Consider the following 72089-nt stretch of genomic DNA (forward strand, 5'->3'; position numbering starts at 1 on the left):
CATATTTTATGCAAGACTAGGGGTGTGTTGGCATCTGAGATTCATTCCAACTGTTGATGAGAAGTAAGAAAAGAGCAACCATGTACACTAGGAAAAATAATGATGTGGCGGCTTCATGCATTGATACAATTCAGATTCTGAAGTTTTCTTAAGCTTAACACCAAAAAAAAATACAAAAATGACCCTGCGTAACTTAAAGTCCCATTCCAAACATGAGTTAAAGTATTCAAAAACTGCTCTTCTATGTCTAATATTTTGTTTAACATGGATTTCACACACAGAAAGTAGAAAAAAATTCAACAGCTCAGAGATGGAGCTTGTGGTATCTGACTTTGCCCCACCCTCTGCTTCCTGTGTTTGCACTCCTGCACAATCCATCTATCTTTGGTTACTGCTTCTAGCCTGAGGGTTTAAAGAGAAGCGTGCAAACAGCTCATCAAGATGACGAAACACATCAGAGAAAATCAGCAATAGGCCCACATGTTTGAGTGGGCCCATGGAGCTAAGGTAAGCAATCTGCAAGTCATAGTTTCAGCGTCCTGAACCTGACAGCGATGATGGCAGTGTTTTCTCTCTGTGCTGACAGTCCGCTCTCAGTAGGAGGTTTCAGGTTTCTTTGCTGGTGTTGTCTTGAAGTTGTTCCTCGATCGAATAGTGTTACACATATTAGACAGTGACTGGTTTATGGATTAGTGATGTTGTGAAAACACCTCTCTAGTGACAAAATTTACTCAGATACAAGTTCCTGTAGTCAATGTCAGACATTGGGCAGAAACGAAAAAAAACAAACATTTAGAGTTCCCCTCTACATTTAGTAGAGGGGGACTTTAAACAAAAAAATGAAGAAAACTTAATATCAAAGATAACCTGAAGTCTATGCGAGTTGATTTACATATGGTGAATGGATCAGTAATGGCTGTCTCAAAGGCAGAAAATCAATCTAAACACTGATGACGTGCTTTAGAAAGTGGTGTATCTTAGCAGGCAAGAGCAGTGCCCGTTCTTCTAATTATCAAGACAATGAATGTATTTCTAAATGTCTGACAGCTGAAATGTTCCTCTGCGTTCTTCAAGCCTTCCCATACTTTCAGCAAGTAATAAACGAACATCTGAATACCATGTGCTTACTTCCTCATCAAGTGTCCATATGTACCAACACTTTATGTTGTTTGGCCTTTTATGAAGAAAAAGGTTGTCATTGACATATTGTACTCTACTACTTAATGTGCAAAACAATGTACATGCTTTGCCAGATAAATATTGTCTGGGAACATTTTCTTTGAGTAAATCCACTTTCACACACGCACTGCAAACCTGAATGTATCCAGACATTACCCGGAGGAGCTCTTTGTGCAAATATCTTAATAAAAAAAAAAAAAGGATAGGCAAATGGTCATCAGAACAGTGCTTTCACTATAGTTTCAATGTCAATATATGTAAAATAGAAAGACGTAGGCATTTCAAACATTTATACCTAACACTTTGTTTGTTTAGTTACTGTGAAGAATTTTTTTTCCGTAAAACAACAACAGATATGACTGACAATTGTAATGAAATGAAACAATTTATTATTTATGGCCTTTATCATAGGCAAAACTCAATACAGAAAGACAGGCTGCAACATGCTACTGTTGCTTGTGTGAGACATGCGCGTGTGAGCCGCAGCAGTTTCAGAGAGGTAGCAGCTATGCACTGCTCATGCAAGATGTGTGTCAGGGTCATGAGGGTGAAGAAGAAAGGTGATTTAAATGGAGACACCCAAGAAAATGGCAAACTGGAGAGATGCGACTACATGCCCGTTGTATAATCCACATCATGTCCTGCCTTCTGCACCCTCTTCAGACAATGTCCACACCTGTTTCTCCAGACATTGCCCAGAGTCCATATGAGAAAATGTCTCAAGAAATAATATCCATCCTTAATCCAATGAAAGCAATCATGCAATGCACCTAAAACATTTTCAGTATGAGCATTGTAAAATCCAATGCACAACCAGCAATGTATTCAAACATCTGTTCTGTGCTATTTAATGCTGAATCAAAGAACTATGATGAGAATTAAGCTTTTTGTTTGGTTAGGTGAAACAACTGTCCCCTTATCAGTTGTACTTTGGTCTTCCGTTTAGTGTATTTAGTTATTTGAATTTAAATTTGAACAAGAAATAGCTTGTTTTGGGGTTTTTTGTAGACATTCGCGACAATAAAAATCCAGTTATAATATTTATTATGCATAGAAGCAGAATCAGTTATATAGAGAAAATGAGAGAAAAGCCTCTACGTGGGTTAACCATCTACTAAATCCACACCAAATCCAAGACAGAAATCGTAAGAGGAAATGATGATCCACCATCTGAAGTAATCAAAGCAAAGGAAAAGTGATACAGAGACAGATGCAGTAGGAGCAGGGGGAGAAAGAGGTTGATATATAATTGGTTTGGCAGGGCAGATGGGAAGAAAAATAATAAATAAACCGAGAAAGACGGGCAGAAGGAAGAAGCAGCAGGAGGAAGGTGAGAAAAAAGCGAGCAAGAGATATGATGAGAGAGAGTGTGGTGTAGTGAAGGACCCAGGTCTGAGAGGTGGTAAACCAGTTGAGAGATAGTGAGATTGAGAGAAGTAACAAGGGAGGGGGTGAGAGAGAGAGGGAGGATTAAGTAGAGGGAGGGTGGATGCGGCCTGCCTGCTCTCCTTTAGGCCAGAACTTTATCTCCAGCTGCAGACTGGCAGTAACGTGCCAGAGAGGCCTTACGACCCAGCGTGATTCAGGAGCAAAGCAGAGCGCATAAATGCACACGGCTGATCGCTAGGCGCTGATAGCACGAGCATACACAAACCCATTTACACACGAGGGAACATACGCATACTTTCATAATGTATTGTACTCACCAGATTCAAATGAAAGCCAGCAAATACACTCTTGAATCTTTTACACATATGAATGGGAATAAATGTATGGTATACAAGCAGAAAAGCATCACTTAAGACAACATACAGCAAAAATATTGACAATTCTAAAAGTAACATCTTTTCACCTGCTAATCAGACCAAACCAGATTAACTGGATTTGGTAGTTGGAAAAACAATGATAAATTCAACAATAATTAAAAGGGGAAGAACGTAGAACGTGCAACGCAACACTCAATCTACAAGCCCCTAATAATCTGTTTCTAGGGAGTCCTGGGTACATACTTTAAAATCAAGCAATATGAAAATCAAACATATGAAGCCTCCAGATAGCAGTTTATATTTGAATGCCTGTGGACTAGCTTGTTTCAGTGTACACTGGACACAGCAACATTAGACAATGACGTATTGCTTTTCTTATTCCATTCATGTGTTTTCTGCACTGCTACCTTTTTGTGCTGTTTCACAAAATAAATACCACCTGTCAGTGGAGTTACTTTATTTCTATACCTCTTCCCTGCAAAGTCATATTCTCCTCAGTTTATCTCTTCCACTTTTATTTCATCAATTTCAGATTTTTATTAAATGTTGTATTTCTTCTAATTACAAGGAAGGAAACCATGGATTGCATTTTATAATCATTATCTAGTTAGTTTAATGAGACTAACCAGCTGCTGCAGATTCATTAAGGCCGAAAACATAATGAAGTTTTTGCTCCAAAGCAGATGGGACAATTTTAGACTAGACCTATCTCCACAGTGCTGTGTCAACACTGGAGTATGGTCTGGATGTGCGAGACCATTATCATTCTGCTATAGGGGAGAAAATACGTGCTTGTAATCCTTTTAACAAATCACAATTGACTTAGCCAGTGCTAATCGCAAGATGGAGTGGAACAGGATTTTTAAAAATGGTAACACGCAGATAGAGGAAGGGGAGGACTGTATTTTGTTTAATCCGTTACAAACAAACCAGCATGGTCTTTGTTTTTTCTACCCTAACCCTGAATGACTCACACAGCCAGACTTTTCTCGCTGACACAGCGTTGTGGACATAGGTCTGGCAATTGGAGACTAGACTAAGAGCTAAATAACCTCGTTCACATGGACTACCTATCCATCAACTGCCAACTGTGATCCAGCCAATAATCCATGCTGACACAGTGAGACCATTTCGTTCACTTCGACTATGGTATGGTTTGCCAGAAAGCAGCAACACATAAATCAGCAGGAAGCTTAGTCAACTGGACATCAAAGCAGTTTGGATTCCCTGATCACTTACACACAGGTGAGGCAATTGAATTATCCTCATTTCTGAAGGTCACACAGGATGCAATTGCCAATTTTGAGGGTGTAACACTGAGGTAATATAAAGAGCAGTGTGATGAATGCACTATACCTGGGAGGTAATAACTTAAACGGTATTCATTTTGTAATGAGTAATGAGCAATGAGTCGCAACCCAACACTGCAACCCAGATGCGCTCAGAGTGCCTGATAATGATGCCCTGCGGCAACAGCCAAAAGACCTGTCTTAGGTTCATGGTTTGCCAGGTCGGCATTGATACCCCCCTGCCCCTTGTCCATTGAGTTCTAGTCTTTGGCTTGGAGGGCTCTCTTGACTATGACAGGCAGCCTGTCAATACCACTCACTGCTCAAAGCGGGTGGCTAATCCAGCAGCCAATCAATGATGAGATAAGGAGGCGCTGACTGGTGGGGCCCAGCATATTTTTCCTTTACATTTTATGTCACCTCTCTCCATTTCAACAAAACGGCTAAGTTGGATAAAATGCTGCATGTGAATGACGTTGTGACAGCCGAAGTGCAGGAATCTGTATGTTCTTGTTGTTTTTATGAATACAAAAGAGAATAAATGTTAAAATGAAAAACATTTCACTCCACAAAGTGTTCATAAGCGCTACAGCTGCAGAGCTGTAAATTCTGTCAACCTATGCAACCCTTTTGCCGCGAGCCAAGTGACCCGGTGTTGTCAGCTCTTTGTCTGTTCTTTTGGTCGCCATATATCCTGAGTCAGCATTGGGCAAAGGAACAGAATAGGGAGAATGGAGCGTGTGTGTTCAGAAGTGTGTGTGTGTGCGTGTGCGTGTGCGTGTGCATTTAGGATCGGAAGAGAATAAGTGGATATTACAGTAGTGCTGAGCAGAGCAGTATGACATGCCGGCTACAAGCGTGTTGGAGGCCGAGTCTAGACACACACACACACACATTTTCAAAAAAACTATCTTATTGTTATCTCTTAACACTTTCACATTCCTCCAGGTGTTGAAAATCTAAGTTTCTCATCAGGTAACACGTTCTGTATCGTTTTCCACGTATGTGTTGGTGTGTCACGGTGGCTTGCTCTGTCTCACGGGAGAGAAAGCTCATTTCTTTCACAAATAACATCCTGGATACATACGCATCTCCATTTTGTGATCTGCAAAATGGATAGCTCAGAGTAAAAAAGGACTTTCATTACTCTCTCATGTCAACCCTGTTGATCTGAAAGCTGATGCTCAATCTGCAGAACAACCTGGGTGAATAGAAATTCAATGGTAAAAGCCAAAGAAGTATTCTAGTAACCCTAATATTAAGAATTTACATGTTGAATTACTTTATCACAAAGTACATCTTTGTCAGTATGACCTTGGAAAACCATTTTTTTTTCAACATTTGCTGCATCAAATACTGCATCTGGTATTTCATAAGACTTTTTATTTTTTTTCTGAAAATCCTCTTTACTCTAACAACCTGTGAATGCACTGTGTTTTTCCTCTGTTACTTAAATGGTAGAATCACCACTCAATTTCTTTTAACAGCGGTTTACTTGACTCTGGCAATCTGGTCTGTGTGGTTTCGAGACAGGTTCTCATTTTTATTCATTATTTCATTCCTTTTCAGACAACATAACCTTTCACAATTGCACTGTAAATGACCAGGTTTATGCCTAAAACTCAAATTGCGCTCCGGGGACAAAAATCAATCTCTACTTCTGTCACTGACAGTTGTTTGGAGAGTTAAGGGCTTGGGATGGATTCATCTCTTTGGCCTTGTGCCTACAGCCGACACAGTAGCAATGAGAGATCCGAGGACATGACGGTTGTTGAAGTGACCGTAACCCCAATGAGAAACTTTATTCCTTCCCTTTCTGTTGCTATTTTCTCCAACGGGCTCATTCATTTTTGCGAACACGGCACTTATACAGGTATAAATAGTAAGAATTTTAGCGGCCTGGTGCTTGAATGGCTGCAAACACATAACCAAGTGAAATTAAAAAAATGTCCATTCCACAAGCTACTGTAGCATAATTAATGTTACTGAAATATAAAGCAAGCCCAATGCAACTGTCACAATTCACCAACAAGTAAACAATTGAACACTCTGCTGTGTGTCAGCACTGATTGATTACTAGTTTACATAAGCACCTTGTTCTGATGGTCATTCAGTGAGAGACCTAGATTACAGAATAATAATGCAGGCGAACCACTGCCACTCAAGTTGTGTGTCTAGCAGCGAGGAGGGCAGTGGGAAAACAGGGGGAAATATAAAGACAGTTTTGAAGGCTGCATTGCATTTTGTGGAGTGGCATTGCTAACTCAAGCACAGCCCAGGGCTATATGCATCTTTTGGGGAAATTTAAATACGTTGGAATCACTGCCCAAATCTGATCCACGACAGTGAACGCAGTGAGCGAAGGTCACCTTAGCTTGAGGCTAAAGCTGCACAGTCAGGGAGGAAGCCACTGAGCAGTTGTTGTGAGCCAAGTAGCTTAAGGTTGTTCGAAATGCTGCAAACTTGTGCATGTTTGTTGTTTTCACCAAAATTCACCTGTCGTAAGTCGTTCTTTTTTTTGTATAAACCTGCTCAAATTGACCTGCTGCAAAGATCGTAAGGCCTTAATTAAAACACAGTAAGTTTTTTTTTTTATTATATTATCTATACATCTATTCATATTGATACTGTACAGATTGTTATTATGCTGTTTGTACATATGAAACCTTTCAATAAAGAAAAGTCAGTTGTATGGCAACTCCTGGTAGATGCCATTGTGCCCACTGGACAAACACTTTTTACTTTTAAGGCATAATCTGATGAGTAACAAGTGTATCCACAAACCTTAACGTAAGTTAACCCCATTCATATACACAAAACTTGTATGTTTGTTCGCTGACACCTATTTAACTCAATACATTGAGGAATGATACATGCTTGAAGATCAAAAAGTGGCGTCTTATCATACACTACAGCAGAGAACACTCTCTTTTGCACTACATTGCTTTTAATTGATCTTATTTTACGTTTCTGGCAACATTAAAGAAGGTTGTTTATCATGAACAAAAGACAACCTTACTTTAGCATTGAGCATAGCCATCATAATGTAACAACACAAAAAAAGAGTGGCACTTTTCAATACAAAACAAACTAACCAGCAACACACGTACAAAATCATCTGCGTTCCCACTCCCAATCTCTCAGATATAAACCACAGAGCCATCACACGAAATCTAAAAAGGATGGACACCCCAAAACCAAGTTCACCACTGATTAAATTTAGCTACACAGTGCCATGGATAAGCATTGCTAAACCTCTATCCTGATTGAAAGGCCGCGGTGTAGCCCAACCCAAAAGCATGCCCTGCTTTATCGCCAGTTTTACTCTAAATTGGACCATAATTTACAAAATGAACAACATTTGACTTGAAACTAGGGATTGAGACCATAAAGTCATTAATAAAATGTTTACTGAGGTAATATATCAAGTGACAAGTAGGGTTATTTTCTCATTGACTTCTATGCAAACCTACTTCTTGTCTTGGAGCCAGTGGAGTCATAAAGGACATCATAAAGAATGCAGGTTTATGACATTTCAGCACTCACTTCAGTTTTCAGGCCTCAAAGCTACGTCCTTTTTTTCCCCAATGGTACAGTACAGTACAGTACAGTATATCTATATGTTGCTAGGTGTATATCTGTATGTTGCCTTATGTACTAGCTGTGAAAATTCAACACTGTACTGTACAGCATGTTAAATGTGTAGTCTTCTGGAGTGCCTTGGTAGTCAGTGGTTTGGCATGCCAAATAACATTGCGAGATCAATTTAGACCGTGGGACCTTTGTTGCATGTCATACCTCTTGCCCATTTCTACACTTATCTTTTGAGTAAAAAAATGAATATTTCATAGTTAAAATCTCTCTTTCTCTCTCTCTCTCTCTCTCTCTCTCTCTCTCTTTCTCTCTCTCTCTCTCTCTTTATATATATATATATATATATATATATATATATATATATATATATATATATATATATAAAATATTGTAAATAAAGTGTTTTTGTAAAATCAATCTTTCTCTCTCTCTCTCTCTCTGACAAATGTGAGGCCATACAAAGATCTTGACCTTCAAAGCACCCATGGGATTTTGGATCATCGTCATTCCCATCTCCCACTATCTTTCTCCTCCTTTTCTTTCTGCCTCAACCACCAGCAGGGGGGAGAGAAGGGGTCGGTCTTAGTGGCCTTGGCCCCTGCCGGTACAGCTGCCTGTCATCAGTCCACAAGGGCACCACACTAATAGACTTCCCCCACTATTTTCCTGTCAAACAAATGGCCTGACCATGGTCCCCCCTGAGAGGAAGGCCATGTCATAATCAATGCAGCTCCTCGGTTATATCACCCCCTCCCCTCCTGTGCCTTAGTCTTGCTGTTGAACTGATACGCTGACATGCACAGGAGATGAAAACACTGGTCTTGAATACAATCACTTAAAGCCTGTATACACCCACTTCCATCCCCTCGAGTAGGACTCAAACAAATTGTAAACTGACAAATATTCATATATACTAATACATTTTGCCCACTTTTCCCAAATATCTAATCACCATGCAACCTCACTTTGGGTTCCTTGTCAGACTTTTCCTCTTTTGGTCTGTCTTGCTGCTCTATAGCAAAGTCCCCTAATTGAACATTGGGAAAAAGTGGAGAACGCAAAATCAAATCCAATTACAGGCGTGATGAACCACATGTGGCCTCCTAGTGAAGAGCCTGGCCAGGTTCCCCAAAAGACAACAACAAATGAACAACAAGCCAGATTGAAATGGCAGGTCTTCAAACAACATCCACTCCCATTGGAGCAGAGCTAAACAAACCTTGCTCCCATTGGGGTCCCAGTAATGGGCAGAGCAGAGTGTAATTTAAAAGTTGAGAGGAGAGGTGTTTCACATACTAGTGCAGGCTCCCTGATTCGCTGTTGGGCCTAAGGTTCAACTGCGTCAAGCGGATGCACATAATTTCTGTACTGTGCGTGAACATATACTCTCTTTAATTAATAACATTCAGTGGTGAAATTTAGAAGAGACACATTGGTGTTTTAATTGTATGCAACTTTATTCTTCTGCCCTTGTAAGAGGGAATTATTTACTTTTCACATTAAAGGTCCAATATTATGCTCATTTTCAGGTTCATACTTGTACTGGGTTTCTTCTAGAATGATGTTGTATATTATATTGAATTACATGGTGCATCTGTACTGTACTACTGCTGAAAATCATCCAGAAAACATTGCTTCATGCATCACCCCAAAGTTAGTGACCAAAATGAACAAATTAAATGTTATTTGCTAATAGATACATTTCACACCATACCCAATGGACTGACCGTAATATAAAAAAAATCAGCTGCAATTAGCTTTACTTATAACAATTTTGGAATCTTTTGGAGTCTGATCGTCGCAGTTTTGAGTGCATGTGTGCAGAGCACTTTAGAAAACACTGTGCAAGCTCACCAGGGGGTGTGTGGAAAGCTTACTTGTTTAATTTAATTGCCAATTATATTAGCTCTTCTGAGTACAACATAGCTACCTAGTCAAAAATAATCACAGCCTCAAACTTAATGTGTAAATACTCCCAGAGGGACATGACACACTCGCATAGACACAGAGAGGAAAATGTGATTACGGTGACAGTGGATCATACATACTCCATGAAAGAAAGTGTCGCCAGTTCAAAACTTTTCACCTCTTTGTCACTCTTTGGTGTAATGCCAAAGAAAGGGGCAAAAACGAGAGAGAGCATGATAAGAGAAAACCATAGAAGGCAATAGAAGCTGGAAAGAACAAAGGGAATGCAAATAAGCTATGGATGAAATGCTGCTATGTACTATATATGAAAAACCCAAGAGGGATCCAGGGTTTGTGTGTATGTGTGTGTGTACCCCTGCATATAACATTTAGCTACCTCCATGCCCAGGGAAGGATAAAGAGAATACAACGCTGTATTTATAATTCATAGCCAAAGTTGTGAAACGAGAATACAAGCAGATGACAGTTGGGCTCAGCTCTTGCCTGCTCTTTGGGAATTCAAAAGTGGCCCTGTCCAAGTTCAGGGACTAAAGAAGTTTCTTTCTTTTAACAAAACAGGCTGTTGGCATAAAAAGGGAAGAAAAAAAGGGCCCTGCAAGGTCAGGGGAGACACAGAGATGAAAACGAAGTGTGATTGTTAAATCTAAACTCTGTGAAAGTCTCTTCAACCTCAGGTTCGCTGCATGTGCAGCAACTCCTTCAAAAGGGGCAGTCAGAGAGACAGGTAGGTATGGCTGGCAGGCACACTTATATACATACCAAGTGAAGCAGACATTTAAAAAAAAAAGTTCAAACCCACTTTTCCCTTGAGGAAGACAGAAGAAAAGTTAGGAAGAAAAAACTGAGGTCTTTCATGAGAGGGCAGGCATGCAAGAATGGCACCTGAAGCAAACAGATTAGACATAATGCTGCATAAAAGGACGATAAAAAGGTAAAAAGAATAAAAGGAAATTGATGTGCAGGTGATATATTTTCGGATGGAAAACGACATCAGCCTTTGTGTCATTGTCATTTTCTCCTTCCGACATGGTTCTTTAAGCAGAGAAAAGAGACAAGGCAAGGGAAGAGGTCACTATAGCTTTCATGCCAATTTGACTTTATTAGCAGGGGAAAAGAGAGAGAGAGAGAGAGAGAGAAGAGGAAGGGGGGAGTTCTCAGAATTAAAAGGAAGCTATTGATGTCTCTTGCTCCAAGGCCCTCTTTTTGCTCGATTTCTAATTTAGCATTTTACACACAGCACACAGAGAAAATACATTAGGAGGGCAGGGAGAGGAAAGAAAGCTGGAAAGGTGTTTATATTGCATGCATGGAGAAGAAGGGGAAAAGTGCAGGTGAGGGAATGGTGGTAAAAAAAGAGATGTTACAGATAAAGCAGAGGGAAGAATGTGCGAAGATGAAGCATGGATAGGGATTTATATTTTATCAAGGCATCCTTATCAGTGAAAAGATTGGGGAAAAACCCAATTAAATCAGCTTTTTCTCTAAAGAGAATTCATCTACCAGAGGGTTCTTTTAACTAGTGTTGCAGCGCAGGCTAATCCGCACTCAGAAACACACAAGAACGCTCCTTCAAAAAGATGCAGGAATGCAAAGAAACACACACTTAATTGTTACTGATGTTGATTTACTATTAGTGAGCTGAGGAAAAGCCAGGCATCTGAGGTCTTGCTTTGGCTTAAACTGGACTACCATATCAGTCGCACACAAACACGGATATAGGATTTATGGGTGCTCATTCCTCATGCCACAGATTAATTTCCTGGGATTTTTATTCTGTCTACAAAGTCCTTTCATCTTAACAACAGGGCACCGTAAACACAGACACACAACTGCGCCCACACACCCTGTGCACACACACACATACACACACACACACAGATCCATGACCATTGTAAATCCCCAGCCCAGGCAGATAGCAGTGACTGCAGACATAGTGAGCCAGAAGGGTAATTTCATCCACTGTAGGATGAGTGAATACTGATAAGGCCTGGCTCTCTTCTCATGTTGCCATCTCTCCTCTCTGCCTACTTTCTTCTACATCTCCTCCCCTTGCTGCAAACCTTTTAACCGCCTCCTCTACCTCCCCCTTGTCTCCCTTGTATAAACGCTATAGAATGCCCTTTCCATCCATCCTTCCATCCATGTGTACCATTCACTAGGGCTAAGTTTTTAATGTACACACTTTAATGTATATAAGGCTATACAGTGTAACAGGTGAGATAACAAGTGACCCACTCCTCAATCAGAAAGGCTGTGAGTGTGTGTGTGTGTGTGTGTGTGTGTGTGTGTGTGTGTGTGTGTGTGTGTGTGTGTGTGTGTGTGTGTAAGCTGAAGATATGGGTCCAGGAAGGACGGTGATGGGGAGAAAGAGACACGGGGAAGAAAGAAGGGGGCTTATGAGAGCAAAAGATGTCAACTGATCCACTAGCTGTGGATTGAATAAATGTATTACTGTGAGAGAGGATTACACTTCAGTGATGCTGCAGTTACCCCCCCCCCCCGCCAACAAATGGAAACGCAATGTGACCGAGCCACATGATATCAGTTTGTACAATCAAAACTGAGTTATTATTATTTCTATTTATTTATTTTTCGTGGGTGCTTGTTCTTAAGTAAAATGTAGACTTTATTTCACAATGAAAGATAAAGTTAGAACACAAAACTACCCACCAAAGATTTTATGCCCTCTCTCACCTTTTTTTGCTTCTCTTCATCACGTTCCAATCCCCGTCATCCGCCCATTTTCTCTCCTCCTTTTCATCTTAGTTCCTGCCTTTGACCCAGGCTAGGTGGGATTTGTCAGCAGAAAATGCTCTCTGAACGCCCACTGTCAAGTTTCCTCTTCCCTCGCCTTTCTTCTTCTTCCCTCACTTCTGGTCTTTCCTGTGCTTTCTTCACCTCTGAGAGGCAGCATAAGGTTTCTGTTCTTCACCTTCATGTCAGCTTGGCTTTTAATAAGCTGGATGGTGGTCTGACTGGCCACTGGGAGTGTAGTGAAATGCTCCCACTTGTCCACATCCAGTGTGCTTTTTCATGAAAACAATTTTGTTGAATTACCAAATCATAGACAAAAAAAAAAGAAATGGTGTGTTTGTGAACGCATAAACATGTTCTAGTTCTCCTTGAGTCTCCTTCTTGTACTGATCTTATTAATTTGATCAACACCAAACTTTAAATGTTCAACTCAGTGCAGACTCTATTGGGAAAGATGTGAATCCAGCTGCCAACTTCACCTCAATGCATGTACAGTAACTTTTCACTCTTACCAACATGTAAAATCTGTCTTTTTCACCCCACTGCTACATGCCGTAACTAATTACCTCAAAGTGGATGAATGATGTGATGAGCGATTCATCATTGTCACCCGAGCTGAATCAGATCATAACACATTTTTATCTTGCGACTAAAGTAGTTACTAGATCAATTCATCTGTGGTTTTTAATTTGTGATGTAGCATCTCAGCAAGTTAAAGCTTCCCAATCTCATCCTGTCCTCACTACAAAAGTCTCCTTTTCTGGAGGTGAATCATCCTGTGTCACATTAAGATAAACCAACAATTTGATATGGCCGAGTCCTAATCAACAGTTTTATGGGACTATTTTGTTGGTATCATTTATTTCAATAAGGTAGAGTCTATGGATTATTCAGAATGATAGACCATGTGGATAAGCACTGTTTTTACAAACAGGCTCCTATGAGGTCCACCAGGGCCAAGCATTATATAATGTTACATGAACACTATCAATTGAGTGAAGCACTTTGGCTTAAAAACAACACCTGTCAGTTCCGATTAGTTTCAGAGACACAGACCACACAACACTTTATCACCCTCATCCTACAATGACACTTGATTCTAATACATCTTGAACTGTCTTGAACCTGAGCTGAACTGTTAATAATAGATGCAGAGGCCTGTGCTAAAAAATTCCTACAAATGTGGGCAGAAGCCAACACATGAACACACAAGCCTAAAGGAATAGAAATTGAGAACTTGTTCTAGTTGTGAATCGGTGACAAATTGGAACTGGAATTATAAGCCTCCAAGCGTATCATATATTATTCCTTTTATCAAAGTTGACCTGTTTTTTGACAGTTGTGCATTGAAAAACAATTATGTCAAACTCATACACTGCTCGAAACTTAGTAATAAGGAGTCATGGCGGAGAGGAAAAAAAACAGCCTAAAGAGTAGCTTCATTCACAAAGAAAGATAATAGCAGTGCTGCAGTAAAATCATAATTTTATTAAGGCTTACATTTGTTTACACACAAAATTCATCAGTAAAGTTGTATCAATTCCCATCCTTACAAGCTTACATTGCCCTCTCACAGGTAGGTAGGTAGAGTTTCTGCTGAGGAAAAAATAACAGCTGGACTGTGTGTTTATGTGTGAATGTCCTGGTGCGATCCCCACTTCTCTCATGCATGTTCCCTCACAGACTGACCCATTTTCTATTTATTTCACTCTCCTCTGACTTGTAGACTACAACAATCATCACACATGACATGAGACGAAAGCGGGGGTATTGATTCTGACATATCACATATTTCAGATGTGTTTTGTTTACCGTGCAGGCTGGTCAGTGATCATGTATCAGTAATGAGACCTTGATGTTCCCAGGTGGAAAAGACCAGCTTGCTAAGACTGCTGCCATGAAGGCCAGCCATATTTCTCATCAGCCTTCATCCCCACACTTCCAACCCCCTCAGAGCTGATTGGATGGGATTATTTAGGGCTTAAATTGGAAAAAAGGGTGCACAAGCCACATCAAACCCTCCTGCCTCTCATGAGGTGTGACATTTTGCCCTAACTTGTACACACCAAACACACACACACACACACACCCACACACAGTACCCATAAATGCATATGAAAGTATACAGATTCCATTTACCACACTAATGCTTCCCCCCAGCTGTGGCATAAATAGCTATGTTAATGTACTATGTTCTCGCGCACGCACACACACGCACACACACGCACACACACACACACACAAATCTACCCTCAGAGCCCCCCTGAAGTCAATTAAAATCTCTCACAGCTGCGTTCTACCCCCAGGATTAGTTGGGACATGGACATACTATCTCACACACACACTCACACACACAGAGCCATATGCAGATTACGACACTCATTCACCAGCGGCAGGCACACTGCTGGGTAAGTGGCAGATCGTGAGTTGCAGGTGTACCTGCAAAAGCCAATGAGCCAGTCATTTAAGACTAAAGTTAGAGCACTTGATGAAGCTGTAGCTCAGTAAAGAAATAAAAAAAAACATATGCAGGTAGTATTGTGCAGGTTTTACACTTGCACCATTAAATTGATGGATTAGCCCCACTAAGTGTCTGAACCAAGGTGTAAAACTTTTTTTATTTTATTTTTCAGATATTTGTATTTGGTTGATTTATCTTTGCATTGACAAAGTGTCCAGGCTGCGTAAATTGACAGTTATTCACAGTTTCAAAAGCTCTATTGGACAGAATTTTGGTAACCTGCCACTGACGAGTTAGAACTTTTGGTAGCAAGAAGTAGTCGAAAAACAAACCTGAACTGAATCAAATGCAACTTTCTGCACTGTACTTTCATTATGTGTTCATTTCAGTGAGAAACACTTGAAGAATAGGCTTAATATGAGTCATCACTTACCTCAGGAATCAGTTATGTGATGTCTCAAATTTTATTCAGCTAACAAGTCGTGTGGAACTGTTGGCTATTTTTACCTACAGAACACGCTTGTGGTCATGGTCATTGTCTGCTGTAGGTTGGTGCCTTTCTATATCGAGTTTGCTAAGTGCTTCCATGAGTTTCTTCCAGGTGCTTTCCTTTCACGGTCCAACAGCAGGTTAGTATAATTGGGACTCTAAATTGCCCTAGGTGGGAATGTGAGTGTGAATGGTTGTCTGTCTCTATGTATCAGCATTGTGATTGACTAGTGACCTATCCAGGGTTTATCCTGCCTCCCACCTAGTGTAACCTGAAATTGGCTACCCCCCCTAGTGTACACTATGTTTAAGCATTTACCATTATAAATATGCACTTATATCCCCAGGGTGAATGTATGCCATGTCCATAAAAATGTGTCCCATGCAGCATTTAGCTGCTCAACAAGCTCTGACCACATGGTCCGACTTTGGCAAATTCTTGGACTGGCACTTGATTTTCCTCATTGATTTCCCAAATGATAATAGTTAGTGAATGCTCTTATGATGCTCATGTTTTTTAAATTGCATTATGTGCTGTTAGGTATGGTTGTTGTTCTTTTGATGTTATTTGTATGCTCTATTTGCAGGACAAATCCCATTAGGGGCAATGAAGGATTAATTAATCCATTATGTTATAAAATTGCAAAAGGTGGCTGGTGTTCATCAAGAGTTCCATAGTCTTGCTTTAAGAAACCATACTACATTTCGCTTGAAAGACGACAAGAAGACCAGATCCCTTTATAAAAAAATGTTTAAGTTCAGGTAAGATTGTGAAGAGGACAGCATCAGACCCAGTGCAGAGTTAAACGCCCTATGGCCTTACTTCAAAGACAGAAACAGAACATTTTATATTTCACTTTCAAAGATGACTATGATGAACTTTATTCACCAGAGAAAAAGTAATGAAAAGCAGATTTACCACATAGACCAGCCTGATACTGCTACCTGCCGCAGTTAAATTTGGGTAAATAAACCACCTACGAGTCAATTCATATGGAGCCCAGGGCAGTGAAAGCTGAGCCATATACATCGTGCTGTCGCAGAGTTTTCTATGGCAGAAAGCTGCTTTTCCACTCAGACTCCCCACTCATAGGCAGCAACCGTGTGCCAGCACATAAAGGAAATGAGGTTCCACCACAAAAATACACTCAAAACAACACAGCAGATTTATTATGAGTGCTTCAGCATGTGTGTATATGTATTCATGCAAAAAGATGTGTGCACACACAAACACACACAGGCACACAAGTGTTAATAAACCATTGAACCAGTTGAAAGGCAGTTTGGCAAGGCTTCCATGCTATTGCTGAAAAGAGTAGTAAAAGGAAATGTCCTGCTAGCCACTTCCCTCATTCATCAATCCACTGAGCCCTGTCCTTACCCAGACTAATGGAGGATGGATGGGACAGAAAAGACAGACATGCAGTGAGTCATACAGATTCAATGAATTCCCACACCACTGGGAGCTCTCTAAATTGAATGATATTGAGGATCATGGATGTGCAGTCACAACGATGGCAAGGGATAAAAATATTCAGATAGTAGGTAGGGAGAAGAAAATCAATCCGTGGCACGGTATAATCAGAAACTTTGGCCTTCTCATCTTTTATAAAAATGTTTTTGACTGTGGGCCTTCAAGTCAAAGTGGGCTGTGATTGGCTGCTCTACCAATTCCACTGTCGGAGCTAATTACGCTGACGGTGATTATTCATTGAACCGATGGGGGGTATTATAAATATTCATCTGTGATTTTACTTAGGGAGGACTCCTGTGTGTGCTACCATGCATTTGCAAATTTTCCCAAGGCTTGCTTTTCCTGTGGACTCGCCTAATGCAAGCAAATATAAACTAAATATTCCTATGTGTTATGCAAATGGTACACATATACTTGACTTAACAAATAAAGGGGGTGGGGGGGGGGGGGGGTAACATGAGGATAGAAAGAAGAGAAGAAGGGGGAAAGCTTTACAGGAAGCTAGGATTTTAGGGAACACCCTTGACGTACTTAGACAAAAATGATATATATTATTTTGGCACAACGCCGTAGGTCTCGGTGCAGATGTCCTTGATTGGTTCTAGTAGATTTTGAAAAATGAAGAGAATGTGATAAAAGAAAAGGGGGATGTTGAATAAATGAAAGGCCGGGGAACTGATGAATAGGATGTGACAGGGCCGATTTGTAAACGCAGAGTCAGGGATAAATGGAAAAATTAGCCAAGCTTTTCACAGGATCTGACTCAGAATAAAATACTGCAGTCATAGCACACACACACACACACACACATACACTTTCTACTTTACAACTTAACAAGCCCTGACAGACAAAATATCAAGCATTTTATTGGGAAAAAAAACAACCAATCAAATAATTGACTCGATTGCAGAGACAAGAGATCATCATTAGTTTGCTCATTGGCCGCACTATCAAAAGGCACAACTGCCACACAATGAGGTAAGCGTCAACCTTTATGGTGATGTACTGCACCAAGCTAGAATAATGATTATCGTTATGAGTCAATTACATTGATTTTTAAGACAGTAATTCATGTGAGTAATTCACATCACAAGTCAATGGAACCAGCATGAGTTATTCTCAATAGCTGCTCACTAGATCACTGGAATAATGTTTTATGAATCAATACACTATTTAAGCACATCCAACGTGGTCTCATGGGAGGGCGTATAAATAGCACGCCACTTTTCATGACTTGCATGACTTTTCGCGTGCATGTCTACGCATATTAAGCTTTTCGCGTGTCATTTAACGCCCGTAGTTCCCCAGGGTTAGGGTAAGGGTTAGGGTAAGGGTTAGGGTTAGGGTTAGGGTTAGGGCATTTCACGCCCGTTATTTCAGCCATCCTTCACATGAAATATTGATTTAAAAACAACCCTCTGACAGAAAGCTCCACCACTTCGTATTTCTCCAGAAAGTAGCGGAGAAATACGAACACGTGGGTTTTCCCTCAATGACATTTGTGCGTGAAATGACAACGCCATCTCTGCACTATACAAGTCAATTGAGACTACATGGCGTGAAATGACACGCAAAAAACAGGACATGCGTTGTAATTATACGCGAGATGGCTTGAGAGAAATAGCGTGTCATTCACACGCCTTTTAGTGAGACCAGGCTGGCACATCAGATAATAGGTGAAAATGGACGAAAAGTGTAAAAGTGTACAACATGAAGACAGTCCAGAACATATAGTCATACACTGGTCATACAGAGGGGATCTCTGAAACCACAGCAAGTTAACAAGCATGCACCTTAGTCTCATTTTCAGAGTCTAGGAGTCATGAAGAGGAATTAGACTCTGTTCAGATAAAAGACAGAGGTAGAACCAGATCAAAATTTATATTCCTTTATTGATCTTTGAACCTGAGACTGTCAAGGTCTCTCCCAACTGTGTTGCCTGTGGGCATACAGGCAAATGTGCAGAGAGAAATTAAGGCAATCAATAATCAGTTGGATTTTCATATGAATGCATATCAGGATAATAAAATTGAGTGGGAGGAAAGGTGCAAATGTAGGCTGGTGTATTTCTCTCTATGCAACTTGCATACATATCTATGCTAATTCCTATTCTCCCAAAACTCCTGTCAAAAGTGAATGCAGAGTAAGCCATTAAATTATCAGCCCTTGCAGAGTGGGTGGAAACCTGCATTCCCCAACAGCTACATTTTATCATATAGATTGAGCTGTTATTGTAACGTAATTTTTGTGTCCTTAAGAGACAAAAGGGGAATGCAGACATAGATTATCTCACACTAAAACTCCCTCTGCATTTGTTTCCTACCATCTCTCACAGCAATATCCTTACACAATGGCCTACAAAGCAAGGTTAAAACCACAAAGGAATTTGTGGCAAACACATCCAATGACATCCTGCTGGGGTTCGTAGCTTTCACATTTGAAATGGAACATTTGTTTAAATCACACTTCTCAGTCACATTTTAGTCTTCCTGCCTTTAATCCAGGTAAAAAAAAAAAGTGTTAATTTGCAATAAACAGTTAGATGATTGATCCACCAGATGCTGAAATCCCTGAGAGTGGGAGGGATGGATATGGAGCGATGATGGTTTTAAAGAGATGTGAGCAGAATGGAGAATAGTGTGTATTTTTTATGTTAATTCCCTTTCAGGTGAATAGAACGGCACACAGACCAGATCTCATTATGCTGGGCTGTCATAGACTCTTTCTGTCTCCTCTCTTCCAGATGGGTTAGTTTCATCCTCCCATTTTCTCTCTCCATCTCTGTTTTTGTATACCCCCCCCCCCCCCACACACACACACACACACACACACACACACTCCATATCCAATCTCTGGCTTTAAATAACTTGTTTCTGCATGGATGGACTGAAATCATACCCAGGGTGACACATCACAAATTTGTCTTCCGGAATTACTTTCCATGACAGAACATAGAATGCTTTAATGAGTTTTTATTACATATTGATCACACATTGATACCACTGGTGAAGCATTTGGTATACATTATGCAGCGACTGGTCCTTTATGACAGCTGCTGTCTGCGTGGAGATTTGCTATAGCTACTAGGGCGTGCTATCTGGAGCCCACGTATTCATTTAGCTAAATTGAATTGAACAGCACAAGATATGCTCTGGCATGTTACCCTATAATGGGTACAGACAGCTGAAACTCAGTATTCAGGATACAGCTACAAGCTGAGGTTTCAAGATCCAATTGTGCTTAGGGAATCACAATTAGCTTAAGCTGCCAGTATTTTCAGTTCTTTCTCATTTGCTACATGGTATAGGCTCATGTGTGGGTTTATTTTCCACTACTTTTGTGACCTTGTTCTATAATTGCAGCTTGAGAAGTATTTGTGAGGAGAAAAAAAAACCTTAAACCACAATTATATAAATTAATACCCATTTTTCATGCCAAAAACATTCATGGTGTACATGTTTAGTCTACAGCCACACTAGCAACTCTGTGAGGTTATGCTAACACCAGCATGCAAACACACTCACAATAACAATGCTAACATGCTGATGTTTAAGAGGTATAATGTTTATTATGTTCACCATCGTAGTTTAGTATGTTAGCAACATTTGATAATTATCTCTAAACACAAAGTTAGAATCAGCTCAAACTGACAGGGGAGGTTATTAGGTAATATGCAAGAATAAACCTTCTGTAAACTGAAATATAAACCTGATGCTGGCGCTAGATAAAAAGCTAAGGGTTCCTTTTTCACAATAATTCATTGAGGGGGACGTGACTAAAATTGCCCAGACCAAATTTGGTGCCAATCTATACAGTTCCTAAATATTTTAAACTTTGACCTGCTGATGGCTATCCGGGAAACTCATAAGGTTTCATCTTCTGGGATATCTGTTCCAAAATTTCACGACAATAGCTGTCATGATATGTCACAAAAGAAAAGTGAGTTAAAGTCAGGTGATCGCCCAAGTTATATTTTATAACTTATTTTATTTTATATATTATATATATTTTATGTTATTTTACTATTTTAAATAGTTAAGATAGTTCAGTTTGGACCCATGTGATAGACCAGCAGATGGGGCTGGGTATTGATTCTTACCTGCATTTGATCCTTTTTTGCATCCAAATCTACAAAAAATTTACTATTTGTATCGTTTGCTTGCGGGACCTCAAGTGTTCTTTGATTTATTTACTTTGCACTGAAAAAGAAACATCCTATTTAATTTGCTACTGTCGTACAAAAAGAAGACAGTGTGCAAAATGAAACAGATGGACAGATGTCAAAGACAGCCCTACAGCATGGCCACTGGCTCCACACTCAGAAGTCAAGACCTACAACACTTTTCTCCCCCAGGCAGTGAGGACTCTCCAAGAGGAGAGGGATTAGTTGTTGGATGGATGAAAAGGCATATCCCTCACTTCAGAAGCTAATCAAACATGTAACCTCTCATCTTTCTTATCCCTCCTTCCTCTCTCGTAATCTTCTTATTCAATCTCGAGAAGATCTTAACTGACATCCACTGACATTGGTTGAAAGCACCTTCATTGGTTTGCGTCCAATTCCATACTAACTAGCGTGGTACAACCTAGTTTCTAATTAGCATAAAGCTAACCCACCCAGCATTAAAAGATAAACAAGGACATTGGAGTATTAGAGCAATGTACTATAATGCAATCAACAGTGTAAGGATCTGCTTATCAGTGGACCGGTTAATCTATGTACTGAGTGCTAAAACTGCCCAGCATTTTGCAAAGACCACTTTCTCTGTAAACCTAGTGTAAAATATAAACACATGGGGTTTGACAGAAATCAAACAAGCAGGTTCAAAAGTGATAGAAAGGACGTACACATAATATATTACAGAAAGCCTCTGCAGCTCAAAGCTCATTTCAATTGTCTGCTGTTTGTGTAATGGCTGTCCCTTGCTAAGCAGGAGCTGTCTTACTGTACATTAGTTATGTTTGTTTAAAGAGGAAACGGGAACAATTCATTAGTTAACAATTAGCAGTAAACAAGGGTGGAAATTAGATGGAACGCACCCAGTGGAGTTTCAAGAGAACAATTTAAGGGGAATTGTGTTTGGTGAGAATACTTTTTTGTTCTGAATAAGGAGAGAAAGCCCTGCCTACACTTATTGAGAAGGGGAGCCCTAAGAAAATACCTTGAGATGTTCTTCTCTGGGAAGATTTGGACTACTTGGCATGTTGAGGATAGCTTTTGCTAGGTCTGGTCTTTTGATAGAACTGATCCAAGAATTAACCTATTGAAAATCTTTATCATAAAATATCAATTGGTCATCACATTCAACATTCCACACAATCAAAGCTACATTCATAAAGGTTTGGCCACCTGGGGGCAGACAAAACATATCAACACATTTTCGACCACGACTACTAAGTTCCATTTTGGTCCCAGTATACAATCTGACTGAATCTTAAACTTGGTAGATGCTGTATAATTGTCAAACTGTAGCAGAGATTTTTTTTGCTGGAAACAGCTGCAGTTGATAAAACTTCTAAGACTCAACTATATTGTAAAAATGCTAGCTAAAAAGCTATGTAGAGCTGCAAAGTCGGATGCTAAGACTCTGCTACTGTTAATACTGCGATTTACCGTGGGCACTACAACCCTTCTCTCGTACACAGAGCCATTTGATTCAGTATTACAATAATACCCATTAATGCAGGTTTAAGGATTAGACTTCCTTTGCCAGTGGGCCATCCTTTTAAAAAACAACTTTAAAACACAGCATTGCAATGGCTGCTTTGCTCATTGAATCTATGGTATGTTCATTTATGTAATAGGGGCCTAAATGGTCCATACATCCTGGTGATAAGCCTGCCCCCATCACTGAGCTATTATACACACATCTTACACACAGCACATGAGGTTGTACTAGTATCTGGATTCAAGCATGTGTGTCAAAAGGCTGAAAGCATACAAATTACAGTGAGAATCACTGACATTTAACTCCTGTCTGATGAACAAAAGTAATTTCATCATACAAAAGAAAAATATCACCTGATGGTCTGGCCTTAAAGAGGGGCTGGGATGTTGTTTGAGTATGGAGCTAATGGTTCTGAATGAGGAGATGGTGATATGTTCTGCATGGTAAATATCCACCTCCCCATAACCATACTCTCATCCGATTCACATGTCACTGGTCAATGCAATTTCTTAGGGCAATGAAGATGGAGAGTGTAGCTCAAGGATGTAGGACAATATATCAGAGGTAGCCGCTGGAGAGTTTTCATGTGTAACTGCAATATTCTACATTATATTGAGTGCAAGGAGCTCTAATAGACAGATTCATAACATGCAGAGCTTGAAGACTATTGAGCAGTAACGATCCAAAATGAAAGCTACTGAAATGGGAGCTACTTTCATTTTACCTAAAACACCAAACGGATGAATCCTCTGGTTAACCACTTACCCACAGCTGGTGTGGCAACCCGGTAATCAAGGAACGAATGGTGCTAATCAAATATGAAACAGAATAAATACATTTTGCCTCCTATGAATACCCAGCCAGTTCTCATTCCCAGGGAATCAAACAGGCCTAGAGATGCTGTGTCACATATCCTCTGCATCTGATACCGCCGCACAATGCCGGCATATGTGTGCGACAAACCAGGCTTTCAACTGTTAACCTTTCCATGCCAGTATTAGACACTCAGAGCACCTGCTGCAGAAGTAACATCACCCAGCAAAGTCTGCTGGTGGAAAAGGTCTGGGTGGTGAATGGGTCAAACAAACACATCACTTTCATACAGGAGACCACCGTTTGTGTCCTGTTTATATCACATGTGTCCTGCATGTAAGTTAGCTACATTACAAACATATTTGTTTTAACCCCACCAATGAGCTTTGTCTAACCCTAGACAAGTGGTTTGCTTCCTTAACCTAACCAAGTAGTTTTATTTTACCATTCACAAGTTTAACCAGATCTTCCCCATGCTCTACTGCAGTCCTAACAGCTGCCACAATGGAGCATCACAGTTTGACACACAGGACTATCATTGACAAGTGACACCATTCAAGATTCAAGATTCAAGAAGCTTTATTTATCCCGAGGGAAATTATTGTGCAACAGTTTCAATACAAAGGTGGGAAAGGATCAGAGTAACAATAAGCTAACATAAATCAAATCAAAATAAAGCTAACATAAAATAAATCAAACAATAACTAAATGTGACAGAGTGCAGCGGACATTGTGGTTAAACCTAGGTATATACAATATACAACAATACGCACCGTGCAGTTTAGCAGCAAGTTGAAAGAAGATAAGTACAAACTAAATAAGTCATAAGGAGCGATAAGTGATAACAGTGTAAAAAATGTAGCAGCATTTCTTACAGAACTAAGTTACAGTAAAGTACAGTAAAGTGTAGCAGCATTTCTTACTGAATGGATGGGAACGGGTTGAAATACCATTAGGGTGCAGTGTTACAAAATTGTGTCTTTTCTTTAAATGTCTTCGCTTAATACTAAACCCATGACTGTGATCTGCTATTTTGGCACTGTGATGAGGTGGTAATATTAGTTCCATGATATGAAGTCATCTCATTTTAGGGAGGTGGGCGCGAGTGACAGCTCTGAAACAAGCCTTTGACACTAAAACCGTCACTAATGCTAATTCCTGCAGTGCTCATAAAAACATAATCTTTAATAATGACATAAAGGCCTTCGGTCGGGGGGAGGGGTTACTTCCTGTCTCTTCAAAACCCTTGACAGCCGCACTTACTCACAAAAGTCACTATTTTCAATTTGGTCTACATAAAGAAAGGAATCTGTGAACTTATGAATAGACTAAAACGAGAAGCAACAGGCAATGTGATGGGAAGGACTGTTACAGTGTTGTTGGGTGTGTTTATATGTGTGCCCATGCACATTGTGAACATCCACTGAGGATATCTTTTTTCGTCTCCTCATGCAAAGCATTATGCTCAGAAACAAGCAAACATTTAACACAAGCTGAAAGAAACAACAAAAAACTATCAGTAATGGAGGTCACGGGTGGCTAGCATCCACGCACTTATAATAACACAAAATCACAAAATGGATTTGCAGTGTCTGCTTGTGTCTCTGCTTGTGCCTGTGTGCGAACATTTGGCTAAATATATTTCTCACAGTGCAATTTACCGGTCCAGCGAGACATTTCCATTTCAACTGAAGGGTTTTGTTATTCAGAGACTGTGTGTGTGTGTGTGTGTGTGTGTGTGTGTGTGTGTGTGTGTGTGTGTGTGTGTGCGTGTGTGTGCGTGTGCGTGTGTGTGTGCGTGTGCGCGCAAATGAACGGCAGCGAGTGAACAAGAGATTTAAAGAGAGAGCTTCAAACTTCAGTGAAATGAGTCAGAAGGGGGGATTAGCAAGGGGTTATAAGCCTGTTGTAGGAGTTAGGGCCTTTTTAGCTGAAGATCAGACAGAAGGCAGCACTACAGCCAAATCAGACCCTGTGTTCTTCCCACACTTTGCTTCTCCTTATCATTGTTGCACTACAATGACTGCTGCGCATGCCCTTGGTTATACTGTAGTGCCAGGCTCTTAACACAGAGAGGGGAAATCAGGGCTTTAATTGTCAAGCAGCAACCCTCATCTGAAAGCAAAAAACACATGCAAGTTGGACAGTGATTATTGCACACATGGACAGAGCTCATATGGTGACAGTGTCGATGTCGAAGGCATAATTTCCACTGATAAAGAGCCAATCGCAGGACCAAAACCCCTGCAGACTGCGGATAAGTGTTATAGGTGCACATGAATGACACTCAGCTCAGACTTATTAACCCAGAGACATGTGTCAAGCACATTAATTGACAGGGTAAATTACATTGTTGCCAGTGTTTATTCATGTTTAAAGCCCTGCGTATTATTTCAATGAGGAAAACATAATGAATATGTCTTGTTCCCCCATTAGCTCACACAAGTAAGATCCAGTTGGTTGCATTTCCTACACAAGACATACATACACAAGAAGTGCATACACACATGTGCGAGGAGGCTTCCATGTGTGCATTCCCACATGTAAACATGCATAAATATAATGCACACCTCCTATTTGAGTTAGCAAATGAAATGATGCGGGTGTGATGGATGAAAGCAGATAGCATTATAGCCCTCTCTGGCCAAACACTCTGCATGTCTTCAGGTCTAGTGCCGAATGACTTAAGTACCCACTGTGGGATTGGCCTTTTCCCTCCAACTAGGTTTAGTTATTTTAGACATCTGCCAAAAAAAAGCAGCAGCCGTGCACATAATTCACACTGTATAAGAGCTTGCCTGGTTGCCAAGATGATTTGCTTGTGGAGTGTCTGGGTTTATGGTGGTTATAAAGAATTAAAGTAAGCTAAAAGAGTCAGGGCCTCGTCACAAAGTGAATACTTAGAGTGGATGTGATATTCGAATATGGATTGGGACCTAGATTATAATCTAAAGCGACTTTATTCCCTGTGATTACAAGATGATCCTAGTCAGCTGGAGGAACCATATTTATCACAATGTCATCTGTCACTATAACTTAAATGCAGGGTTGGTTTGACGATGTTCGCCTTAGCCTTCTGAGATAGATGAGTCTACAATTTGGGAAAGGTGCGAATCATGGCTGTGCAGATGACAGCAATATGATGGTGCATTTTCTATTTAAGTGAGCATGCATATGATAAAACACCCTGCCAGGAAGCAGACAGGGATGGTGATGAGAGATCATTCCACTTAAAAAGCGCCCACACACACACACACACACACACCTCTAAAGACTGTATATATAGAGATGAGATTTGGCTGTCAGCCAGTGGCAGATATTACAGCCATAATTCATAATTGCTCGCCTGGGCTGAACTTAGATTATACTGCCAGGAATAAATAGTAAAATCAAATAAAAAATAAATTGTGACTTTCATAAAGCAAGGCAAGGCTACAGTAAAAAGATGGTGGATATATATTGGAGAAAAAAAGTGCAATGATATGATAGTATGATGGATAAATTCTAGTATAAAAAAATCTTAACATTAAAAAAATTGGAAACTAGGGGAAAAACCTTGAAAAATGATAAGATTTAAAAAGTTATAAAGGTGCATACAAAGAGGAAACTGAAATTCACAAAGAATGCATAATAGCCGCTGATTGCACCATGAATGACACATCACTTTCAACTGATATCTACCTTGTATCAAGGTCCAATTCACAAAAGTAATGATATCACCCATAAAGTTTTGCAGTTGATTGCAATTTGCATTAATTGCAATCCATGTGGCAAAGTATTTAAATTTTGGCTGTGCGCCAAGAAAGCATAGAAATCTAGGTTGAAATCTTCAGACTGCAAGCTCCAGGTCCTGATTGACGAGGTCCAGAGACATTCCTGAGAACGTCAGGTAAGGAATTTAAACGTGACAGAGAGAACCCGTGGCTGGGATTTCATATGACAGTCTGTCGGTGCTGCTGGTGTTTTCAAACCTTCCGACAGTGACAGAAGATGGCCTGATTTGAAGTTGAGGGCACCCCTTATACACTCAATGGGCTTCATTACCATCAAATCTCTGAAGACTAATAATTCCACTGTAACTGCGGGTGGCTATTACTGCTGATCTTTGTGAATTGGACTGTTTTTGCAATGAGGCTCATTTGCATGTAAATGAGACACTTTTTGCGCCAAATGTATGCATATTTAATTTAAGTATGTGCAAATAGCAGAGGAGCACCAAGATGCTTTGGAGTGCATTTAATATAGCACTTTTATCCAAAGCACTTTCCAATTTTTAGCCTCTCATTCACCCATTCATACATGTATTCACACACCAATGGCAGCAAGGTTCCATGCAAGGTGTTAGGGGTTTAGTGTCTTGCCCAATGACACTTCAACATGTGGACAGGAGGAACAAGGGTCAATTGGACCACCAATCTTGTGATTGAAGGATGAACCACTCTACTCTCTAGTCTTTTTTGCTGGGCAGCACAGTTAAGGGGTGCTTTGAGGATTACACAGTTTCTTTTTCTCTTATTTGTGCAGGTTCAAAGGCTGCAAAAGCCGTTCAAGCCTGTTGTAAATTTGCCTGTGAGACTGATAACTGTATGGAAGCAACTTGCCAAAAAACAACTTGAAAATCATTCCCTCCTCGGCTTTCTTTGCCTCACATCGCCTGTGTCATCTATTTGCAGGGCAAGTGCTGGGTTAGTGCTTTTTAAATGAGCTCAGGAAGAGATTTTAAGACTTGCTTTTTTCACAGTTCCTTTCATTAGGCAGATTAATCCAACTTTTAGCCAACAATGCAGAGGGTCTACTTCTCCCTGAAACACACACAGCTATACATGGACCCAAACACACAGACATATTTGTGTTCTTGGGTATTTTAAGTGTAAATGCTCACACACCCACACAATAGTAAGGTTAACACTTAACTACTGTATGCCTTGGTTAACTAGAGCCAGTGATTTTACACTTCAGCCTTTTATAGAGAGGAGTATGCTCTCATTGAACACTGTCGAAATGTTTACAGTTTTAATGATTACAATGTTGAAACTAATTCCTACTGCTTAGGATAACAGCTACTAATGTGAGGTGCACATTCCTCTAACTGTACTCCATACCTACTCCATTTTCTCCTTAGCAAGGCTCACAGATGCCACATCAACACCAGCAACTACCAATTATACATTGTTCACACATGGCTGTCTTTATTGCCAAAATGTTATTGCTAGGTTGTTCAGGGGGGGACATTGCCCGGATGAATCAGATCTACAACACCCAAGCATGCCAAGAGGAACACAAAGAAGGGTGTAATTTAGTGAAAAGACGCGAAAAGGATCCTTCACAACAATTTTGATCATAACCATAACTGACGTTTATGAATCATTATGCTCTGGAAATGAGAGCAACAATCTGTCCCATGAATAAATTCTACAAATCCGTTTAATTTGGGCTCATTTTAAACTCAGCTTATGAAAAGGTGTCAATCAAAGTAAATCAAGCAAAGGGGATGTGTTTGTCAGAGCTCAACCTTGATTGGGTTAATGTTTCTGTCGTGTCATTAGTTCCCTTAGAGGACCCTCAGACGAATATAAGTCGGAGGGAAATAAGACGGGTAGGATGAGTGCCAACAAAGATAAAAATCATAGAATGGATCAGTGGGATGGGAAAAAAAATCCCTCAGCACCACGCCTCAGATTTGGAGTGCATTTAAGGGCTTCTCATGAATACGTAATGATTAAATCCACAAATCCAGCACTGAGTCACTAGGCAAAATGAAAAAATGTTAGGGAACACAAGGGAGGGAGAGGTTTCATTATAGAGCTGGAGGAGAGTGGGAAAGAAAGTGCCATACAATAGCACAGTTATCTAGACAATCTAGTCAGTTGATAAATGGAAATCAAATTTAGTGATCCCTGACCTTTTCTGTCTGATGCACCCCACAGTCCCATCAAATTAGCTCAAGTACCCCTTTATCGACCCAACCATTCATGTTTTTACAAATATGTTCATATAAATTATTTAACACTATTAACTATACTGTATAAAAAGTGTTTCCATTCTAATGAATATGCCAATGTAGCCTATTGATTTGTTTAAGATTTCACTCGGAGTAGGCGTGGATGTTTTAACCATATATCGGTTACCTTGAGCTAACAATTTGAACTGTTTATCTATTAGCCTATTTTTAGCTTTAACTACTTCAACTGCATATGCTGACTAGTCAACCATGTATCCATTACTTTTAAATAGTTAACTATTCCAACCATGTATCCATTACTTTTAACTAGTTAACTATTATAACCATCCATAGCTAAATGTTTCAATTATTTTGCTCACTTGCTAAAGTTACACACATTCAATTGCAACAACTGCTTTTACAACTAATTCAGGCTTAAGGGCAATTTACCCGTTATTGTAAATATAAATACTGCAGCATAATATCTTTATTTATATATTTTAGTTGAGTTTATTAGCCCATTTAGGCCTACCCCTCGTCAACTGCTCGTCAAGTAGGGAAACAGTGATTTAATTAACCTTTAAAGTTTTTATTAATACTTTTACCTACAGCAGTTAACTATACTATAAGAGATTATGCATTTTTTTTCAACTGTTTATCATTACTTCAGCTAACAATTTCGACTATCTGGACTGTTTATCCAGCCTTTAACTAACCATTTCAACTGTGTGTGCCATTTCAACTGTTAACCCTTTACCTTTAGATAGTTAACTTTTGAAACTGCTTATGCTAACTATTTGAAGTCTTTTACTTTTAACTATCTATTTAATGTTCACCTTATTTTTATCCAACTGGAAATTCACATGAAAGAAGTTTGAGACTGAGTGAAAAATAAATAGTAGACTATACTGTGTGTGTGTGTGTGTGTGTGTGTGTGTGTGTGTGTGTGTCTGTGTGTGTGTGTGTGTGTGTGTGTGTGTGGAGGGGGTGTGTGCGTGTGTGTGTGTGTGTGTGTATCTGAGCTCACATCTAACTAGACATTTTCAGAATCACATACAGAAAAGGATCTTCAAGGACAGCAAGCTTGTAGCCATAGCTACCAGTGAAAATACAAAACATGAAAAATATTTTATGCCCAATAAGACAAAAAAAGGAAAACAAACCTCTCATGTAAGCAAGCTTCAGAAAATTTAAGTGTAGCCTACAGCGTAGGATGAGCTCTAAGAGGGGACTGACACGGGTAAGGGTAAGAGAGATTGGGAATTGAAGGCTACAGTATATAGCGAGGTACATGTTAACACATAGTATGCGGAGAGACTTTAGATGTTGATAAAAAAGCAAAAACAAAGGCAGCGCACATCCTGATATCCCCACATATAGGCTTACCTTGTGTTGGCCTGCTGGCTGAGACATGAATAAATGGCTGAGTTGAGTGTGTCTATGTTTGCTCAGTCTACTGTGATAGGACTCACTGTACTAATGAAATACTGCAGCTCCTCACATGTTCCCTAAACCAACAGGACCCGAGCGAGCACAAATGCATCAAAACAAAACAGAAGAAAGCAGGCAGCAAGATGGTAGAAAAAGAGGGAAAACAAAAGATGTGAACAGAGATGCAGCAGAATTACCTCCTCTGGTAACAAAAAACTGTATCTTTCTACCTCATGCTCTGCTCCCAGATAATAATAAACCTTCCTCCACACAGAGAGAGAGGTAGATGTAATCGCAGAGGGGAGTGGGGAAAGGCTCAATGAATGGGACAAAAAAAGATTTAGCTCTCATGGATAAATTTTGCATGCTACAGCCTCAAGTGTGGCCGAGTAAATAATGGAATCCAAAGATCCATCAGAGAAGAGCAAGGGGGCGAGAGTGGACACTTACATGGGCAACTGACAGACAAAACTGGTGGAGGCAGACATTGGAAAGAAGCCATAGCCATTCAGCTGATTGATTGTGGGTGTTATAAGACGTCTCAATCTGTTGTTCATATTGGCCCTATGAGGTGTCAATAGTGGACATCGCCTCATGAGCCAGTCCAGTAAGGCTGGGTCAGCTTCCACAAAGCGTTCTACACTGATGGATCTGCTAACATCTTATTGCGGCGAGCATGGCAAAGCCTTCTCACTGATCTAACCTTCCCCCTGCTAATCTATCTATCTCACACAGACAAGACATAACTGGTGGATGTATTGCCTTCCAATCATCCCATCATGGTTAACCGCAGTTAGGAACCAGGGAAAAGAAAAAAATAAGTGTGAGTGTGAGAGAGAGAGAGAGAGAGAGGGGGGGGGGGGGGTAGGTATCGATTTGATCAGATATACTGAACCGCTTTGGGGAGGTTTGGTCGTGCTCAGCTTAACACCCTGAAATAGAATGTGAGGAGGAGAGAGTTGGTGTAGGAGGAGTGTTTGAGATATACTATCAGGAATGTAGACTGGAAGTAGTAAGGTAAACGGTATTTCAAGTTGGCTCAATTTCCATGAATTTCAATTTTAAAATTCTGCTTACATAGTAATGCATTAATAAATAATCATAATAATAATCCTGTTACAGTAAACTCCATAATGATAGGGTTTACTTTAATAGCTGTTGTGCTGCATATTCAACACTTTTCGTTTTGCAAGTTTTTTTTGCTGTTGATGGGTGTCCTTTTTCGTAGGGTGTCTTGGGCAGCCTTGCAGCGCATTTCAGGCTTCATCTCAGCTCTGTTCATCTGGTGGCTTACCAGCTGTCCTCACAAAGTAATTGTGAGCCTCTTGAAACAATGGAACATCAATGTCCAATTGGGCAAGTAACATGAGGTATCAGGCAGGTTGTAAACAAGCCAACAGCTTAGTCATAAAAAAACTTCCTTTGAAAGTAAAACTGAGTGAATGCAGTTGAAATGATTTACTGTTATGGTTTCGTCCTCCAAATATTTTTGCTGAAAATGCGATTGAATCATGTTTCTTGCTCCATCTCACTTCTTTTAAGCAATGTCGCTGACTTTAGATATCAACAATTAACACAGTGATTCCAATCTTATGTACGAAAAATGGCACTTTAATCCTTTAATTAAAGTTATTAAAGTAAAGAATATGATACGTGTGTGCATCTGTGTGTGTGTTTGTGTGTGTGTGTGTGTGTGTGTGTGTGTGTGTGTGTGTGTGTGTGTGTGTGTGTGTGTGTGTGTGTGCATATGTGTGTGTGTGTGTGTGTGTGTGTGTGTGTGTGTGTGTGTGTGTGTGTGTGTGTGTGTGTGTGTGTGTGTGTGTGTGTGTGTGTGTGTGTTGTGCCTGTGTCTGTGTACTGTGTATGTGTGTGTGTGTGTGTGTGTGTGTGTGTTAGAGCTGTCTCCCTCTGGCAATGTGACGGCCATATGACTGGTTGTAATTGCCTGCTCCACTCAGTGAGGGGTTAATAATGCCAGAAGCCTCTTATTCCTGCCACCACCTTCTGCTGTCCAGCTCCGACAGTAGCCCTCACTCCAGACACTCTTCAGCACACACACACACACACACACACACACACATTTGTAAATTTAATCCTGTAACTGTGTGAAGCAGTGTAGATAAGATACAGACGAGAAAGAGGCAGACAGAGTCGTATCGCTGCACTGCCAGACGGTTGCATGCACACTCACCTCGGCAAATCCAGCGAGAACCACACACTAAATACAAACAAAAAAACACACTCACCTATTCACACTCACACAATGAATCATGGGATCAGACCTGCACTCTCATTCATTCAGTAGGTATTTACAGCCATTTAACCTTGCCATAAAAAACAATGAAGAATACATAGAGTACAGGGCCGGCACAGTCAAGGCTGTCCTCAGCAAATTCTACTGTGAGTGTCCACAGCATTAGCAGGGTGTGTCTTTACATGACATCCGGTGTCTCCCATGTCTTTACAAAGTGAGAACATGTTATAGGTTTAATGCTTCAAAGGTTAATCTTACAGGAGCAGTTCCTTAACAGCCATTCATTTTTATATATGCGCTGCATCATAAATACCTTGAAAAACCTTAATGGTGGCGCTAAGCATTGGAATGTCATTGGTAATAGATTTAGGCGAGGCAAGGGTCCCATAAGCTACATTCTCATCATAGCGTAAGGCCTATAGGATTTAGACTACATTTACATGAGGGTTTAACACTCCACCAGCTACTATAATTTACTGATAATCACACTGGCCTTCAAATCTGTCAAGAAAGTATAATATGACTAAGCTGGAGCTGAGATACTAGATGATGTTAAACGTTGGTATTAATTTAGTTGTAAAATAAGCATTTTTGAAAGGTGAGATATTAAATGACCCTCAATCTTATATACTATTTTCCCAACAGGTGAGCCCTTTGTGTGCAAGAAAATAACCCTGCTTTCCTAATTATAGAAAACCTGGCTGCGTTACAAATGGTATGAGTTTGTTTAACAAGACGTGCAAGTTAACAAAGCATCATTTAGTAAATTAGAACAGATCTTACGAGGGACATCCATAACAACGGGCATTTTAACAAGATACTTTGATGTTTAACACACTGGCTTGAGAATGAGTTCTGCTCTACTTCCAAAATACATGCACATGCAGAAACCCTCTCCATTAGGATAGCTGATAGTCCCAATCCCAAGCGACTGTGAGAGATTGGCAGCATCTAATTACATTCTGAGGCAGTCTGTTCCTTGAAGGTACTGGGGTGCTATTCTACCATAGCACTGTTCTGACTCTCTTGAGTCTCTAGCGTGCCATATTTAGGATCACCAGTTAAATTGGGTCCAGGAGAGAGGTGCTGATGGTGTGGTGAGAGGAGATTGGACTGCTATGATACTGGAACAGCAAGGGGAATTAAAATGCTGCAAGCAATAAAACCTATCAAAGCATCACCAGGAATTTTCTTCTTTACTAGAGCACATACAGAGTCAAAGTCATATGGTACTAATGGATGATTTTAATGTTCATGTGTAGTGACCAGCTGTGAGTGTACTAAAAAGCTCCATATGTATCTAAGAAGAGATTACGTTTGAGATTATGCAGGGAAATCGGCTGTATCCGCATACACAAAGAAGGTTAAAAACTCTCAGTGTCAGGTTTAAAGTGGATAAAACATTTAATATGAGAATACCAAGCACTTAAACTTGATGGATCCATCCTGTTTACTCTGTATTTTGTGTGCATTTACATTTCTAACCTGACCTTTTTAAAGGTCCCATATTTCAAAGTGACATTTCTTTTATGTCTTTTTTTTTTATTATTATAAAGCCAGCCGAGGTGATATATAAATACTGCAAAACTGTCAAAACACTCAATCCACAGAAAAATGCACATAGACTGTATTCAGAACCTTTAAACGAGCCGTCAGGACTTCTGCACAGTTATGATGTCACAACTATACTACATATTGGTAGAAATAAGGTATACTTATAATAAAATGGGACCTTTAAGTCATCAAATTCACTTCAGTGTCAAAATTAGATTGCTACACAAAGCGCCTTTGCAAGTTTTAAGAAAGAAAAATGACATAGCAACAGCGAGCATCTCTGCAGAAAAGCACAGCTCAGGAAGTATCCTTGGATAAGGCATCTGCTGAGCTATAATCATAATAGGACAAGACTTCATGTTTCACAATGTGTCATGCTGTGTGTATGTAGTATGTGTTGCAGCTGAGTGGGAAGCCTGGTGTCTGTGACTATGCACATAGTGCAAGGCTCAAGAGAAAAGTTGTAATTCAACAGAGAAATAATAGAAAAGAGGCAGGAAACATGCATTCGGTTATGTTCCTGCAGAGTCTGGGTAACACTGTGGAGATGTTATCTAGTACAACCTTTTGAAAGAAAACTGATTCAGCACAGTTTGTATATGAAATGGAAAAAAAAAGAACCAATGTATTGATGATTAAATTATGGTTATTTGATAAGAGAACCATTACCATGAGCCATGATTTAGACGCAGTTCTAAACAGATAAACAAATGGAAATATTTTACTTCTAATTGTGCCATCTGCTGTTTAAGAAGATGCTTTATGATCCTGTATTGGGGCTTCATTGGAGATTGCATTAAACAAAAATATCAGGGCTGGGACAGTCACCCTGTGCTTTTCTGATAGCTAACTCTTTGGACATATGAGGTTTCTGCAAGACCCAGGGGCAACTCATTACAATTTGAGTAAAGGCTCGCTGATGGATTGACAACTCAAATTACACTGTGTGGCCATGTTAGTTCTAATTGAGCACTAGCAAAATTTGGTCAATTGGTATGTCACAAAGGTTTAGCTTTCCACTTGGCTGACAAACAATTCAATTCGGTCTTTTACAGCCTCAATTTACTGCAAAGCAAACCACATCCATGTCAGCAGAGCACACTCGTGGGAGTGGTTTCAGTACATACCAGATATGATGAAACAAATCAATGCTCCTACTATCATATCTGGTGCTCATACTTTCTATCAATCAATCATTTTTACAAAACTAACTTTATTTATATAGAACTTTTCAAAAACAGACTTCCTAAATGCTGTACATACATAAAGAAATAGCAAAGCAATTAAAGACATGCATCGGGAAAAGAGAGTGTCAGGTGTCAAAGTACTACAGGGGAAATTACAAATATTACAAGTGTATTTAAAAACAATCAATTTAATTAAAACAAACCCAAAACCAAGTGAATCAGTAGCGACCAAAATAATGATGATTAGAGATTTGATAGTGGGCACATTTTTTTTTCCTTGTTTCCCCTGCCTGATCCAAGCTAAAATAAGCTCAGGTTATTCTAATTCCAGCTCTTCCTCAGCACACTGTCATGAGATTGATATTGCTATTCTATTCTCCCTTTAAGAGAATGTTGAGCTCCCCCTTTAACTTCCCGTTCCACTATTTTAGTGTTGAATCCTGCAGATGATGATCAACTGCAGATATTAAAAGTAAAAGCATTATCTAATATACTGAAATAATGCTGTTATACAGTTAAAATTCACAGTTTTTCTGAATATCCACACCTACTTCTGTATGCGCTTTAATCTGCCACCATGACACAGACAAACAGTACAGATAAGCCATATTGATGAAGGGCACACAGTACTTGGGTGAGCGGGGTAGGAGGAGGCCACTCCAAGCTGTGCACTCACTCCAAGTTTAATTACATTGCTGACCTATACAACACTCTCGTTTCATTTATCTGTCTAATTGCTGTGATGGTCGCCAGTGTACCACATGATGACACAGCCTCTAGTCAAGATGTTGGGGAGAAAGTAAATTACACAAGGCATCTGTGAAGGGACTACAGTAGGCATTAAACACCTGTATTTCTCTGTAACACTCCATTATAACCAGCAGGGCTTGACATTAACACCCGCCCACCTGCGGGTGAATTTCAACTGTGGCGGGTTACACTGTTGCTCCTACTGGCTGGTTGAATTTAATTGTAGTCTTCTCAAAGGTCATCTGAACTAATAAATTGTAGGAAACTCCCATGAGCACTTGTAACGGACAACACTTCAGTGTTGGATGGATAAACAAAAAAGTTAAGTTGAGAAACAAGACTACAACTAGAGAAGTAGATCCAGACATGGTGATCAACTATCGATATGTGGTGGAAAAAGAAAAGAGTCTTCAACGACAAGTGGAAGGTAGGTGGAGAGTGGCTAGTATGATGCCAAAAGGGTTTTCCGTTGTGATTTGTAATACAAACTTCAAATTTTAAACTGTAAAAGCACATGAAGTTTCAGTAACTCATCTTATATACTGGGGAAAAAATGTCACGATCATGTAATGTTTTGAGATGCACCTGTACGTGTTTGCTGCTTAGATATGTTGTGTAGAGTAATTACTAAGGCTTTCAATTAAAAATATTTAAATGTTCTCTGTTTTATGAATTGTATGTATTTGAAGTGCATTTGACTTCTGTGTTTATTGTTGTTATAGATAAATTATTTTTTATTAAATGTTGTATTTAAACAGTATTCCTCCTTCCAGTTTTTTTTTCAGAAGAGATATCTCTCTAATTAATCTTCTACATCCCTGCACAATTTTTTTTATATGTATAAGAAGCTGCCTTTTATATAGGGTGTTTTTTCTTAATATACTATATTTTCAAATTTGTGGCTAATGAGAATGCTGAGCGGCTAGTAACTTTTGAAAAACACTAGCTAGTGGCTGGTGAGCAAAAAAGTTGTGTGTCAGGCCCTGATAATCAGAGTCATCTCATTAACTGCAGTACTGCAGTAAGATTTAGATGTTTAAAGCTGCAAGGCTTAACCCTTATTTGCTTTGCAAAGGTTGTTTTTTTCCACAACCTTATTGTCTTCCATGACAATTATGCGTGCAGTTTACCTTGAGATGGTAAAGTATTAATTCTGGAACCACACGGGGCCATAACGGTCATCTGGCCACGTGGGGGTGATTTAATTAAGATTCAAATTTTAAGGCTTTTTAAAATCAGTCATATGCTCATATTCAGGTTAATTTCAGATAATGCTATGACATATACTAGAACAAGGATTCTTTTGAAACGGTCTGTCTGAATATAACTATATTCAACCTCTTCCCAAAATGCTTCTTTTTAGTGCCCCTCTCTTTAAACCCTCCTCCAGAAAATGGCACATTTAAAGGCGCAGTTTGTGAATATGGGCTGTGTGCGTTTGTATTTCTTTTATATAGCACATTCACCTGCTTTATAAAAAAAAGGACATGAAAATTAAGTTTTGAAAACCATAACTACCAGGACCACTTTCATGAAACTTGGTCAACACATTTTATTTTTAGCTAGGCATGGATTATGAAAGGGACTCCAAAGTTAATCAAATTTGACTGATAAGGACACCATAACACCTGAATAAATACAATCTCCATAAAATTTCATTAAATTCAGCACACATAATCCCATGGTTTGTGAGCAGAGAGAAATAGCAGCATCCCCCCTCGCTCAAAACATTTTGCATTCACTCCCTTCCCAGCTGCTGTTGGTTTTATATTTGCTGCTCCCTACTTGCTCTCAGCTCATGCTGGGTGAAAACCTGCTCCAGTCCTGCTCCATGGCAAATGTGATGAATTCTGCCCTTCACTTGAATTATACAGCACAGAGCAGAATTTAAAGGTAACGTAAAAGCATACAACTTCTGAAAAGATACTGTCAGTAGCACACAGGTCCAAATTTGCTGCATGTGGCAAAATATATAATGCTTTAACTTGGGGAAATCCCATTTTCCACTTTAACCCCAAACTTTAAAGAAGTGTGTGATGAACGCACAGAACGCACGGTAACAGTGACGTGATGATGATGGTCCAAAGGGAAATAAGAGAGGACAACTGGAGCTCTTTTTAAAGTTTGAAATCAGTCCATCTGAACTGTCACACACTCAGACACGCATAAAAGCCGTTTACTTGTGTTGTTTAAGTAAACATCTACCGCCATGTAGACACAAAAACTGGATGTCTGTGGCTAAGATATATACTGCAAAGGCACAAGAGCAATCAAATGCAGTTTGGGAGAGTGAGGTTGAAACCCAACACCACAAAAAAAACTACTCCACACAAAAATCACACCAATGCACTCGCTGCCACTCAGCAACTACAACTACAGCAACTACACTGGAAGGTCCAGGCCACTATATGGGTTGAAAATTGAAAGTTCTGCTGAAAAGGATGGAAGTTGGCATGCGCTATTATATATACTTTGTGCATTATTCTGCACCCCATGTCCACTCCAAAGCAGTTCTCCAAGATTGTGTTCAATTTCGGCTAGCACTTCCAATCAAATACACCAAATAGGTTGGGCTGCAATTGGTTGGCAATGAAGACAGATTTGTACATAGAGGCAGGAAAGCATTGGGGGTATTTGGGGAACAAAGAATGCAGCTAGATGTGCTTGATAGTCCATTAGATCTGAACCCTTTTCAAATAATTCAACCACTGCCAAACCCTATGTCAAATTATTTTAACTGTTAAAACCTCTATAAGAAATACCCAAGTTACATACCCAATGGTTTGAAAGCATGTCACTGTAAAATCCGTCCCTTTACCTACTTCACCTCACCGTAACTAAATTTGTTTTTGGAGTAAAGCTTCTAGGTTACTAATAATCTCCTATGGCCAACAAAGACATTGGGCATAACATAGCCTGCCATGGCTCATGTAGCAGCTGCGCGACAATCTTATAAATTCCATCAAGTGATGTCACTACAAGAATACAAGTTTGAAAATCTGGGCTACTTTAGCCACTAGAGTTGTGTTTCCCTTCCAAGTCGCATGATTAAATCATTTAATCCCCATTCAAGTTAGCGGAGCGCTAAACTACAAGTGCAGTGCGGAAGTAGTACTGATCATCGGGGTATTTTTAGACGTGGCAGTTGAAAATGTTTGGCTTCATGCGCCACTTAGCAGCTTTATGAGGGAGCAGGGCCTCACCTCCAATGCTGTATCCAGTTCTCTTTATCCACCATGGTTACGGCACTGAAAAGGCTGTAGATGACTTTAGCTGGAAAGAAGCTATTCAAGTTCATGTGGTTTGACTTGATTTTTGGGCTCAATCATAGCTCTTGGTGCTACTAACGTAACACACCTGAATCCCCAACTGAACTGTTGCCTGTCTACTTGCATAGAAGGTATTGTTAGCAGCAGGTTTTGATAAAGAATAGGAATGACAGTATCATTGTATCAGCTCAAAAGTTGTGATGGAACTGTGCATTGTAAGTCTGACAGTGTTATAAGGGTGCAGTGTGAAAATGGTGGAATACTTTTGGGATGCTTCAATTTTCTTTCTTTACTGACCTCCTACCTCAAATCTCCTTTGCTCTGCGAATGAGTCTGTTTAACAGTATTAGGAATATATGCAGAATTTTAACACTGTGGAGAACTGCATTTGCATGCAACTGTCTCAGTGCAGTCTAAAACTATTACAGTAGAACCCCTCTGAACATCTCTCACTTGCTTTCCTCTTTATCGCTCTCTCAAATTCTCTCTCAAGTTCAAATGAAATCAGTAACTCAACATCGAAGGATGCATCTTGCCTTCCTAGTGCAAACAAATACATGGACTCACACAGAGACACACACGACTCACAATCAATCTTCGTTAATTTAAAGCCCTAACAACATGTACAGAAAACATGATTATACAGTATGCACATGTGGGATTCAGTTAATCGTCTCTGTCGCAACTCTCCACTGTCAAATGTACAGACCTGTCACACTGATTCATACATCCCTCTGGGCTAGAACTCTACCTGTCCACCTTGTTTCCTTCAAAGCACACAAGCTGCAGCTTTGACAAGCCATATGACCTGGGGAGGTTCCCATATAACCCCCCACCCACACTCCCCTAACCCCCAACACACACACACACACACACACACACACACACACACTACCACATCTCTGGCGTGGCTAATCACACATGCAGGAAAACTGACAGCACATACACAAACTTCATGTACAGCAAAAGCCCAGGGAGTAGTAGAAGCCCTTATTCAAGGTAATCTTACTTTTTCAAAAAGATACTCTCACCAAGGGGAATTCTGAAAATGTCAGCAGTTGTCAAGGTCTTGGTGCACTTCACCCAGCAAAGTATTAGACAAGATAAAGATGACTGCGGAAGTCCTGATTTTCTATGATTGTTACTCTAATTTCAGAGATACAGGAGGCACTTAAAGGTTGCATATTTTGAGATTTCCATCCTTTTTTTATTATAAAGTAGATTTAGGTGCTATCACAACAAAGGGAGAATATAGGTATATTCAGTCAGACATAGCATGAAAATATATAAACATGTTATAGTAGAAGTAAAAACCCTAAATACAAGTATGAACCTGAAAAAAATTGCAAATATGGGACCTTTCAGGAAGAGAAACTGTGGTGTACTCCTAAAATGTATTCAACACAAACGCTCAATGTTGACCATATAATTGAATGGAAACATGATTGTAATGTTGTCATGCCTTATTCACATTAACCTCCTCTGGCGGCTGTGGCTCTGGGGATAGATTTGGGTGTTCCCCATACCAAAGATCAGCTGTTTGATCCCCGGCTCCTCTGGTCCACATGTCGAAGTGTCCTCGGGCAAGACACTGAACCCACAAAATTGCTCACTGTGCTGTGAATGGAAGGGGTATAACCTGGACAGGACACCAGTCTATTGCAAGGCACATAGAGACAAACAGAGACAGACAAACCTACGGGCAATTTAAGAGTCATCAATTAACCTAACACGTGCATGTTTTGGGACTGTGGGATGAAGAACCCAGAGAAAACCCACGCAGACACGTGGGGAACATGCAAACTCCACACAGAAGGGCCCCAGCCGGGATTCAAACCAGAAACCCTCTTGCTTTGAGGCGACAGTGCTAACCACCACCGTGCTGCCCATCGTTCTTGCTACTCTAATACAAATCCTTTTTTTTTTTTTCAAAATAAAGCCCTGCAGTCTGTTCCACTCTTGTGATAATTAATTATTTCCCACTAAAAGCACTTGGATGCACAATACGCTGAGTTACCAAGCCTGCGCTTGCAGCATGGGACACACGCACATGCACACATCGGATCCCATTAGATCACACCACAAAAGGAGTCCAGGCTCCTTCCATCTGTTTGGGCAGAACACAGCATTCCACTAGTTGGCACACAAACATGGAGGTTCCTCCTCTGTAAGAAGCCGTAATAGAGGCCGATGGGTGTCACAGCAGGGCCCTCTACTGATGACGAGGCCATTGTGCTAAGTCAGATGAGTCTGCGCTTGTGTGTGAACTGCAAAGGATAGCAATAGTATGTATATTTCTGTGGATACGGGGAGTATGGACATATTTCATTACATAATAGGAGTAAGCAAAACTGTGAAAGAAGGTGTGCATGATAATGTTATAAGAACGGCAAGTATGCAGAGCAAAATTAGTCCTTAGAGGAGAGGCGAGAGGAGAGAAGAGATGGGACAGAAATAGCAAGGTAAGACCTCTTCAGTAAGTTGCTGAAAAGCCCCCAAAGAAAAAGCAATCATGAAAAAAGGTTAGCTGAGGCCAACCTTGTGGGCCCTCCTGTACTTCACTATAAAATAGCAGCTTTAGATGCTCTGAATCAATACAATCTGCCAGCTCTTGCTCTTTCTCCATCCCCAAGGGCCACACATTATGGAAAACATTACATAAAAGGCAAATATTACTCCTGGAACTCAGTCAGTCACCAAACTGGAGCGTGTGCAAACACATACACACAGATCCGCGCACACCAGGTAACAAGCTCAAATTGCTCAGTCATTGGCAAACAAAAACTCCTTGTTTATCTTTACACAAAGAGAGTTATTAACACAGAAACTCATTGAATTGTCTGGTCTCTATCGTTGTTGTGGCAGTTTCTCATCCCTTGCGCGATCAATATTAATCAGAGATGTGAATTATCCCTGCACTTCAAGGCAATTAATTTGTTTTTGCCCCCCACCCCCCATACACACACTATCCTCCTGCATCTCCAACCTATCTATTCCCAAGGAGGCCCATCCTTTCACTTGTCTTGCCAAAAGGCTTTTATTAATTGTAGAGAGCGAGTCTATAGGGCCAGGGTTTTGTTGCCTGTTGATTTTCCTTTAGCCTTAGCATCGCCATAGCCCAGTCATGCTTATAGAGTGCCCCAAAACAAAATGGCACTCACTGCAAATATTGACACAGTCACCCGGGGCCGCGCCAAATGAATGCCGCCTCAGTGACAGAGGCATCTGTGACTCCAAATGGAACATGGCAGAGCATACGAAGTAGGAGGGCATGATGCTGAGAGGAGAGGAGAGGAAGAAAGTAGATACTTGCCCTTTGAAAATTGTTCACCTCTGAACCCTTTTACGTCTCCAGATTTTGTCTCCACTCATGCTCAAGTATTCATCTCTCTGAACCTGAAAATCCTCATATTTTCATCCTTGGCCCTCACTCCCTTTCTAAGCGTTGGCCTTTGCTGATGATGATGATGATGATGATGATTCCTGGATGTGGCGATGAAACTTCTTAAGCCTTGTTATTGGAAGAGGCTCCGCTTATAGAAGAGGATAGCTATACCCAACTTAAAATAATGCATTGACCTGGGCCTTATCCTGGATAATCATATCTGGTCACTGACAATTTAAAACAAACAGGTCGAGATTTGAAACCACATAAGTCATAGGTAAATATCTTAATGGGAAAAGAAAAGGATGGATAAATGGCTTTAGAACAGAAGAAAGAGCTAGGAGGAGTGGAGAGCATGGAGCTTGTTAGGGAACATCCAGAAAAGAGGAGGAAGTGTGTGTTTGTGTGTGCGGGAGGAGGGGGTGTCAGAGGAACAATGGCCGAGCCAGGGTGCAGTGATCCAGGCAAGACCAAGCTGTCGCCTGGCCCTTACTCCATATGCACTATTTAAACAGCATGCATGTGTGCACACACATATACACACGTGCCACTACCACTTTGCATACTGTATTTGCTCACCCCTGCTGTGTAGGTGTGTGTGTGTGTGTGTGTGTGTGTGTGTGTGTGTGTGTGTGTGTTTGTGTTTGTGTGTGTTAATGTATGGTCTTGCACTTTTGCCCATCAGAGCCGTCTGAGTGAAATAGAGCTGTGTGTACAGCATGTGTTTGCTACAGATAGGGAGAAAGATTTTGCATTGCCAGCATTAGTGGATGACATGTGGGCTGAGATGTTATTAGTATCACATTTACAGGTCCTATAAAACTGCCACAGAACTGGCTGGTTTTCATACATCTTCAGCTGATATGTGGCATACTGTCATTTGCGTTGTATTTCCAGCAGCTGCTCAGATGATTATTCAATGATGGCGCAGTCATTGTATGCAGTCTCATTTTTGTCACATTTAAACTTCATGCTGTGCTTCGTTCAAAACTGACCAATTTCTTAACTTAATTTGATTGTAAACGTGTTGTTTTTTTTTACTTCCAATACATTTGTTTTAAACTCTATATTCAAAGCTGTAAAATGTTTTTGTATTGTGTTTATATTAAAGTCCCACATTTTAAAAACTGAGATTCACATCTAATTATATATATAGATAGTGTGAGGGTATCAAAAAGCGGAATCCACAGAGAAAGGCACAGCCCATATTCAGAAACTGTGTATTTAAACGATCAGTCAGGACTTCCATGAGGCTGTGATGTCACAACTATACAATGTATTGGTAGATACTGCCACTATGTTTGTTCTGAAGAGGATCTAGCAGGTGCACTGCTACAGACTCTGCCTATAGAGTCTGCTCGTTCATATGGGAGCTAAGTGTTGCACTATAAGAGCAGTATATTATATATGATACAGCATTTAAGTTGGCTTTAATTTGAGATGTGACAGAGGTTGATCGTTCATGTCCCTGTGTGTACATTCAGAAAAATGTTATATTATTTAACCCTGTTTTATCACCATGAACAGCACCAAAAAAACTAATTCCCCCGGCTGCAATGACATATTCAGATACACAGTATGAGAAAAATATTGTATATTTTAAACAATAAAGCATGTAAACATATCCTAGTAGAAACTTAAAAAACAAGTATGAACCTGAAAATGAGCATAATACAGGACATCTCAATTGCACTAACCCGTTACAGCCACACATCAATTCCCCAGATCATAGAATCCCAAAAATTAACAGTTTATGCACAAACATAAACTTATATTCTCCTACAACATGACAGCTTGCACAGTAATGTAGCTTTACAGAAACATTAAAGGCTTCTCCATCTTGCCAACATGTGGTAGCACCACAGTAACTGTGGCTGTTACTAAGGCAATTGATCTCATTGAGAAAATCTGGCCTCATTCAACTGCAAAGTACTCGCAGTGAGGAGGCTCTTGCTGAAGGAGCTCAAGAGATCTCTGGAGATATACACGGACACTGGCCTTTTTTGTTTGTTTTAATGCAGAAAGCCCCCAAAACAAAATGTGTGACATGTGGCCAAATAAAACCAAAATGATCTGGCTAGATACCACTGGAGCCTAAAAAGAAAAGGTAAATGGAACAACCAGTTTGATACAAATATGTATCAAACTGGGTGTAATAAGTTGCATATATTTCCCATGATCGAATTAAAGCATGAAGCAGCAACTAAATCAAGTTTAACTGTTTAAAAATACATTAAATAATATTGGTCATATAAGTCTCTAGTATTTTTTTTACAGGAACACAAAGATTAGAAATATATATCAAACACTGCATGGAGGTCAACATGTTTCCATCTGTAATTATTGGGTTGCAACTTGTGTTACGCACTATAAATTAATCAAAATGAGTCAATATTAGTAGTTTATGGATCACATAATCCTCAGAAATGATTTGGAAGCCATATTTAACAAAGAATTAAAATACCAGTGCAGCTTGAAAACATGTTCTCTGAGCTCATTAGTCACTGCTTCACGAGTACTCCGAATAAACATACTACAGGTCCTTTGAATGAATACTGTAAGCAGCCAAATTAGACTCTGCCACAACTTGACTGAACCAATGCCCCATTCGCCCTCTACACAGCAGGAGCCCTCTCTCACATCCAACTCATGAGGCATCATCCATGGGTTGCTCATCTCTGCTAAAGGGGGAAACGGCCCTGCCGGCTCCATTAGTTCCAACAGCAGCCCGGAGAAAAAAACAAACGAGATTATTCACTGCATTTAAAAAAAAGAAAAAAGGTTATTCAGGGTGGAGGCAGAGAGATACAGTACAGATAGCTCTCTTGGGTGCCTTTAAAATCATTATTTGATCATCATACTTTTTTTACAGTATGATTTGTTTGTGTTAATCCATTCCATGATCACTGGACTTCCTTTTCAAACTATGAGTAATACTACAGGCTACATCTGACCTGTTAATCCAAATCCTAAATGGTGCAAAGAACCAAAGAGAAAGTCACTGCTCATGAATCAGTGTCCCTGTTAAACAGCCTACATCATTCACCCACGGGCTGCTGTAGCAGTCTGGCTCGATTCAGTGACGGAATAAGTAGAATATTGTCGGAAATTGTTGAACATGCCACAGATGGGCACTTGGGGAATACGATAATCGAGGTCGCTACTGCCATGTGTGTCACACTCCATTATTTAAGGAGGTTTGATAGTAGTTTGTTTTGAGGTGCGTGCGGAGCGAGCGCACACACTGCATGCTCAACAGATGGGTAGAAACCAGAGACAGAGAGAGGATGCTCGGAGGCTCCTTTGCACTCCCGCGTTGTCGCGTCCTGGTTGTCATTCCCATTCAGCGTCATCGACGCCACCTGCTCGCTACCAGGGCCAGCGTCTGAGAAAACCGTTTTCTCAATCTCGATTCAACCCCCATATACTTACCATCCTACTGAAAACAACACGGAAAACTGAGAAGGGGTATGAAGCGGCACTGCGGCAGACGCAAGCCACATTCCGGGGCGCCCACAAAAAAACGAACCTCAGTGCGTGATCAGGTAGCTTACAAAGGGCTTTCTGTTGCGTGGTGAGATGCCAGTACGGATGTTAGTCAAGCAGCCCTCCCTTTCAATCCCCAGTGCACTCTCACTGGCGTCTTTAGTACATCCTGGCTCTTTAGCATTCAACGAAAGAAGGCACCCACTCACCCAGGCGCACAGTGTGCATCGGCATCAGACCTCTAACCTAACGCTTTATGGATGAGACATCCTTCCTGCCAAGAATCATGTCCAGTCATCAGCAGCACTGTTAAGGAAGCGTCAGTGCCGGTGGAGGAGCATTGATTTAGAAATGCTACTTTAAACTCAAAATGGCATCGTGGAAAACCCCCATGAGAGGGAAGAGAGCACCATCATTGTGCGTGTGTGCGGACGTAAGCGTGTGAATGCGTGCGAGCTAGTATTGAAGGTGGAAATAAAAGTGTCCATGCAGGCTACGTGCGCACAATGTGCAGTGTGTGTGTGTGTGTGTGTGTGTGTTTGTGTGTGAGTGTGTGTGTGCGTGCGCACGCGCGTCTTTGCGCGCGCGTTTCTTTTGGCCACTGCGCAAAGTTACAGGTCTGCCAGCGGCTTTAGAAGCAATCATACAGCTCCCTGTGTCTCCCTCTGAGGGATTCAGCATTCAGGGGGCTACTGCTGTCCACCTGTGCTCAACTAATGGGCTGTAATTCAACCACTGAGATGTATTTGGGGATTTTTCTGTGACCGGTACTTCTGTACAGGTTCACAGATTACCCATCCCTCGTATAACCGCCGATATACTTCCGCCGTACTGGCGAAAATAAGGCTCCAGTTTCCCTGTCAATCTGATACTCTATGCGTCATTAAAACCTGACTGCACTTATGCACTGTGATCTTTACACATGGACGTCAGGAATCAAACTAATAAATTAAAAAAAACAGCAGACTGCAAAGCAATCTGGTGCCCATGGCGCGAATAAACAGAACAACGGTTGTTTGTTTGTTTTTTTTGTTTTTTACATAGATTATAATAGATAAGATGCATTACCTGATCGCTGTCAGCAGTAGTTATTTGATGCGACGGCTATTCCCCGATCGGTTCCGTGGATACAAATTAAGTTTCCCATCCATGGCACGTCTCAGAGGAAGAGGAAGACTATCACTCATTCACCCTCGCTGCTGCACGGATTCTTCTCCCCACAAATGTTCTCTGCGAGGCATCCCACTTCTGAGCCTTCAAAACGGACCAAAAAAGTGCAAAAATAAATAAATGAAAATAAGGAAGGATCGCTAAGGAAAAGACATCACAAAGTATCCATGGATCAAACAGAGGAGCGGAATAGGCGAACGCAAAAAGGCAATGCAAAAAAAAATCTAACGAAGAGGGAACGTCGCTTTTGTAGATGTCCAGTTGTGTTCAAAAATATATCCACGTCATATAATCTCCATGGTTTTGCGCATATAGGCACGCTGTATATTCCAAAGCAATGAGAGGACGCGCTCACTGGAAGCAGCGCCGCTGTAGCAGGGGCTGAGTGGGATAAGGGATTTTTTTTCTACTGATGCCCGGTATTCCAAGTCCAAGGAAGCTCTTCATTTGAAGCCGAGGTTGGAACAGAGACAACGAGGGAGGGTAAAGGAAATATATATATATATATATATATATATATATTAAAAGAACAAAAAAAAACAATTCTTAGCCTACTCCGTTTACTGCCCCTCTCCCCTCTTCCCTGTCAGAGATTGTAATGTCTGTGTGGCTCTCGCTTGCTCTGGCATTTGGGATAGGTATCCACAGGCAGCGGCTCACAGTCGGGCATCTGGCTCCCCTGCAGTCGCTTCACAAACGGAGGACAGAGATGCGCGCCCTCGCTGCCCTCCGCCGGGGATCCGTCAGGCGCGTTCACAACGGAACCCTTCCTCCCCCCGCTCTCCCTCCCCACACATCGCCAGTACTGACGTCAGCACGTGCAATTTCCAAATACAGCAAGTGCACATGCAAAATCCCGTATTCTTCACTTATTTCACTTATTTGTATCATCGGTCACGTTTTCCTGTTTGTTTGGCATCAGTCTAAAGTAACTGCCTGGCTACTTCTGCAGTATGTATCATATATAGTGATATTCCAGTGAAGCAAATATAGAGCTTACAGGGATAGTTGGGATATTTTGAAGTGGGTTTTATGAAATAATTATCCATAGTCAGTGGGAAGACGTGCTACTGTGAATGGGGGCTGCAGCTGTAATGGGTCAAAAGAGTTGCTGGTCGTTTCCTGTCTGGACAGGTTAATTAGTAACTAATAAAACAAATGAACTAACTTTTCTGCTAGGTAAAATTACTGTTTTTGTCAAAGGAATCTGGAGGCTTTGACAAGAGCACAGGTAACGACTGCAGTTCCCCCATGTTACCTTAAACAGAGCTGTTTGATGGCAAAGTAAAGTTGTGAAAATATTCCCAATATAGAGTTCACCAAAACTGATATTTATATATTTATTTAATTACTTATTTATTAGGGGGGCCTTTTTTAGGTGGCTAAAATAAATGCAGCTGCTGCTCCCATCCACAGCAGTATATTGGGTAGCCTAACACTTTCTATGAAGATCACATCTATATATTATCAGAATCAGAATCAGAATCAGGTTTATTGCCAGACAATTTTCATTGCAAGGAATTTGACTTGATTTAACGGTGCCTACATAAATATAAACATGAACACAAGCAAACTAAACATATGGCATTGAATTATATACATGAAATATAAGTGTGAGTGTGTTTGTATGACCAGTGCAGTGGTAGTGTGCAAGTTAAAGTGTAAAAGGGGGCGGGGGGGGGGGGGGTGTTAATATAACACCTGTGATTTGGGTACCTTAATATAACGTATGAGTTCCAGATGTCGTTAATATAACGAATGACAGTTAAGTGTCTTTAACAGAATTCCAAAGCCTGATGGCAGAGGGGAAGAAACTGTTCTTGTGGCGGGAGGTTTTGGTCCTGATGGACCGCAGCCTCCGGCCAGAGGGGAGAGGTTCAAACAGATAGTGTCCAGGGTGGGAGGGATCAGCAGCTATCTTCCTTCCTCTCCTCAGGGTCCTTGAATGAGGGTATTTATAGTAAATTTATAATGCTTTTATAATACTTCATGACTACACACAAAGAAGATATTTTTTTCCAGTGCTTTGTATCTCTCACAGTCATAAAAAGTTATGGATATGACTGATTTATAAGTTCAAGTGTCTTATGGATGCTCTTGACTACCAACTTGAGGTTGACTGGCTTTTAATACATTATGACTACCTATGCTTACCTATACACATCCCAAAAATCAGCTGTAGTAAGTGTTCATAGTGTGCTATTATAATATACTTGCGATTCTCTGCATTTTGGCGTTTTACATCTTGATCACTTATGATGCAGTTATATTCATTTAAATGATTGGGAATCCATTACACTTTATTTATCACGAACAAGGCAATGTTATGACAAAGCATGTATTATTATACATGCATCCATATGTACTTCACTTTTTTCTTGACACATACAATGGAAATTTATGATACTGCATGGACTAGTAAGGCATGCTATGAGTCACTATGAATATATTTAATTGTTGAGGTGTGTATAGGTAGTTATGCATTAAAAGCCCAATTAGTCAATTTCTAGTTTGCAACATGTGAAGACCATCAAAAACACTTGAACTTATACATCATTATAAGTCAGATGTTAGTGTTTTATTACTTTTAATAAGGTGTGATCATAAAGCACTATGAATGCCCCTATAATGCACTTAAGTTGTTGTCTTCACAAAACGTTTCGCGCATCGTTTCGCTTCTGTTCTCTCAGTATAAAACCTGCAAACCAACGAAGGTTCTGTGTGTAACCTTTTACATGTAGTAGTTAACTTGACGTAAAAAAATAGACCTTTCCTGACTTTCTTGGTTGCCTATGACAACCTGTGGACTGACTTCTATCTGTTGTAGTGGTAACAACACCCTTTTCCCCCGGTGCTGATAAAAATCCTAGGGGAAACACTGACATATGAAATATATTGTAATTTTAGCTTTCTACTGTTAGCTTTCTTGCTAATGCGCAGGACTTGCTAGCATTAGCTAGCTAATAGCAAAATACTGCCTAGACTAGATAACATCAGCAACAACAGCTAATTCATCCAGACTCCCAGGGCTGGTCTGGCTGGCTTTCCATTTACCAGCTAACATTAGGAAGCAACCATTGCCTGATAACACAGCGTAGCTTTCTTGTTATAAGGTGTTCTGCGCGGCATCAATCCTCTGTTGGTTGCTTCCTCGCATTGGCTAATGGATTGATTCGCAAACAGCAAGCTAGCATTATTGTAAATGATTGTAATTCATTTTACAGCATGCCATTCAATCATGTCAGTCTCCCTGTTTAGGCCGACACCCGCGCCTATGGAGTACAAGCACATCAGCAACAGGAGGTCGACTGCAGTTAATTTAATGGCCACTGTCGCTAATACCAAGGGTTTTCTGGACATTACACAGAGAGCCTTTGATGTTTTAATGGCTTCAGATTTCATATTTATATCACATGCATCCTCTATTCAGTAGATGATGTGATTGGATCTTGAGGTACAGTGCAGCATATATTTACATATGGATGAGTAGAAGTGGCGGGACATAAGTCAGTTCATGTGCTTCTCTTGAAGCCTCTGAGGTGGAGGAGGAGCTGTAGCGTGTGGACAGATTGTCAACCGTCCATATATTCATCCATCATCTATTTTGCAGTCTTCTTACAGTTCTTTAACTAATCATCTACTTTTGGGGACAATCTAATTACTCTTTGATTGCTATACTCTGGATTTAAGACATCAGCCTCATCCCTAGCTACACCAAAGGTGATGTAAGGTTGTTTATACAATAGTGTTTCTTTTATTTAATGATCAGTAAACAACTAGGAATTACGTATGCAGCTGAACACAGAGAAAGACAGGAACACTGTGTGAAAATGAAGTCCGTATCTCTGAAGACAAAAGTGGACAGCATTAATTTCACAAACCAGATTTGAAAATTGCTCAGGCTCAGTGTAGTAGTGAAATAGTGGCAGATGATTTCAGAGAAAATAGAAGCTATCACGGGACTGTGTGTGCCACATTACAACATGTCAGAGCCTGTGTTTTCACTATAAAACCTGAAGGAACTTCAAGTCCATAAATTTGCCTAATAAGTGAGGCAATTTTTTATTTTATATTCCTACACTTTATGTGGCTTATTTGGTTGTGAGATTTCCAGTGTCCAGAAAATCAAACTGGGGTTTATTTACATAAAAAGAAATACATGCAGAGACAATTTTATGTTTGGAATACTTGCTGCAGGGTTTACAAATTTGCATCAGTTCACCGAGTTGATGCATCGCATTAGAGACATTCATATTTAGTTGTCAAATGATGATTTTGTGTCTCTGATTAATAGTGACACTAATAATGGAGTATGAAAACTAAATGGCTGACATTTCTAGACAGAATGCATGTGTTCTGGTGTCTTTACTCTTAAGATTTAAAGAGAAACTAGGGTTTTTCCTGAATGCACCTTTGTCAAAGGATCTTCCAATGATCATTTCCCCCCTACTCTATAGCTCTTGTAAGCAACTTTCTATGAACTATTTGTTATTCGCCTGAGAGGATGTTGCAGTGAATCAAATTTGTGGCTTCCTAAATTGGTCAAAATGATCGAAAAGGATACTATCTGTGACTGTAATAATCATGCTCATTTATTAGCATCAGAATATGCTATGAATATCACTACTAATACTGCGGCTAAATAAGTTGATGACAACATCTCGCCACATTTAATTCACTTACTGACTTTCAGAAATATCCCTTTAAAATTTGTCATTTCCAATTAATAATTAATAATAAGGAATTCTGATAAGGTAAACTATTCTAATAAAAGCCCCTCCACAGATAATGCTCAGACATTCACACTGATCACATCGTAAGGACTATAAATGTGCTACTACAAAGGGAAATGGTTGGCAGGGGCTTCAACCATGTACCTCTGAACAGCAGTAAAGCCAATCCAGCTAGATGCTCGATGTGGTCCAGCAGGCTTAAAGTGCAATGCTACAAATTATTTTTAAGTTGGTACATTCCAATGGGAAACTTTTTAATTATAAGACATATTATTAGTCCTCATCATAGAATTATTTCATTGGACCGATTCTTTAGAATTGATTTACTAGTTTAGTATGAGGCCTGTTAAAACAATATCATTGCACTAAACCTGTAAAAAAAAAAAAAAAGTCTCCTTTTCCCGCTGTGAGTAGGTGAGTATGCCCTTTTTTTTTCCTGGTGTGAAACTTTTGATGCCACGAACATGCTGAAAATATAGTTATTAAACAGGAGAAGCTGCACAGAGGTCAGTTAAAATGTTTCAGTGGTTTCTTATACTTTTATTCCGTCTGTCCTACAGACTAGAGGGGTTTGCAGAAACGTATAATGCCAAATTTTTTTTGCTTCTGGTGACCAGGCATCACACCTAGTAGCACTCACACAAAAAAACTCTTTGAAGATTTCAGCACCATGGAGAGCCCCATAAGTATTTCTGAGAGACATGGAAGGGGATTTTGGGCATGCGCCCGCACGCATGCACGCCGCCTGCACACACACAGACACACGCGACAGCTCAGAGATTGAGATTGAGATCTTTTTCAAAGATATACTTGTAAATGTGATTCCTTCCCATTATACCAAAGACAGTTTCTCTAAACATGAGGTCTGCACTATATTTACCTCTCAAAAAATAAGTTTAAAAATCCCATATTATATTAATTATTATATCAATATTCTTTAATATACTTCTCAACGCTTTATAGAAATTACAGCTCTTTACACGATAAGCCTGTGAATGTTCTCATTTGTCCAGGTCATTGTTATCCCGAAAGCAATTTCAGTCAAAAGCAACTGGACTTGGTTATTTGTCTAGGAAGACGTTTCACCTCTCATCCAGGAGGCTTCATCAGTTCATGTACCCGACTGACCAGGCTGGGAGCAGTCAAGACAAATATCCAAGTTGCTTTTGACTGAAATTGCATTGGGGAGAGCTCTTTACACATAACACAGCATCTCTTTACTCAGGGATAATTACCATACCGCATTGTCTTTAATGTGAAGAAAATGTTAAATGAATAATTATATTCAAGGTTTGGGCTTTATTCTCAACCATTCATCAGCATTTCTGAGTTTATAGTGAACAACCTTTTTACAGAACTCACTGATTAAACTAAATTACTTGACCAAAATGTCTGCCACAGTATTTCATCTCGCATGCCTTTTCATACACTCAGTCATGGACATTATTCTTAGCAGTAACAGCACTTCCACAGCACTGGAGCAGACTTGCATCACTGGTGGCTATGCTTCAAGAAGCAGTTAGGTCAAGCTTTGTATCGTCCATGCCACAGCATAACATATATGTAACATGTATTCACACATCCACACAAGTCAATGGGGCCCCTTGACCTGATTAGCAGACATCTGCTGTGGCCAGAGGGAGTGCTCCTGTACATATAGTACACTATAGGAAGAACTAGTAAAAGAAATCATCAAAGCAGGATTACAACATCAAGGAGCCAATCAGAGGAAAATAGAGTGTGAGAATCAACACGTTGGTGTATACTGTATGTACTGTATCATTCCATGCAAGCCACTGTTGGCTTGACATTAAGTATTTTCCTTAGTAACATAAAATGTCTCATATAATGCTCATTTTCAGGTTCATACGTGTATTTTGTATTTTACTGGAACATGTTTAGCCTAAATGCTCATTCTATTTCTCATCCTGTCTGTCTGAATATACAATATCTGTATGCCACATCCGTCTGAAACTTCTCCCATCTCTTTAATCCTCCCTTCCCGAAAATGCAGTGTGCTTTGATTGGTCAAAGTTTCTCCACATCTGCACTGCCATTGCAGCCGGAGAAAGACCGTAACGGCACTGGAGTGGCACCGTACAGTCTTCAAGGCTTTTTCAAAAGCAAAGTACATAGCCTGTATGCATTTCTCTGTGGATTGAGCATTGTACTTTCACAGTATTTATAACACTATGACCCGCTTTATAATAAAAAAGACCTCATACATCTCATAATAAGGGATCTTTAAGACTTAAAGGAGCTGTACTTGAAATACTGAAAAGAAAAAAAAAAAACACTGGGCTGGGATTGACCCCACACAGCTGGAAACAACACACATGTTCTTTAAACAGAAAATCTTTACATAGAAAAGCTTACTGCAATACTAATGGTCTGAATGTTGAGTACAGCTCCTTTAACAACGAGTTTGTTTGTGTGTGTGTACAACCCTAATACTGACATTAAATGAAAAAAATATCAAATGTTATATTTAAATAAAATATTTTCACTACTCCACTGCAGGGTCCCTAACAAAAAACCTGGCAATTTCCCCCTCTGTAACTTTAACACACATGCCTTGGCAAAAAATTGTATTGCACCAGTTTGATTCATTGTGTGGAGGCTAATTGGCTCCTGAACAATAGTTTGTTTGATTTGCTAACCATGAATCAAAGCAAGTAAGGACAGGCCAGAGCTTCGGGTTGAACTTGCATTATCACCATTGTTTTTCTCTTTCCTCCACACTTATCAGGAAAAAGAGTGGGCCCAATTCAATCACAGACACTATGACAACTTGCTAAAACATACACAGGGAGAAGTAATTTTCAAACTGGTATTTTACTCCAGTTGTACATTTTCCCTGCAGGACTATTCTGCAACAGGTTGAATGTCCATACTTATCACTTGCCTTTAGGAATCATTCTCTCCTTGTCTGATCCCGGTTTGCAGTGATCACTTTAAAGTTTTCCAGTGCAACATCTCCAATCAAAAATAACACAGACATCAAAATGTTTTCACTCTACCACTTTTCCATTCACACTTTCCAGAGATACACTTTGGTAATCTCTCTTCTCTGTGTTAATGCATCTCTGCTTATATTTCAAATCAAGACAGACGAGAGTGCTCTTGGAATGTTCTAAATCCAAAACGCACAAACACCTGAATAAAACATCCCAAAATTGCTAAACAACTTCCTGGTTATTTCCTCTATGTCCTTATTTCTTTAGATGTGCAGATGTGCATGCTTGTATGAGCATCATTAAGTGTGCGCTTGCCCATGTTTGGGTTCATGTGCTGTCACATACATGAGCGCCAACATAAAATTGAGTGTGTGCATGTCTGTTTGTGTGTCTAAAACTCAGCCTACTGAATCCTCCGTGGGGTGGGAGCTTAGGAAAAAGCAGTGGTCCATGAAGCTAACTAGAGTTCCTCCTTGATCAAATGTGACAATTATGATAGTGCTGCTTGGTACAAAACTCCCCTCTGACTCCCTCATACATTCCTTCCTCCTCTCTCCTAATGCCACCTTCTCTTTCTATCCTTTAGTTTCCTGCCCTTTTCTCTCTCTTCTCTCTCTTTCTCTGTATGCTTATGTTTTTCTGCGTTTTTACTCAGCTTACTCAAAAGGAATATATCTACCCCTCTCATATCCCCTTCAACTAATTCAGTCTCAGACTTGCCTCTTCTACCTGCATTAATCTTCAAATCAATTTCAAATATGTTATTTATCCCTCAAGGGCCAATTTCAGGCAAGCAAGTTTGCACACACAAATACCTACAAACAGTTCATTCACACAGATAAATCTACAAAAACTGATAAGATAAGAAGAGTTGAAATACAAATGGTTTAATCACAGTGGCCAATCCATAGCGGGCCACGTAAATCCAATACCCATGGCCCATTATGTCAATACACTTTCTGGCATATTTATTAATCTACACACAAGATAAACTGACCGTGTCTTGTACACACAAGTGTATTAGCTCCTGGAATAATAAAACAACATCCCCCTCTGTTTTTTGGTAAAATGGTAAATGGAATTATATAGCGCCCTTCTAGTCTTCTGACCACACTACTTGTCCCATTCATGCCCCATTCACATAACCTGACTCTCGCCAGATGAATTTCGTTCCGCCTTGCTTCGGCCTTGACTCCACCCAGCTCCACTCAACCATCTGGGATCGCTCCACAGGAAAGTGATTTCCGGTGGTCGATCCAATCAGGACTGCCGGGCAGGGTTTTTATAGATGTGACGTAGCGGAGAAGCAACTGTTGTGATTCAGACCATAATGGCAGCTTGCATCAGGGAAGCAGGCGTCAACATCTATATTGCTATTTCATCCGTGTTGTCCAATCTAGCAAATACTTTTTCCTTAAAAGAACACCGGCTCTGAAGGGTTTTGTTGGTGGAAACATTGTTTTTTCGCCCTTCTCCCGACCGGGTTTGGCTTTTCCCTGTTGGTTTCGATGTGAGTAGCATGTCAATAAAGATGGCGGACAAGTGGTTTATCCAATCCAATCGTAAGTATTTTTGATAAGGCCCAGCCTCCTGAAATCACTTTCCTATGCAGCGATGCCAGATGTATGAGTGTAGCAAGGCGGAACGAAATTCATCTGGCGAGAGTCAACATTCACATACATTGATGGCAGAGGCATGTGCCACCTGCTTATCAGTATCTATTCTAACCATTCAGATGCATATTTATACACTGATGGGAGCCTTTGGGAGAAATGTGGTTTCAGTGCCTAGTCCAAGCACACTTTCAGACTTTCACTCTATCTATCCTGAGCCCCAGCGACATGCATATGCACGTGATCTAAAACACATTCCTGGTTGTATTGGTTTAAAGTTCTCAGAGGACATGCAGGGAGTCTGTGATAATCTTAAAATTCCTTCTTGAGGATTTGTCAGTTTCAGTATCAAGCTGTGCACGAGTCCTCTGTGTATTGCTAATACATTTAGAGCTTAAATTAACTGAATTTGATTATTGTCCTGATGACAAAGGGATGCAAACTAGTAAATAAATAAACATGACTAGAGTCTTAGGCCATTCTCATCACTTCACTAGGCTGAACTAAACGTTTAAATGTATGATATAGCTTAATCTGTAACTTTTGCCGCACTATTAATCTCTGTCTCTTCTCTTTCTTTTCATCTTATTGAGAACATGCGGTTTTGGCTGCAGTCATGATAGTGAGCCAGCAAAATCAGGCTCATCAGGAAGCATCCAGGTTCCATTCCGTCCATGCTATAAATCACACTCATACAGGATAACATGTAGTTAGAGGTGCATTCCTACTTACCCACACACAACCACCCTTATCTCCAGCCCCAGTGTTAAATTTTGGATTATCTGAAGGAAAGAATCATTTCCTTCATCTGACAGAGAATCACACAGATGAGAGCTCACAAGCTGACCATGGCCTGCCTCAGCCCACCTACAGTATAACTTATCTGTGGTCACCTCAGTCCTTCTATCCCTTTCCTTCTGCTTCTCTCTTGTAGACATCCATCACCGATCCCCGGCTTTCCTCTCCATCTCATCTCTCTGTCTGCTTCATTCATCCCATCTCTCCAGCCCCCTGCCCATACATTTAAGAGCAGCTGAAGCCCACAGCAGACCATACTTTGCTGCCCCATCCATCATGACTGACTGTAGGCCAAACAGGACCCTAAAAAAAAAGAAAAAAAAGAAGCTATGATTTAAGTCTACCTTGCTCACGGCTGGGTGGGCTGCTCTGTGTTGCCCCAGCTGATTTTAGATCTAAAAACCTGTGCTAGAAGTACATTTTGAAGTTAAAGTTGTTTCTATTGAAGCTAACCTCTGAACTATTATTCAACCTTACTCATAATTGCTTACATAATTTGTCCAACAATCAATGAAGACAAATATTTTCAAGTTGACCTCAAAGCAATTTCAGTCAAAAGCATCTGACCACACTGGGACTGGGCCTGGTCAGATGCGTACATGAACTGATGAAGCCTCTTGGATGAGAGGTGAAACGTCTTCTTAGACAAATAACCAGTCCAGTTGCTTTGGACTGAAATTGCTTTTAGGATAACGATGACCTGGACGAATGAGAACATGCACAGGCTCATTTTCAAGTTGAAAAAGTCTATTTTTCTTTCGACAATAAGCTCGTAGATGCGAAGTTGATACCCAATAAAAAGACACTGGATCAATATATCCATCATTAGGGCCCGAGCACCGACTAAGTCAGTCGAGGACCCTATTGTTAATTATATTTTGTAACCTAGGTCGAGCAGAGTGTGGACAGATCCAGAGAGCAGCAAACATGCTTCACTTTGTAATCTCACAGGTTCTCCCTTCCTTTTTGCCCAGCTGCTGACAGAAAGACAGACCCCGTCTAGATGTTCACTTCAGTGACACATGAATGCTGTCGGCATACGAGCTGACGTGAAGTTTGGGGGCTAGATGCGGGTTTAAATGTAGAGATTAGAGCCAAAATAAACAATAATACAGCATCTGATGGAACTGTGTTGGATTAAATATATTTTTTGTGCACAATATATGTAAAGAAGAGGAATACATTTATTTAATCATTAAATATCTCTCTACCGTGGCATGGAAGAATAAATCCTGATGAGCTTTAAGGCACAATCAATGTCTTTAATGTATGACATTTCTTATCAAGTAGTTCTCGGTGTGGACAAGCCTCATGTGGAGCATAAAGAGCATTTAAAGTCCTTCAATAAACAGCTGCTGAATAACCAGTGGCACACCCTAGTGTTGACCCTTATTCATTTCAAATGGGATGCAAGCAATTTGCTTCACAAGGAATAGGATTCAAGGGGTCTCATTTATAACAACTGTATATGCAAAAAGTGAAAGTTCTCTGACAAATGCGTACAACCATTTTGGAGACAGGGAAAATTGTCAATGCAGATTGTGAAGAGGTGAATTGAAGCCAGATTGTAGAAATTTAATGTAAGTGGGATCATTATATACAATAGTACATCTCTCCACAATCATCCATCCATCCATCCATCCATCTTTAACCGCTTGTCCCTGTCGGGGTCGCGGGGGGCTGAAGTCACTTGTTACTTATAGATCCACTTTGTCACACAAAATAAGACCAGTAGTTTTACTTGCACTTGTGCAAGTAGTGAGCTATAATTATTCTATGCATCTTTCAATTTGAAAAAAACAAAAACATGCTTAAATCAAAGTCCAATCAGTATTCTATCAGCGCTTTCTCCCCGTCACATTTATGAGTCAGACAGATAGCAACAAACTAATGAATTCATCATGCCTGTAGCTTGTAGAAATCCAAGATTAAACATATGGCACAGAGAGTCACTAGTCTCTAGTAATATCCTCTATATAAAACCTACTAAGATTTAAGGTGTTCTCTTGGTTTTGTATGTTATATCACTACAATGAGACTGTTCTGTCAGGCACACTGAGCATACTGGAGAGACAAAGTGGTAGCATGGTATTGTATAGCACATTATGAGCCCTTGCCCCCACCAGTAGCAGACATGCATGGATGACATTTTATTTTGTTGTTGCCTACACCTTTAGATCTGACCACTTTTTTAAATGGCAGGTACTCTGAATTGCTGAATTTACTGCAGCAGCAACATGCTGCTCCATTTTCGTTTGGTTGTGCCCTCACTGCTGTGGCCACAAGAAAACATTAATTTTCTTGACTCCCTCCTGTTGTTGCCAACCATTGATCAGCAGGCTAATTTCTATGCATAAATATTTACAAGGTGCTTTGCATTGACCATTTATGGCTGAATGTGGGAGTGTAGAGGGCAGAATATGAGGTGGACAGATTTATACTTTTTTTTTTTTGCGTTTGTTGTATTTTTTGCTATGGATCCTACGCACTGATTTATAGATGAAATCACAGTGATTGTGGACTGGTCTAACCTAATGAGCCAGATGGTTTGTTATACACAACCATTTGAGAAAAGGATAAGCACTTTCAAAAATGATCTGGCTGGTGGTTGAATGAACCATCGGTCTGTCAAACTCTTGCCACAACCAGTCAGGAGAAGAGCGTGGACGTCCATCGAGCACAGCCATCAGTGCTGTTCTTTGCTCCTCTCTCAATGAAAAATGACCCTCCAGTTCTGACATAACTAATACTATCGCAGCATCTACGCCAACTTCTGTCAGAGCAGCCTTGTTGTTTTGAATGACCAGTCTCTCTGTGTTATCAAACCGCGCTTGTAGCCGCCAGTAGCTGCTCACAGGATGCTGATTGGTCTGAATCATGGTGGTCCGGACAGTCCAAGGCAAGGACTGGCCAGTGGTGACAAAGGTGTATTAAAGTGAAATTCCAGTGTAAAACCATCCTAAATGCTGTTATCAAATAAGCCATCGAGACAATTTTTTTGGTGTGTGAACTATTAATTATTAATTAACTAGATTTTCCAAAGAGACGCTTACAGCGGGTAACATGAGGAAGCTTGGGCTGGTTTGACTGCATTAAAATGTCTTTTTTAACCACTTATACTGTTCTAAATAATACCAAACCTCTGCAATAGCATGATAAGAGTCCACATTAACCGAAGCACCAACAATGTAGTATGTCAAGTCAAGTCAAGTCAAGTCAAGTCAAGTCAGTTTTATTGTCAAAAATTGCAATATGCATGACATACAAAATGCAAAAAATGAAATTACAGTCCTCTCAGACCCAGTGCAATCGGCATATATATATACAACATAATAAAAATAATAAAAATATACAAAGAGTAAAAAATGTAAAGTGGCAGTGGATTGTAAAGTGAATAAGATGATTATAATAAATAGACAGTAACAGTGCAATGACATTTGTTGAATTGAGGTAGAGCGGTATTGTTCATTAAAGTGAGGTAGTGCAGTGAAGTGCAAATAGCAGTTCGAGTCCGAGTTCAGATGTAATGTGTGTGTGTGTGTGTGTTTGGGGGGGGGGGGGGCATGATGTCAGATGACGGAGGGGAGGGGAGGTGTAAGGGTGGCTGTGGCAGGGGGCAGAGTCAGATGGGGGAGGGGTGGCAGAGTAGGGAGGGAGTTGAGTCTCCTGACTGCCTGGTGGCAGAAACTGACTTTTAGCCTGCTGGTTTTGGCTCGGAGACTCCGCAGTCTCCTCCCCGACGGCAGCAGGCTGAAGAGGCTGTTGGAGGGGTGGGTGGGGTCACCTGCGATCCTGATGGCTCTGCGGGTGAGACGGGTGTTGTAAATGTCCGACAGGGGGGGGAGAGAGACACCAATAATCCTCTCAGCTGCCCTCACGATGCGCTGCAGAGTCTTGCGGCAGGACACGGTGCAGGCGCCGTACCACACGGTGATGCAGCTGGAGAGGATGCTCTCGATGGTGCCTCTGTAGAAGGTGTGCATGATGGGGGTCGGGGCTCTTGCTCTCCTGAGCTTGCGGAGGAAGTACAGGCGCTTGTTTGCTCTCTTGGCCAGTGATGCTGAGTTGTTGCTCCAGGACAGGTCTTCAGAGATGTGCACTCCCAGGAACTTGGTGCTGCTCACCTGCTCCACTGCAGCACCGTCGATGGTGAGTGGAACATGCTGGGAGTGCCGTCGTCTGAAGTCCACAACAATCTCCTTCGTCTTCTCCACATTCAGGCGGAGATTGTTGTCCTTGCACCACGTGGCCAGGTGGCTCACCTCGTCCCTGTAGGCGGTCTCCTCATCGTTGCTGATGAGACCGACCACAGTTGTGTCGTCCGCAAACTTGATGAAGAGGTTGGAGCCGGATGATGGTGTGCAGTCGTGGGTCAGCAGAGTGAAGAGGAGGGGGCTCAGCACACACCCCTGGGGGGCCCCTGTGTTGAGCGTGATGGTGCTGGAGGTGTTGCTTCCAACTCGAACTGCCTGTGGTCTCCCCGTCAGGAAGTCCAGCAGCCAGTTGCACAGGGAGGTGTTGAGTCCCAGCTGACTGAGCTTGTGGGTGAGCTGCTGAGGGATGATTGTGTTGAATGCTGAGCTGAAGTCGATGAAAAGCATTCTGACGTAGGAGTCTCTGGTCTCTAGGTGGGTGAGGGCTGAGTGGAGGGCGGTGGAGATGGCATCGTCGGTCGAGCGGTTGGACCGATATGCAAACTGGAAAGGGTCCAGGGTGGGGGGGAGGGTAGACTTGATGTGTTGCATGACTAGCCGCTCGAAGCACTTCATGATGATGGGAGTGAGTGCAACCGGGCGGTAGTCATTGTGGCAGGTGGGGGACGACTTCTTCGGGACCGGGATGATGGTGGTGGCTTTGAGGCACGTGGGGACAACAGCCTACTCAGTGAGGTGTTGAAGATGTCCGTGAAAGACATCTGTGAGCTCCTCAGCACAGTCTCTCAGGACACGACTAGGAATGTTGTCGGGACCCGGGGCTTTGCGTGCGTTGGTCCCTCTGAGGGATTTCCTCACGCTGTCCGGGGATAGCGTCAGCACCTGGTCGCCGAGAGGTGGTGAGGTCTTCTGTGCCGGGGTGCTGTTGTCAGCCTCGAAGCGAGCGAAGAAGTCGTTCAGCTGGTCTGGCAGAGTTGAGGAGTTGTCACAGGTCTGTGGTGAGGGCTTGTAGTCTGTGATGGTCTGTATCCCCCGCCACAGGTTCCTGGTGTCTCTGCTGTCTCTGAAGTGGTCGGCGATCCTCCTGGAGTATTGTCTCTTGGCTATCCTGATGCCACGTGACAGGTTGGCCTGGGCTGTCCTCAGGCCCATCTCGTCGCCGGCTTTAAAGGCAACGTTACGAGCCTTCAGGAGCCTGTGGACCTCCTCTGTCAAACATGGCTTCTGGTTGGCCCGGATGGAGATGGTTTTAGTCACCGTGACGTCTTCCATGCACTTCCTCATGTAGGACATGACGGTGTCTGTGTACTCCTGGAGGTCTGTGGTGTTGTCGTAGGTGGCTGCTTGTCTGAACATGCTCCAGTCAGTGGTGGAAAAGCAGTCCTGGAGTGCCTCTGACGACCCCTCAGGCCACACCTGAACCTGCTTCTTGACTGGTTTGATGACCTTCACCAGGGGCCTGTGAGCTGGCATTAGCATGACAGTGGAGTGGTCTGAAGCTCCGAGGTGGGGGAGGGGGAGGGCTTTGTAGGCCCCTCTGTGTGTAGTATAAACATTGTCCAGGATATTGTTTCCCCGTGTCGGAAAAGTGATGTGTCCATGGAGTTGTGGAAACACGCTTTTGGGGTTGGCGTGGTTGAAATCCCCAGCCAGGATGAGGAAGTCATCTGGGTGGGCTGTCTGCTGCTCACTGATGTGCTGGTGGAGTTCATTCAGTGCCTCACTCCTGTTGTTGGTGGAGCCAGGTGGGATGTAAATTGCTACCAGCAATATGACACTGAATTCCCTCGGCAGGTAGAATGGCCGGCATTTGATGACCATAAGCTCCACCAGTGATGAGCAGTGTTTACAGACCACAGCAGCGTCACGGCACCAGGCATCACTGATGTAAACACAGAGTCCCCCGCCGCGAGTCTTCCCCCCCTCGACGAGCGCTCTGTCTGCCCGGTAGCATGTTAGCCGGGCTAGCTGGATAGCACAGTCTGGTACGCCGTCATTCAGCCATGTTTCCACAAACACAAGAACGCAACAGTCACTCACGCTCTTGGAAGTTGTGCGGAGAAGTCTGATGTAATCCAGTTTATTGTCCAGCGAGCGTACGTTGGCCAGCGTGATGGTAGGGATGGTCGGCCGATGAGGGCTAGCCGCTAGCCTAGCTCGGATACCTCCGCGCTTCCCCCTCTTCTGCCTCCTCATGCACCGCCTGTGGTGCCTCCGCTGTGGGCTGGATACAGGAGTGGGGGTCGGTGGATGAGCCGGCTCCTGGAGCAGGCCGCAGCCGCGTAGCTCTTCCGCGTCAGCTGGTTTGAGTTTTGTAGAGATGGTTCTGCTGATGTTGAGCAGAACCTCACGGGAGTAGATGCGTCTCGGGTGTAGCGAGGACGAGGACGACTGGGACGAACATATGCACGCGTGTGCATAACACAAAAAACACAAAATTGCCGAATCGACGGGAGAGAGAGGAGCCGCTGCGTGTGCACGCGCCGCCATCTTGGAGTTACAATGTGAACACGGAGTGTATTAAAAAAAGTGTTTTGAAAGACTTACCTACTAGCCCCGGTACCAGCTGCTCCATTCAGGTCAATTACCAAATACAATCCAAAGGAAAGGAGCCCATTGATTGAGCTGTCAAGAGCTTATCCGTGTTAGCCGCGGCATGCTGCGTCTCTCCAGAAAATCTACGGTAATAGTTCATACACAAAAAAAAATTGTTTCAATGGCTTATTTGATGACAGAATTTGCCTAAAAAGACCCTGGGATGATTTTACAGTGGAATTTCACTTTAAGTAGTCTAAGTAAAATTAAAAAAAAACTAATGTTGCTTTGTAAAATAGGGGCAGAGTTCTACAGGGTAATTTTCACAGATCTTTTGGAGATGTCATGATAAATGCACATAAATAAATAATAACTTGTGTTGCAATAAACACCACAAGCTCTAAGCTATACATTGATAATGTAATAAAGTGACTGTACATGTAAGTGATTTTAGTTGCCTATTGAACATTAATGACCGGTAATAGAAGAAAAGAAAAAAAAAAAGGATATAAAACTAACCAAAGCTCATCAAAATAGTTCTGCATCATGATCGTAGTCTATATAGTGGCCACTCTCATTGCCAGACATGATGCTAATTGAGCATTTACGGCACATGAAATACGAGCCTTTGTTGTGCTCCATCACCATAAGGTGGGCAGAGCGAGGCGATGAATAAAGCCTAGCATGACAGTAGTGATGACGGTTGATCTTGCCCTCTAGGAGATGAGTTAGCAATTTCATGCCAGCAGAAAACACTCATCACCATTAGAGAGCAACACTCTACTGAAGAATTGCTAGCATGTCCATAATTTTGACAATACCAAAAGGGAATCAAGATGAGAGTCGGATTGCTTGGTTTACTAGGGTGGAGAGAGTTGGACATTCAAGGGGGGATAAATGACAAATGCTGGATTCATGAAAGCTACTGTTGAGAGTCTTATACAGGGGTTAAGTGTGTAAGTTTCCTTTTGGTTAAACTTCTGTTTAAGGAAGAAAGAGGCTTGGGTTCAAGGTTAAAGGAAGGATGGCTGAACAATAACGACTGGTTTAGGTTTCACCAAACAATTACCCAAAAAGCATCACCAAAATATTTCCAGTTACTCATCTCTGCTTCAGTCTTCTTCTAGCTCTTTTGTGCACTCTCCCTCTCTCTGTTTTGCTCTTCCTGCCCTCTTTGATACTCAGTGTTTAGCCTCAAGACAAGTCTTCTATGGGCTCTTAACTAAATGGGATCTTTGCTGAGGCCATCGTTGAGAGCTGGGCCATGGCATAGACAGCACGCTCCAATAAGCATCGTAAACACTAAAAGGTAAAAGGCCATGGCCCTTAGTCCCAAGTCTGTTTGCGATTGTTTGTGTGCAGAGAAACAAGAGAGAAGATAGGAAAGCGGAAGCCATCAATGATGCTATACATATTGTACGTTTAAGTTGTTTTCAAATGTATTCTACTGCACAAGCATGACTCTGTAAAGTAGGATTACATAATGTGCACATACTGCGCCAACGGTGTGTCTGAATAAATAACACAACTTAATTTCTCCAGATACATGTACTGTTCTTAAAAGAAACTTCCATTTTGGCTCAGTTTTAGCCTTCAACAGTCCATCCATAATTTATACATGTGGTATCTTTTATTAGACATGCTCAAAGAAGAGTCATAGCATGTGCTTAGTGACACAGAACAAAAATACATACTACACACACTATATGCAATTCACTCTGTGTTCAGTGGGTCATGAAATATTAAAAAATATATATGTTACATGTTTTTGTTGGGCAGACTGCTGCATTCTATAATGATAGCATACTGTTGCACTGAGAGCAGGACATTCATGACTTCACAAGCACATGGAGAAAGAAGAAGAAAAACTGTCCAAACAGATTGTCACATGGTGGTTGACTGCAGTAAAAAATTAAATATTTACATTTGTTCTCTCTGAAAAGCAGTTTTTTTTTAGCCTGAAAGGTTTTGAAGGCCACTTGCTGCCTGTTTTTGTTTTGGCAATTTCTTCAGCTTTAATACACATATTTTAGGACACCACAACACTTTCTGTAGGCCCAGACCATTACAGAGTGTGACACCTGTTGGAGCACGAGAAGTACATTTAAACTTGTCTAACAGTGTGGATATATTTTGTCAGGTGTCCATCCAAATGTAGCGCAACGTTTTCAATAAATCTGCAAAAGACAATACAAATGAACACCCATTTCCCTTCATTTTTGTTATGCCAATAACAGGAGTTCAGCTCTTTGAGATAAATAGATGAGATGAATAATTGGTAATTAAAAGAGCCGGTCAAACCTCACACGGTGGAAAACAATGTTCAAAAACATAATGGAAATATGGTATTTCTATTTGTTTCATGTATTAGTTTGGAGGAAGGTCTCTTCATTGCCCCACACAGATTGGATGTTTTCATGTGTCACTATTTTATTATACTGTAAGCTTAATTTTCATAGCACTTTATAGAATTGAATTTTTATCAATATACAAAATCGTCCACCTCATCCAAGCATAAAGTTTGTCTCATTTCTGGTGTTTCCACCAACTCTTTTTTAATAAAAACAGGTGCATATAGAGGATAGTCAAACTAATGCTTGTGCCCTTAAAAGGTGGGTGGCATCTAGTGGTGAGGTTGCAGATAGCAACCAACTAAAACTTAATCCGTGTGCCAAGCGTGCAAGAGAGCTACTAGTGGCATAGGCAAAAAAACAAATGGCCCTATCAAGAGCCAATTTTTGTTTTTGTCAATTCTAGGCTACTGTAGTGGCATATCTACCTCTAACCAACTGTTTTAAATGCTGTGAAAATCGTCATTTAAGGCAGAAAGAGTTAGAGGGCTCTGGTAAAACCACAAGCGCTAGATCATCATTTTTCAAACCCGCCTTTATGGGTGGGAACCACTGATGCTACAGACCTATTAAAGATCAATGGGTGGGACTTCACTTGGCGAAACTAACATTCGCCATTGTACTCTGAAGCTAAGCTAAGTTAAGCTAAGCTAAAATAACAGTCGCTGTGGAGAAAGCTGGTAATGACAATGGAGGAAGGTACAGTATTATGGAAAAAGATCTGATGTTTGTATCAGACATGGCTACCCTTACGAGATGCAATATAGCGTTGAGCAGCTGAAGCTTATGGGGGGAATGGGAGGCGTCTACTGCGGCTGCTACAGCCGACGTAGAAGACGTGCCTGTCACTGACAAGGTGCATTATGGAAGTTGTTGTTTTCAGTCCACAAGCACCATAATGTCACTTTCTGCAATTTCTCAGTCAAGAAGGCACCAAATTAGAAATGTATGTTACATTTCAACTACATACAGTGTATGACCCACTTTCGATAAAGATTAATGTTTCCACCGGGGAAGTATTCCTTTAAGGGTTTGGGTTAGGGTTACATACTCTACATACTACATATTTATAAGGTGTACCTGCCAATACATCCCATTAAATCATACCTCGGACCTATTGCAAAGGGGAATCAGAAAAGGAAGCATTGATTTAAAAAAAGAGCTCAAGGAATACTGTACATACTGCGTGTGTAAAAAGATGTTTTGAAGAGTAAATGCTTCCAAAGCAGCATCCTTGGGGGATGTCCTTTAGAAATGCAATAACGTTCTTTAGTTCAGGGTTATTCTTTTTCTGACATTTTTTTCCCCATTATTTAAAAAAAAGACAAAAGAAATCAGGAACATGCTTCACAGTGATTTACTATCTTACAGGTCAGTGACCCATAACATACTGGCTACAACTCATTCAAAGTTACACACCAAGGTGTAGAAGCATCCTCAGTCTCCTGTCATTTCCAAAGCACAGGTATAAATAATTCATCTTAAAATGAAAGTCACACAGATCCCAACATGGCACATACTAAAAACTGACACAAGAAAGCAAAACCAACACCATCACGCATCACTATGTCAAGTTTGTTGTGACTTCCAAAGACCCATTCAGTCATGTTAGCTAGTTTTCTGAAGTCGCTGTATTCTAAACTTGATGAACTTATAGTTAAATTCCATTATTATTCATGTTCTCCCCTTTGATGCTGCTTTTCAGTGAGCAGTGATCCACCTGTTTACCTTACTCACACACATTTTGTTTACTTGTTGATGTGATAAAAGCAGCTGTTTTCTGACATTAAGTGGAGTTTTATGACTTTCCATCATGTATTTATTAGACTTGTGCAAGGCTGATGATGCAGCAGTGGCGACGTGGGAAAAAAGAGATTCATCTATTTCTTAATACTTACAATGTCAGAAAACTGAAGCTTGTGTTCCTGTCTATGTTGCTGACTGCAGTATTTTGGCTGATATGTACGCAGCGGCAAAAAACAACAACAACAAAAAACTGCTTCGTAAACTAAAGATAGAAAATTAACAGAAATGGGAAAGCAGTTCCTGTAGGTCCACTCAACCTCTTAAAGCATAACTTTAATAGCAGTAAATACACACTGTTCTGAACGTTACCACTGAAGGATATACTCCCAGAGTGTCACCTGCTTGAAGAGTCCATGCAAGTCCACAGTGGCTGTTGTAGCAGAGTCTTAATTAAGGGGTATCTTAATGTTTTCTTAAAGTCCTTTTTACTTGTTCTCATTTAAATAACTTTGAGTTAAATCATTATACAGTATCTTCTGTTTATGACCCAAATGGTGCAGCTCTCATCACATGTCCAAGATAAGTTTATTTTTTTCTTAACTTTTCTGTTTTCTTCAGATCAGCATTATCATTTTTACATCAAACAGCACTGCTGATATGAAGCTCATTTATCCTTTTGTGGTTAACTTGAGTTGTGTTTGCTTGCACAAATGCAACAACCGGTAGTCACACTTACGTAATATCTCATACCTGCTCTGTCCACAGTCATGCCTGCAGAAATTTCAGAACTGATCCGTCTGATAATGATTTAGCCTAAGAGGCAACAGCTAATGTTTCGGGCTTTCTGGTGTAGCCAGCTGATATCCGGTACAAGACTTTTTCTTCTAAGTGGCAGTTATTGTTTATGGTGGTGATGATGGTGCGGGGGTTGAGAGACAGCCAAGTAAAATACTCACACTATTTTGAATGAAAAGGTGTAACTGGTTATGTGACAAAAAAAGATGTAAAGATCTATAAGTAACTTTGATGGTAGATTTGCAAAAACTCACAAGTTTCACTTCACAACCACTTGGGCTAACTTTAACTATTTGATTTGAATCCCTAACCTTAACCATCTCGCAATACTTCTATCTAGACACGACCCTGAGAAATGAAGCCGTAATGGAATTGCCAAAAACTGTTGTTCGTCGAGTGGCCAGTTGAGGCCAGCCCCAAAATAGAGCAAATCCTCATACAGGCCCATGCAAAAATGTGAACTTTGAACAGGTTTACAGCCTTGTACAAAAATATAGTTTTGGTCTCTGTCAAGACTCGGTTCTGTCAGTATCCTCCTCTCTTTCTTTTGTGTGAGTTTGTCTCCCTCTGTCTGTGTTTCCCTGCATGTGTGTGTCCCTCTTGTTTCTGTCGTCCGTTAGGCGTTTCCCCCAAGCTGCAGCCTGTTACGCTAATCACTACTTATACCCTGAGCTGAAAGGCATGCAGCGCCGGACCGTTGTATTCCTCCATTGGTAAACTATTCCCCCCAGATTGGCATTCCTTTTCTCGTTTGTGGTTATCATGCCCCCCATTGCTAAGTATATCTTATCGTGTTTGTTTTCTGTTTCTCCGTAGTTTCCCGTGTTCCTGTTTCCTCGTCCGTCTCCCTGATCTTCCGTCATCTCCTTGTTCCTGTTTTTCCCTCGAAGGTCTCGTTATTTTTATTACCTGTTTTCCCTGTAGTGTTTTGCGTTTTGTTTGTAGTTGTGATTAAATGTTTGTTTGTACTTTTATTCCATGTCCGTGTCTGCATTGGGTCCACTCTTTTTTGTGTGTTATCTCTGTACCGTTCGTGACAGTCTCTTTAGTTAATTTCACTATTTGTAACAACTGAATGGTGGGTGAATCACCCGTTTAAATTATACTAAGGCTTAAAGTTCCAAATAATTAAGGGCTTTCAGTGGCAGAAAGCTACGGTCACAAGAGACTAATGTCTGCTCGGCTACTGCCTCGGCTCACCACCAACTCAACTCGCATCCGTGGTGTTGGTGCATGGGTGTGACTAAACTGATTCAATGTACACTTATGTTGGTGTCATTTGGGGAATTATTCATACAGATATCTGACTAAAAGTACAGCTTGCTGAACATTTCATTGTACTAAAGGACCATTTAAGAAGTAGGTGCTCAAGTTTTTCAGTGAGTGAAATTCAATCATTATACCTGACCGGGGGAGACCTTCAATTAGCTGCAGTAGTGATTTGAATGCTGGCATTGAAACAGCAGGACCTTCAGAAACCTATGAGTGTCATCACCGAGACTATCAGTTCAATTCAATTCAAAGCACTTTATCCGTCCCTAAGGGGAAATTTAAAATGGCACATGACAGAAGCTTTTTTAAAAAAGGGGCACAATGAACAAATATAAGCAGCACACATACTGCACAATCAACCAAGGCTAACATTTCATAGACACACTGCACAACACACACCTCACATCAACATTCAACGCATAGTAGTAGTTTTTTTAAATTGCTTCAATTGAAAGGTGCATATAAAAGGTTATTTCATTTCATATGTGCATTAGTCAGTGACAGCCCGGGGGATGAATGTTGCCTTTCCCCTCTTTGTCCGGCAACCCAAATTCTATACAGTCTATAGTATAAACAGAGTACTTGTATTAAAACAAACTGGCCCTTCTCCAAATGAATACCTCTTATAATTATCAAGCTGCTGTCCATGTGGGTTTAATGTTTTTATGTAGCGATACTCCTCAACTGACACAGAAAAGCACGAGGGCAAGTAAAAATGAAAAGGAGACAGAGATAGCTGCTGCATTGAAGGGTAAATAATAAAAGAGTTTCAGTGAGTGGGAAAAACATGACATGAATAAATGAACAGGCACGTTCATAAAAATCAACCTGAGCAATGCCCCCTGCTTGTGCAGTAGTAGACACTGTATGCTGCACTCATTAATTTTCACACTGCTTTAAGATTACTGTCAAGACCTTGAATTTATATCAAAGTGTACATTCTGTCAGAATGTTACATGGTAACTTGTGCTATATCGCCAGGAATAACTTGTGGTAAAAGAGAACCGGCTGTTGTTGTGCATATCTATACAAAACAATGCACAGAGACAAAATAGTATACATGCACACATCAAATATGCCTTTTACTGCTTGTGTGATGTGGAAAATAATGAGAGAAAACATCTAACAGAAATACTTTTTTTTAGGTTGTTGGCCGGTTTCACTGTGCTTTTATGATTTGTATTCTAGGCACTTTTCAAAAATATGCTCAAACTATAAGCAGAATCATGCGTTTTTTTGTTTTTTTTCAATTTTAAAATACATTGTTGTCGCTGTGATGTCATCCATAGAT

This window comes from Echiichthys vipera, assembly GCF_963691815.1.
Source record: "Echiichthys vipera genome assembly, chromosome: 13".
Lineage (NCBI taxonomy): Eukaryota > Metazoa > Chordata > Actinopteri > Perciformes > Trachinidae > Echiichthys > Echiichthys vipera.